At 36.4% G+C, this 72,089-nt stretch overlaps 2 protein-coding genes across 5 annotated transcripts in view; one reads left to right on the forward strand and one right to left on the reverse strand.

Annotated features, from left to right (window-relative positions):
• The first annotated feature begins 3,179 nt into the window (after window positions 1–3,179).
• Window positions 3,180–33,688, forward strand: LOC139691008 ((E3-independent) E2 ubiquitin-conjugating enzyme UBE2O). 4 transcript variants are annotated; one of them, XR_011701554.1, is made up of 18 exons: window positions 3,180–3,394; window positions 3,733–3,906; window positions 4,033–4,197; window positions 6,716–6,981; window positions 7,144–7,337; window positions 10,388–10,660; window positions 14,107–14,264; window positions 14,351–14,559; window positions 15,464–15,626; window positions 19,597–19,757; window positions 20,260–20,424; window positions 23,144–24,204; window positions 24,302–24,465; window positions 24,579–24,840; window positions 26,015–26,216; window positions 27,641–27,747; window positions 30,242–30,677; window positions 32,995–33,688. XR_011701554.1 is itself a non-coding variant. In XM_071588717.1 (17 exons), the coding sequence occupies exons 1-17, from the start codon at window positions 3,185–3,187 to the stop codon at window positions 30,478–30,480; spliced, it is 4,173 nt and encodes a 1,390-aa protein (XP_071444818.1). In that variant the 5' UTR covers window positions 3,180–3,184; the 3' UTR covers window positions 30,481–33,688. The 4 variants fall into 4 exon arrangements, 3 of the variants coding, with proteins under 3 accessions (XP_071444818.1, XP_071444821.1, XP_071444820.1); XM_071588717.1 differs by having other exon boundaries at window positions 30,242–33,688; XM_071588720.1 differs by having other exon boundaries at window positions 6,731–6,981; window positions 30,242–33,688.
• A 15,914-nt stretch (window positions 33,689–49,602) lies between these two features.
• LOC139690408 (uncharacterized) overlaps window positions 49,603–72,089 on the reverse strand; it is a 225,989-nt gene continuing 203,502 nt past the window's right edge. Inside the window, exons 2-4 of the mRNA XM_071587849.1 lie at window positions 65,671–65,781; window positions 57,012–57,149; window positions 49,603–52,310 (exon numbers count right to left, since the gene is read on the reverse strand). Coding sequence (XP_071443950.1) covers window positions 52,027–52,310; window positions 57,012–57,149; window positions 65,671–65,781 — 533 coding nt within the window. The 3' untranslated portion in view covers window positions 49,603–52,026. The remainder of the gene's footprint in view (window positions 52,311–57,011; window positions 57,150–65,670; window positions 65,782–72,089) is intronic.

A 72,089-nucleotide genomic window follows, 5' to 3' on the forward strand; every position in this document is an offset into this window, starting at 1 on the left:
TTGTATTTGAATATAGTATAGTGCTTTGCTAATAAACTTTGAAAATACTCATAAATTGGCAACTTTTTTGTTCTTTAAAAAAATGATGTATGTATAATTTTAAATGAATTTTGTCTTTATACTATCAATTGATTATAATATTTATTAAATCTAATTGTGTAATGCTGTCAGGCGTTTTTTGCCACAGAATGTAATAAAGACTATCCTGTTCTATTTATAGGGATGGAATCTTCTAGTTTCATCATGCCCTTCAGAGACAATTCACAGTCCAAATGTTACCCACTTGAACAGGCACCTTTGTAGCAGTAGGTCTGAAGTGCAACCTCATATGCTAGACATCCCAGTCACATCTGCCACCACAGGTTTGACTTATAGGAATGTCCATTGTGCTGTCTGCAATGAAGATGCAGACAATCTCCTCCCAAGGAAGGCCATATTAAAGAGCAGCAAACTGGGAAGCAGTGGAGTGCCTTTGGAAGGGGCTATTTATGAAAATGACAATCTCTCCTGGGAGCAAAATGCAGATTATAGTTCATTTGATCGCCCACCCAATACCCCTGCAGAAGAAGGCTCTGGGGATAGGGGAGACTTCACCATGGATGGTTTGGTCTCTGGTGTATTCAGGGAGTTCTTCTCCAGCTTAAATACAAATTTCAGTGCTGAAGATGACGTGATGATCAATTTTCCTGATCAATCTGTGAAAGAATTGCGAGATCACGGGGGAAACATTCTTGAACACATCAGCAATTTTAGCAAAGTTTCTCCCTTGAAGTGGATTTCAAGATTCAAGGCAAACTCTGGCAGTCAAAAGCACCAGTGGACACTCAAAGATTTGCTAAATATGGATGAGTTGAGTAAGCAAAAATGGTTACCAAGTACTTCAGCAGGATATATGGATTCTGATGGAGAGCTTATTGAGTGGATGGAGAATCAAGGAAATATGTCCATTTCCATTGGCACAAAATATAGACTGTTCCTTGATGGAGAATTTCTTCGGCCATGCAGAAGATATTTAGATTCTTGTGACCCAAACTGGGAGAAAGGAAAAAGTGATGTTTCTGAATTGTGTCTCTCTTATTCCATGCCAGTTTACACATATGATATAGGAAAAGGGATGCGGGTATTAAAAAATCCACACTGTGCCTTGTGCAATTACATAAGTATTAGTGAACTTAACTGTTGTAATGTAAAACAATTCAGACAAGTTGATAAAATTTTCAGTAAAGCAATATTGCCAAAGATAAATTTCATTTTTGGTAATGTTCTAAGAGGACATAAAAAGTGTGGCACGAGATCAGTTTGGGATCCTTTGTTCAACCAATGTTATTATCTTGATGTGGTTCAGGAAATGAATAAGTCTAATTCAACTTCTGGACCAATTTCTGTAGCTACAACAGAAGCTGTAGTGAATCTGAAACAGAATGATCTTCTTGAAGATCTTCCAGCAAAGGGTGATGAATGTAAAGACTACACATTAATGACAATGAGCAAAGTCCAATGGTACTTGTCCTCAGCATTTTTTGGAGTATCAATCATTTGCCTTGGTTTGCATGTCATTACATATGCATACCCAAGAAAATCAGTTGAGTCCTTATCCAGGGAAACAATGAATCAACATCAGTCCTCTCAATCTTCATTAGAATGTGAGCAAATTACTGGATATTCCTTTATTGTTTTGTGCTGGCTTCTGTTCATTGGACAGTTATTGTTTGCAATAGGAATACGCCGTTCAGAAATAAGAGCAATATGTCTGTCAATAGCCATTCTCCATAACTTTTTTTCTCTTGCTGCTATTTCTTGGCTATCCATATTCTGCCTTCAAGTTTTTAAATCACATTTTACTATTCAGTCTCTTAAATCAATGGGTTCTCCAAAATCAGGGATGGAAGCACCACCTTTGAAGCTCAGTCTTATGGCATGGATAATTCCGACAGTATTTTCAATCCTATGTTTAACATTGGAATTGGTGCCTGGCAGTCTAAGACCATGCCTTGCAAGAGGCGGTGCTTGTTGGTATGGGGAAACCATAAGTTTTAGATTATTTTTCGTTCTTCCAGCATTATTAATGTTAGCTGGAGACGGTTGTATTTTTACAGCTATTATTTTTGGTGTTCATGATAAAAAAGAGCAGAATATGTCAACTTCTGTAAGAAGAAAAAACAACTCTCATCTTAGAAGAAGCAGTGGTAAAATCACAAATCATGATCATCGATGCTTTCGACTGTGTGCAAGGCTTGGATTTATAATGACAATTTCTTGGTCATGTGCTGTCGCAGCATCACTTGGGAATATGCCACCACTATGGTATGGATTTGTGATATTCTCTGGGATTCAAGGAATATATATATTTGTGGCTTCCGGGGCAAAAACTAGACTGACTAATTTCATCTGGGAAAAACACCTTGGGCAGTCAGAGCAAGTGAGAAGAGAGAGAAGTATTAAAAATAATTTTAAAACTGTTACAAATACTTAAGACAGTACCTACATGTATGTATTAGAGTAGTTATCCCTAATCCCAATATGTGTCGAATAGATTAGCAATTTTTTTCGGTCTAGTTTTCCAGATATTGGCGCTTCACATCATTTTGTTTTTGTAACTAATCACAATAGAATATTTGTAATTTATATGATAATAAAATTATCATAATGAAGCAAGAATTGTGCCCGCTACTTTTCTATATTTTTTTATAAGAATGTAATTTATATGAAAATAAAAGCAACTATTATATTGGTGTTTGCTCATCACAAATGTTTTCATTACTATATCATCAATTACATTTATAAATTTTAGTTTGCCATGAGTGATTGTAGTTTGACATGCCACAATAAGAAACTTGGGAATTACTGGACGAAAGAATGATTGCAAATGCCTTGTTAGTAGATTCCGAATTGAAAATTTGGTTTCGTTGTCTTCATTTCTAGCGTGAATAAATGTGCTCCTATCGTACTGCATGATGAAAGAAATGTATTTAAAACTTTAAAAAATGTGCAAAAATCTGAGGTGACAACTGATCATCTATCTATTTATATTAAATTCCTAAGAACATAGTCATAGTCACGCATTAATTTTAAAATATGAATTAAATTATTTTGAATAAATAATACTAGTGTTTGATGAAAGCTGAGAAATCCAAAGTTTCTATATGTATTTTGATTCACTTCCGGTCGGTTGGCTGCGAACAACATGGCTGCGGAGTACCAGTATTTTTATGAAGACGAAGTTTACAGAATTAATAAAAGAGGAAATGTGGAATTTGGAATGGTTTTGGAAAATGCTGAACTTGTCAGTGGTGATGAAAATTCAGACGTTGAAGAAGGAGGCCGGATGAAGAAGGGACACATAAGAGTTGCGTGGCATCCCAAAGGAGTAGAAGAAGTTATCCCCGAGAGAAAAGTAAGAAACATTTTATTCTGACAGTTACTGACTATTCTTCTTGCATATAGGATCGTTCTATAATTTTAAGACGTTTGTATTATTTGAAAATATTTTGGCATATCCTTTTGTTTTCCTTGACTGTGGAGAGAGAGAAAGATTGATGAAGAGGAATGAAATCGGTAGTCAAATATTATGAGTATAGTTTCATGATTAGTGTGTTCTAATTAAAAGTGTTTATCTCTCGGAAGTATGCACTTCTCAATGTCTTTCATTTTATTGATCAAAAAGTTTCTACTTGTGATCAATTTAATGAAGTGATCGGAATTGCGACTGATCAACTTCGCTTCGTTCTTAAGGTGGGCCTAGCCGATAGATCCTTAATGCCTGGTGATGTAGTCCGAAGAATGATCAAGGGTAAAGATACGCAGCGTGGATACTGCAGAAATATAAATGTACTTGCCAGTGTGCAAATAGTGGGTTCGAAACAAGTGATAATAAACGTCAAAAGTGCAGACCTAACACCGTTGGAGGTACGTTTGTTTTTGAAAATAAATACCCTAGCTGGATCCAAATTCATTCTTTTAATAGTTTGCCTTTTTAAAATTTGAGGTCCGATAATTTTGCAGCTATTAAAAATTTTTATGCTCTTTGTTTAGGAATTCTCAGCTGACATTGCCGTTTGTCTTGATTCTTGGGTGGGCGGGGTTAAATCTGTCCATTCAAAGATTTACCTTCAGTGGCCTGATGGTTCTCGGTGTGTTCTCGATGACCTTGATGCCGGCCGCCTAGATGATGTAGAGGAAAAGAAGGAGAAGGTAGCTGTGTGTATCTCTTTAGTGTTGTATACGACTTACTAGTCATAATGCTGATTCTTGATTTTACATTATTTAGTAAAACGTTATCTTAGCCACTAACTTTTGGCATTTTCTTTTTAGTGAAACATTTAGAGTACCTGTGTCATCACTTCTCTGTGCTTAACATAAATACTAGCGCTATCGCTCTAATATTACTGCATATTTTTAATGCATGTTTATATTTCAATGTTATCGTATCTGATATATTAACCTAAGGGGAAATCCTCAAATGTATTGATGTTCAAATTATGTTGTGTTTTTCCAATGATTTTCAAATTTATTTTAAGACTTGGTATAATTGTGTATAAATGTTAAATGCTAAATGTGTTGTTTGGTCACAAATGAGTCCATATTGAGCGTTAGCTAAACATTTAAACTTTTCTAAATGTATTCGTCGATTGAAACGGTTCCATATAAACTGAGGCAGGGGGTGTCAGGTTACCATTTTCAGTATTTTTTAACGAGATTGTTACCAACACTTGAAATTCTTAAGCTGAAAGGATTTTGGGATAAATTGTGTTGACTAATTTTCAGCTATTTGAATATTATCAAAGAAGGTCATAATTCACTACGTGGAAAGCAGAACTTGAACTTTAAATTTCTCAGAGACTATTATAAATATAGGATTCAGGCTTAAATCTTTTTTCTTAAAATCTATTCTTTTATCTTAAAGAAAATGTTATTAGTGGGACCAATCAAAGAGGGATACCAAATGGCATAGTTGTTCAACTGAGTCAACCCTTCATCAAGGATGCAAATAATGAAAGCATTGGGGAATGGAAAATATTCATTCAAAAAACATAATATTTTGTTCATGCTTAAAGATATATTAATTTTAAGGTATAAATTGGAGAAAGTACACTTCAAGAGCTCGAAGGCAAAACTGGATGCCAACCTCTAGCCCTAATAGTTTTGGAGAAATCAAATTTTCAAATTTTGATTTCCACACACCCCTCATTAATTGCAAACTTTTTTTATAATTATGAAGTCAAATAAGAAGGTCGAAAAAAGTTCCCCGATATCATTTTGGGATAATTAATACCTCAAGGTTACAACCATGACAAAAAATTGAAGATGATCACCTTACTCATATTGGAGGTATATGCTGCCTCATTGGAAATTTGAATGTTCTAAAAATATAATACATTTAGGATCTGCTATTAATTGAGATAGATTTTGGTTGACACATAAATGAGCATGGTTAAATATATTAATTTTTGAAGTGAATTTTTCAGGCCCAAGCAATATCCAGTAGCAAGTCAATAGCTGTATTTTAAAAACATTCCAGAATTTCCAATTTGTTTGTCATTGTGTTAGTACTAAAGAAGTCGAACTTTCCACAAGAAACATAACTTGGTAATTTTTAGAATTATGCATCATCATAATGCTATATGTATATCAAATGACTAATGAACGATTGTTAGACTACTTTGCATAGGTGCAACCTTGCTTGGTTCATTTGGTTGGTTATAAGTTCATGTGCAATGTTTGGCTGCCTTTGATTTTATTAGTTAAATATGATTTAGGGGCTGTGCATGTTCCTAATTGATTCAATTTAACATTTTCTGTTCTTGTGGAACGTAGCTGGTTATTGGCTACTTTTGGTATTTTAGCCTTCCGGGTTGTTTGATTATATACTAATATGCATGCTAACAGTGATTACCCCAAGATGTTAGAATTACAGTGTTTATGGGCAACATGAAAAATTTGGATGCCAGTATTACATATTTTCTGCTAGGCTTTTCTATCATATAAAAATGTTTACTTTAAGGATAAATGCTGATATTTTATCCATGAATGGACACAGGTATATTAAATAAATAAAAATATAAGGATAAAATGTAGGTTAATTCTCTTGCTACTAATCATCCAACACAGCAAAATTATTGGTGAATTCATTGAACTGGTGAAATGGGTGTGTAGGGTTTAAGACATTTCCCATATTGTTCTTGAAAATTAATTTTTTTTGTATTAAAATAATTGTTTTCTGTGTACAAATAGGATAGTATGAAATGCAAGATTACGTATACCTTCTGTCTAGCTGGCAGATCCACGATTGGATTCCTGTCTAAAGCAGTATAATTGTATTTTTTTTAGGATCACCCAACATTTTTAATAGCCTTTAAATCAAATTTGGAGTATCTTAATTTTTGTTGGTGTTGCAATTCTATGAAACTCATAACTTTAATAGAATTATTCAGGTGGTAATAACTGAGTTATCTTTGTAATGAGCTTGACTTAAGACTAGAAAAAAATTTTATTTGATGGAAGACAGATGTATTTTAATTGGACAAGTTCCTTGAGGCAATAAGTGCGGCTAATCAAGGTATAGTAAAGAGAAATTACAAGCAATTACATTTTAGGGAACAAGAAACTTCAAGAAGATTTAAGAAAATTATAGTAATTGGTGATGCATATGTGATGTTGCCAAAACTGTTAATTTAGTACAATTTATTGCTATTGTTTTTGCAAACATCACTTACAGGACTCTGAATTCCAGAATGGGGAATTTTACCCGGGACAAACTCTCTGTGGACCGATGAACTGTCTAGCAGAGGCCAAATGGGTCAGTTGTACAAAAGAAATGAAAGCATTAAGGCAGAAGTCAAATAAAAATGTCCGTGCCGTGGTTGAGCAAGTAAAAGTGGATTCTGTTGGTGTTCATTGGCAATGTCGTGCCTATTCTAAGGATGGTGCTTGCCTGGAGAAAGAACAGCCAAAATTTCTTGTACAAGGAGAAGATTTAAAAAAGTAAGTTGGTGTATTAAAAACTTGTAGGAAATAATGAATTAATAATTTAAAAATAGAAACTCATCTTGGAGGAATTTAGGAATTCATGTTGAAATTGAGCATAGTGATTTTTGGTAGTTATAGTTCTGGTAATTAAAGTCCAAAACACTTTGTCCCTCTTAGGTTGAAGCTTTTAAATGTATTTGAGCCATGTACTCTACAAGTTGGTGACCGAAATTATTACACATTCCAAGAAGGTGATGTGATAATGATGAAAGACCAGTGGCGTAGAATACAACGTGATTTTATGCTATCCGTAGGAAATAGTCCCCTGAGGCCAAAGCCAAATTTAAAGCAACTTCAATCAGACAGGAAAGGTATGTATATTGAAACCCAAGCATATATATATTTATCTCATTGAATGTTCTTCTTGTTTTCAATTAATGCAGTTGTGATTCACATGGTGTTTAACATTGTAGTGCCATTTCAATCATGGAACCTTACAAATCATTAAGGAATGCAAAGAAAATGACATTTAAAAATCTTTCTAATTTTTTATTTTGTCAAATATTTTTCTAAAATTACGTGGGAGAACAGCCACCATACACACAGGTACATTTTAGTTTGAAAAACTCAACATTTACATCTTAAGCATTAAGCAAATTGCTGTGGAACAATAGCTATCTTAAAAGAAACTTAATTATTGAAAAAAACATTCACTCATTATTGACTTAATATTACTATTTATTAATGAGAAATTATTCTTATAAATTGATTGTTTTTTCACCAAATCATGCCAGATCATTGTTTAAAAGAATCTTTTCTTCAACTATTTGAGAATAATATGATGAAATTTCCAATGCAACAATTTCAGATTTTCAAAATCATTCACCTTGACTAGTAATCGAACCCGGATGCCTCAATGTCCAGCTGAGTCCTTTAGCCAGTTAAGCAATCGAGGTGTCCACTTTAACCCTGAAAATTTGGGGGTTTTAAAGGAACAAGATGTGATGGAATATCATACATACTATGTCACAATCATTTGTAGTTGTGCGTGAAGCACCACAAGGTGAAGAATCAAAGCTAATGCATAACTAGGGACATTTTTAGCGAATTTGAATAGGTAGGCATCATGATTAGGCTATTGCCTAATCATTTTAAGGTAACAATTTTTGTGTTATTTTATCAGTTAAATTTGTGTGCAAAGGTGAAAACTGGAAATTCCAGAGAGAGAAAGCATGAAGTACATATTTAAATTACAGTTAAAATAGAAGTTACTTGTTTTAAAATTTTAAATATCAGTTATTGTCATGGCTAATGGCTTTTCAGTATGATGTTCAGTGCTGAGAAAAAATATCAAAATCTTTTCATTTCACTAATTAACTGGGAAAATATTTAGGTGAAATTAATGATTTGTGGTCATTTGACATCCTCATTCAGCAGATTGAATTTAAATCATGTTGTACCAATAGTATATCCCTCCCTTCCTTTTTTTAGAGTGATAGTATATCTTATTTATTTTCTTTTTTCATTAATTCTTCAAATTAAAGTGCTTCTTTGAAAAAGTCTCTATTAGAATCTGCTTGAATGACTCTGATTGTTGTATACTAAAATGAATTTTGGATGGTGATTTATCATGTATAATACATTTTAATGCGGGTTCATCATTGGAGGAGAAATCCAAAGGAGGAAGGCAAGATTGGTGCAGGGCATTTTGAATGGCAAAAGGACGTTGAAGACTGTGATAGAGGGGAAGATATTGGGCAAACGAGGATAGGGACGTTGGATAGAACGAAGGGAGGAAGTATATGGAGTGGAAGAGAGGCTAATTGTTGAATGCGTTGTTAGGTTGGTTCCTGACGAGAGAGAGGGGAATTGTGGCTGTACCGTTTGGTAGCTTTTGTCCATCCAAAACCTACCTTCACAGGTAGATAACCAAAAATAGTGATCGTCGGAGGGATGCAATGAAAGTTATTCAAAGACTTCACTGATGAATGTTAAGGGCAAAATGGATGTGGAAGGGGGAATAGGGGTGGGAGAGTTAGTCAGTGGTTATAAGAATAGGTGACAAAGAGCTAAAGCCATTTATGGGGAGGAGTTTGGGTTTTTTTTAAGAAGGTGGGACTATAGGAACAGTTTTAGCTTCTGTATGAGGGTTATTGTGTGAATGGAAAGTTAGCACTGATAAGGAAGACAGATTGATAAATTTCAGGCCAATCAAAAGTTTTCATCTGTTCTTTTGCATTGTTTCCAATAGTTCTAGCACATAGTGTGTGCAGCCTAGTTTAAAAATGTGGAATTTCAGGAGCCAACATGGTGGATTGCAATGATTACATCAGATGATTTCCCATAAGTGATGATGGTATAGCTGACCCCACTTCTCGTGCATATTCAGTGAACAATAATATTGATACTTGTTCCTTTCTGACCGATTTAAACACACTTATCATAAACTGACCCTCTTCACTTTTCTTTTCATTGTCAGCCTTGTCTTTTGTGTTACATAGTAGTGTTAACAGCATAGTGGGACATGTTAAGGATACTTTAAATTTATTTCTGGAGAAAAGCTTAGCAATTTTGTGAGTAAACTGACTTAGGGATAGTTATTTGCACCGTTTGGATTGTTTGTCAGAGAAGTATGACTCTTTGAAGTAATACTAGAATTGGCTTTCTTGTTAGTTTCTTAGGTAACAACCTGTCTATGATAAATTGCTGTATGTAGATGTGAGGGTGCTCCTCAAAGGATTAATTTGTATTCTGCTGCTTCCCTAATATTTTGCCCTTTCGGCACCCTTTTAAAGGCATATCATCCTTGGATTTGAAAACTGTTGAGAGAGCTTGATTATTCTAAATATCTCAAATAGAGCAGTAAGCACCTTAGATGGAATTTTTGCATTGGAAATGGAATGCAGGAGCATAAGGTGGAAGATATTAATAATTAACCTTGATGTGTGATGCAAGGGCTTGCATGTTCTGTTAATGAGGATAACAATTGCTCACATTAGGGTCAGCCATGCCAGATGGATTGAAAGGTAGTTCACGGAGTATCAATTCCTCAGTGAGGTAATCTCCAAGGCATCTGATTGCAGTGGGTTGTCATTTAAGTGATAGTTTTGGATTAAAAACACTATCGAGTAAGATTCTGGGCCTCCATTATTTCTTTTGCAAAAGCAGGACGGGCACACACAAATGTCATTTTTATAATTCCTCAAACATAGGCGTCGAGATTCCCAAGGCTCCTAACGTCACAAGTAAAACTAAACTTTTTTTTGAAAGACTTATGGTTGGTTGGGATTTCTTGCATTATTTGGCAATGTCTCCACTCATTTGTATTATGAGTACTTCTGATCAGATCTGTTTGATTGTTGTGATAAAGTTTACTCAGCAATTTTAAAATTAATGTGCTGTTTTGTCCTCTCCATTTTAGGTCCCCAGCTCTGGCCAGCTGATTCAAATGAAGTTTCTGCTGCTGATTCAAATGGGACTACTTCTATATCTCGTAGTGCAATACCTCCTATTCCCCTCCAGAACCACCACACAACATCAGTGTCTAGTAGTCCAGTTCCTTTAGTGGTTGTTGATGGTGGTGTTGGAGCTGATGGCAATAACAGTGATCAATGTGAAGATAATGATTCTGATGAAACTGCCAGCCAATCGGATACTGCATCTGCTAGTAGCGGATGTAGTACAGGCTCTTTTGGTAATTTTACTATTATGATTTTTGTAATTTAACATAATGATTGTTAGTGGTATTACTTTTGGTTTAGTAGTTATCAGCTGTATAAAAATGTACAATTCTGGGAGAGGAACTTAGTTAACTGGGCATGATATTTGAAATGAAAACGTGAAATGCTAAAAATTGTGTCATTGAATAAGTCTTTAGAAAAAATGAAGCATTATTTTGGGTAGATTTTTTTTTATTTTCAACATAATTTCCTTTCAGCTCAATACCCTTCGCCCAGTGCTTCTCCAACTTTTTAAGCCCTCCAAACCGTAGGATTTCGGAAGGTCCTCTAAAATAGGTGTCGGTGTGTTGGCAATGACCTCTTAGTTCAATATGAATCGTTTTTCCGGTGAGCCATTTTTTCGAGTTCGGAAGTAAAAAAGTCACTGGGGGCCAAATGTGGTAAATGCGGTGGCTTTTGTAATAATTTGAACTTAGATTTAATAATTTTAGCCATTGAAATAGTTCAGGTTTGAACCCATTGTCTTGATTGAAGAGAATATTTTCTTTGCCAAATAAGGATATTTTTCTTGATTTCTTCACTCAGCCAATGCAATGATGCATAATACCCTGCATTTATTTTTGATCTTTTAGCAAGTAATCAATGCATATGATTCAGTGTGCATCCCAAAATGCCTTGGCCATCACCTTTTTGCCCATTTCACCATCTTTCCCCTCTTTAGAGCCAGATCACGTTTAGAAACCTATTGTTCCTTTGACAAATTCCAAAGAAACTGCGGGAGATGCCGCAACAGTTTTATTGTTCCTTTGTCTCTGGAGTGTAGAAGTGTATCCATGTTTCATCCACATTTACGTATAGGAACAAAAGTCACCAGGATTGCAAGATAAATGACAAACCAGCCTCTGAAGCGACCAAATTATTGCATTTATTTTCCTTTGAGGGTAAAAGCAGCACCTGCCTAGATGAGATTTATTTCGCGCCTAATTTTCCGCGAAAAATTGAAAACACTTTACCTTGTGATATGCCTGTGGCCTGTGCTATTTTGGTAACTTTTATTTGTTGATCACTTAAAACATGTTGTGGATTTTGTAAATTATTTTGGAGGAAGTCATTTTTACTAAATGTCCCAAATAATGGTCGTCTTTTGTGGACATTTAAATTCATTTACCTAATTGTAAACAGTCACAAACGCTGGAGTAGATGTGTCATGAACTTCATCCAACTCGGCTTTGTTCTCTTTCAGTGTAAAACCTCATAAATAGAAGTGTTTAATCACTGCACTAAAATCATTTATTTTCCATTTTTCTTCATATATAAAGTTTGTCGCTGCAAATGACTCTGAAAATGAAACTGCATAATGATATAGCTGAAATGTTAACATCAGTCTAGTGAGAGATGATGATTGCTAAAGATACTATGATGTCTTCTCCGGTACTACGAGTGCCATCTTATCTCTCAGATTTTCTAAAGAATTATTGAATAATCAATGTGGTGTTACTCAAACTTGTTAGTGAGGGGTGCTCAGTGTTTCCGAGGAATGAATGCTTGTGAAATGGATCAAGGGGAATCAATCAGCTATCTGTTTTGGGATAAGGGTACTCATGGTAGGCTTTCCACTATCATTACCACAATTCTCTGATGGTAAGTGATGCATTATCCCATGAATATTTTTGTACTTTAGGTAAATCACTCATGAAAAGGCTTCCACTTTCTGTTTAAGGATTGGCATGTTATTTTTAGTCATTGTTACTCTACTTTCTGCTCTCTACTGGTAACATCATATTTATCTTAGAGGTCTTACTTACTGGTTATTTTATTATTGCCTACATTATCATGACTCTGAAACACCTATTCCAGAGCAGGGAAGATTGTAGGGTCTGTTAATGCAGGGTAGGAGTAATAATCTTTAATTTTACTCTAGAGTCGATCATACTTTCATAGGTTATAGTTTTTTAATTTATTTAAACAAGTGATACTGGCTAGGAATCGGAATTTATTTATTTTTTTCATACTCTTTGATCGATGGAAAAATTATCCAAGTCATTGTTACAAAGTCAAACGATGATTATGGTTATGCTATTGCATTGAAACCTGGGTTGTGTGGCTCTGTAACTGTGTTTTGTGAATTTTTTCTATCAAGTAGTAAATTGCAATTAGTCTTCGCAAAGTTCCAAAGGAGCAAATTTATGTTAGTGCCTGAGGATTCATTTTGAGTGTGTTTCAAGAATGTTGTTGTTTTGAATCAGGGGATTGGTAGGTAGATGGAGGGGAGAGATGGCTGCTACAGTAAGCCAACTGGACAGTTGCCAGTGCCCAGTAGATACAATGGCTGTGCAAGTTTGACGTGAATTTAGGAGTACTTAACTGGGCGGGCAGTTTGCTAGGCTGCCTGCAAGATATTGCTCAGAAATATGAGATTTTCGCTAACAATGATGGTTTAATTAAGAATTAAAAATTGTGTTAATTACTGTTGACTAAAACTTTAACTTTATAACTGTGTTATATATAATTCAATATAAATACGATTATTTTTAGATGGAACTTAAGAATATCAAAGTTCATAAGGTTTGCTTTATGATTAGTCGTATAATTGGCCCAATTTAATATCATAAAATCAACACCCAGTCTATAGTAATATAGACTGGGGTCACCTATGGTGTGATATTATTTTGCGTACATGAAGTCTTCTTGAGTTTTCCTCCAATCTAGGCACTTTGCCACCCATTTTTCCCCAAGGCCAACTCTGCCATTGTCTTCAGGGTGCTCAGAGAAAAGGGCTGTACTAAAAACTGATATTTTGGGAAAACTGAGAAGACTTCTTGTGCATCATATGCTGGGAAAATACAAAATCCTTCATTTTCTTGTTTTTATTTTCTGGTAGATATTTTTTCAAAATCACCAGCAGGATGATTGCTGCTGGATGACCTGAGTTAAACATTTTTCATCTAAATGTTGATTTCACCTTAATTTTAAAAGTTTATGATGAATAAAAGTCATTATAAGCTGAAAATAATTAGCAAAGTAACTTTAAATGAAGGGAAGTTTTTAAGGATTTGAAATTTTATAATAAAAATTTGAGCATGTTAGAAAATAACAATCACTTATCAGTAACTAGGAACCCTGCCCATTGGATTGATTAATGTGATTTTTATCAATTTAAATGGTAATAGTTATAAAAAAATTTCAGTAATTGAACATTTATTTTCAAATACTGTGCCAGTTTTCAAGAGCAAATTTTTGCTTTCTGTATGCTGCATATAATTGAAGTCCTGTGCCGTATTTAATTTGCAAAACATCTTTTTAATATATATTTTATCCGAACTTAATTTTATGTAGCTTTGTTGTTTCCCTCAAAAAATATCTTATCAGTTTTTCTGTATTGTTTGTTTTGGGTTTGGGTTTTCTTTACTGTAATTCTGAATGACTAACACAGGTGTTTCATTTTCATCTAAATTTGCAGGGAAAAAGAAGAAGGGCCCTGCTTTGATGACCAAGGTCTTAAAAAAGAAAAAGTTGAGGCGTGTAAAAAAACGAGCCCCAATGGTTGTGGTCAAGCCAGGTGATCGTTTGGTGGTTGAAACTTTGTCCACAACTTCAAAGGCTGATGTTGTTTGGCAAGTAAGTCACTTTGTGATTTATGACTAACCTCATCATGGAAATATTTTTGTCTCTGACAACGTACATAAATGTGTTTATTACCATAGGATGGGTCTGTGGAACATGGAATACCATCAACGCAGCTGTATCCAATCCATCACCTGGACGATCAAGAGTTCTTTCCTGGGGACTTTGTAATTGAAAGCAAAGAAGACTCTTCAATGAGAGTGTATGGTGTTGTGCAAAGTGTTGATCATGCAGGCCGCACAGCTCGTGTGAAGTGGTTCAGGACATATACTTCAACAGATGAACCTCAGTGAGTCTTAGTTTCATCATATCGTAGAGTTAAAAATACTAAAATATGTGTGACTTAGTGCTTAGAGGATTTTGTGTATGAAATCTCTACCTTATAATAGCTCACTATTATTATTTGCCCTTCTTAAAAATTGACTTGTCTTCATTGACATACTTGCAGAGCAGGATGCATCTTGATTTAGAAAACTAGGATACACCAAAATCATACAGATATCATAATATTATCTCGAAAATGTGGATTAATGTTTTTACCAGCAGGTGACCCTGTTACATTAAATGCTGTGTGTCTTCCAGCAGTCATATTTAAAAATTTGTATGAGGAATTTAGCACAAAGAAGGGGCAAAAATGGGTGTATAATATTTAAAACAAATATTTCGTGCAGGAAGAATTATAATTACTTATAAATAATATATTTTTGTCTGGTGCCTCCTCCTTTGCAACCATAGATTATTTTAGGGGAGAATTTGCGACTAGTAGTGTGGAAAACTAATTTCAAATGTCATATTCTGGTCATGAGAACCTTAAATGTCCACAATCTTATGGATACGTGTTCACTTCAGGAAGCAAGCTCATTTTAGTACAAAATGTACATTACTAGTTTCATATGTAGTTAGGATATTTGAGAATTTTAGAATCTCTGAATTATTATGTCTTATATGGGAGAAAGAGAGGGATTGCTGAAAAATTTTTCAGGTTTCATCTTTCAATTCTCGTGCTTTTGCGTGGATTCCAGGAAGTTCAAGACCCTAAGTCCCACCTTGACATACCAATTATACCTATATCAAACTTGTGACCTAAATTTATTTAAGGTGCAAACCATAGCCTTTGGCTTAAGTTAATTTTGCTTTAAGATGGCTGATAAATAAAGAAAAATATTAAAATGTATTCATTTAAACATTTTCAGGCCCAAATTTTTGGAAGAAAATGAAGTGAGCGTGTATGATCTGAAGGACCACCCAGATTTCCAGTACAGGCCAGGAACTGTTGTCATCAGAGTGGCTAATTTTGAGGGAGAAGATGCAAATTGTACTGGAGGCCAAGTCCTGGACAATTACCCTGAGGGAAGAGTAAGTAGTTTTGAATTATTCCCTATTTTTTGTATTAAAATGGTTTAGAATGTGTAGGATTTTAATACTGTTGCCAGTCGGTCAGTTGCCATGTTTAAATCCTAATATTACTGAGGACATCCCATTGCTAATATGCATATATTCTAATGTGAAATTCATTCTTCAATGCTCATGATAGCCTCTGTGCTTTATTTTTTTTGCCTTTGGCTTTTCTATTTTATTATCCAAGTGCAACATTGGTTGCTATTGACTTAATATTATTGTCATCCAGTGTATTGAAAATTCTTAATTAAGCATGAAGTACTCCTCCATATTTTAGGCCAAAAATATGCACTTATAATTTACATATATTAAGTTATTTTATTTACAATTAATGTATTTAAACTGCAAGACATTTGGTCCGAGTACCCGGGGTGCAAATTCGCAATGCAGAGCTGAAATAATTTGTTTGTGATAGCTCTTAGTCAATTATTGCCAAAGTAAACATCTTTTTTTATCACCAAGGATAATCAACCAGTAATGGTAGGTTTTTGATGGGTCCAGGGGTTATGCCCTACAACATCCAAGTCCCACCTAACAGTACGCATAATATGTCACCAAGCATGACACTAAACCATTTTAATACTGTACATAATTTCTACAAGTAGAGATTAAGTGATCCAGAAATTTAATTGCAGTACATTATTTTGTCATTCACTGACCTTTCAACATTTTTTTTCGTCTTAAAAGCATCCCTTGCCGGGTCACATTTTGTTTCAACATGTTTAGGCAGCTATTCTGGCATTCATTATGAAAATAAATGTTGATTCTATCTAATTCACACCATTTCATATATTTTGTATCTAAACTGCTATTGATCTCAACAAAAGATCCTTAATGCAAGGTATTAGAAGTGATTTTTTAAAATTATTATGATTTGATGGAGCTGAAGAACCAAGTATATGCAGCCAAACCCCATATTTGTGTTATGGAAATTAATGTATGAACATGATTGCATTTTCAGTAACAGTTACTTTGGTGCATCAGACTTTATAAAATACTTATATGACTTCGTTTCCTATGCATTCAAATATGAAAGGCGAGAGGGAGCAGTAGTGTGAACAGTTTTAGGGAAGAATTTGAATATGGAGGGGCAGTACACAGAGCCACAAGTGAAAAAAATTTGAACTATTTAAACTTATAATCTCAGTCTGCCTAGAAAATGAAATGCTATGAAATGAATACATGGGGTGGCTAGGAGTAACTCTGTAATTTATGCATTGTAAGAACACCTGAGGGAGACTATTCATATCACACATAAGAAATTATTAGGAATGACTTAGACCCAAATATGATGAAGTTGTAAGATGATAAATGATTGAATATGATGAAAATGCAAGAACTAGTGACTGTCAATTGCGATAATTTGCTTTACCTCTAAAACAGTAATGAGCTCCTGAATAATAAAAAGTATTGAAATTTGCTGCATTGCATCGAAACCACCCTTAATCATAAATAATTTTATTTTGTTGATAAAAATTTGAAGTTAGTATGGCATAATTAATTAGGTGTTAGCAGGTTTAGAGACAAAAGACAAACCTAATGTTTCATGAAGGTTTCCAAAGAAGTCACCGATTGCTATTTTGTGGTGTGAAACATGTCAAAAGTTAACTTTGTAGTTAAGATAATGTTACAAGAAAGGTGATTCTAAGCTATGAAATGCTTCATAGCCTAGTGTCAACACATATCAGATACTAGACGTGACTTCAAACGAAGCAAAATGGGCAATTTATCATAAAAATGATAGTGAAGTGTCCACTGCAGATGATCTGATTGGAGTAACGTGACCTTTCAATCCATAACCAAATAAAATCTTTACTTAGTGCAAACAATTAGCGTAGAATATTACTGAATAATTTTCCTGTAATTTTCAAAAAAATAGTTTTCCTTATGCTTTCATTGGTAAACCTATAAAGGCACAGCTGGTAGTATTGTTGTCAATAATATTACATGTCTACTAGTGAGGAGTCAACTTTGTTCTTCTCTTCCTGGTTCCACTGGTGCTTGAGGCTGAGCCTAGAATGAAATTGTAAAATATCAACTTCCTCAACCACCCAAGCATCAGCTCAAGTCTTTTTATAATTTATTGCTTGCACTACGTTTGATAATACCTGTATCTCTGAAAGTTTACTTCTAAGAATGTTTATCAGGCGATTAATACCTACATTGTTTTGGTGAATAGGTCCCTGCCTTGAACTTTATTCTATTTAATTCTTCATGCTACCAAGAAATCACTGTAATGCAATGTGTAAGGATTTCATTTTTCATATAGAAAGTGGATCAGCAGATATTCAGTATCCAGTAAAATTATATCCCTTTCATCCCAGATAATTGTGAAACCACTGTTAATACATCTCATTTTGTCACCTAACCTAATCAGTTATTCTGTTATGTAGTCCAATATAGTCGAAGCCTACAAGAGTTCAAATTTTATTAAATATTTTTTTGGAAGATAAGGAATATGGTGCTCCTATTTATGCTGTAGGTCAATCAGTGGCTTCTAACTATGTGTAGAAGTAGTAGTATTTAGGAGAAGCGACCGACAGCTCAGGTCATTTGTGCCATAGGGAATGGATGGGAAAGGATGAAGGGTGGAGAGAAACCCGGCACTGCCATTAGCCTTCTCTGAACTAAGGGTGCCAAGGGGTCTGCGGCTTAACGTCCCATCTGAGGGACCGCGTAGTTTATCAAAGTGCTCTCCACAAGGCACAAGTAGGGATCTGGAGCCTCTGGGTGGGAAGCCAGTACGTTATCCGCTGCACCATCTCGATCCCCCAAATGTGTAGAAAGGCTGCAGAAAAGCTGTGAGGTATTTTCTATGGATGAAGGTTTTTCATTGCATAATGGCGTGTAACCCCTATCATTTTTAACTAGATGTCTAAATTCAAATGAGAAATTTGATGGAATGCGTTATCTATAAAAACCGAGATGAAGGGTAATGGATGAAGGTAAATGACCTCAGCTGTCAGCACACACAAATACTAATACTACTATTGAGGTGAACGGTTTTTCTCAAAAAATTTTATTGTACATTCACTGTCTCCAAACAAATACTTCTGTTTCTCATAAATATTGGAAACTATTTTTCATGTATTTACCTGCCTTCGCGTGGCACTTGTGCTCTGGGGGGAACTAGCCATTATTTAAACATTTTTATAAATTAAATTATGAAATGTTTATCATGCCGTGCATTTGTGTGCATAAATTTTGTACCATCATCTTTTTATTTTAAAACTTATTAAATCATAAAGATTGTGTGTAAAACTTAGTAATTGTATGAAACTTCTCGTAATCCTTCATAAGGGTATAGTTCCTCAGAAGTTGATTTAGATTTTGTGTACTAAAGCAACATTTAATACCTCAAAATGTACTATCTATTTACCTGAAATATTGACCCACAAAATCAAGAATGAAAGCTAAGAATAAAACTAGAAATGGATAAATGTCTCATTGCTAGTATTCAATGGTATAAAAATTTTGAGTTGACATGGATTTCAACACATAATGAAATTTTCCGAACAAATTAACGGAGTAAGTCGTGGAGGTAATGTATTCTTGGATGAAATTGTGATATCACCCATACTTTTTCTGTGCACTTCTCATCTGCATTTTGTTTTGTGTGCTATATTCACCATGCAATCTGATGAGATCCTTTCTTTATTGCATTTTTCTCAAATCAAATTGGTATCCTTTAAAAAATTGGCCAGATGCATCACAATAAAATGAATGAATATGCTGTTTCAAGATTAATGTCATAACTTGTAAATCCAATGGAACCTGAGTGACTTAACTTTACATTTTTGCGTAAAAATATTTTATATTTATTCTATAACCCTTCATCATGGTTGTATTTATTATTATTTTAATATCTATATTTAACCCTTTTAATTGTTGTGTTAAGTATGGAATCTGCAATTAATGCTTGTTTTAGGTGCAAGTGTGGTGGGTTGATGGACACGTCTCTATGTGCTGGCCTCAGGACTTGTATAAAGTTGGCGAATATGATAGTGATGAAGGTGAACTTTGGGATGATGGGAGTAGTGATGCATCTTGGGAAACTGAATCAGAAGACTGTTTTATAGCAGATGTAAGGTATGGAAGTGATATTTTATTTTCCTTAGGTCCCAAAGTTGAACATAATCATACATTTTTACTAGAAAAAGTTGAATTTATATGGCTATTTTTAAGTGTAATGTGAAGTAAATTGCTTCAGAAATGATTCATTGAAAAAATATATCCCCACACCATGGTTTATTGTGTGAATATAAATCTAAAAGAAATATAGGAAATATATGTGGAAAATAAAACCCCAAATGGGAAGCTTTTATTTTTTCGAATTTGGTGTTGGTTTTAGTTAAACCTGAATATATTAAAGGAGAAATGCTTAAAACTCCAATGGAATTTTTACTCCATTTACTATGTTCTATTTCCTTAAAATATTTTCTACATTGAAATCATTTGCGTTCTATCCCTGAAACCTTTTCTTTTCCTCCCATTCTTTTGAATTTTAAAAATTGTTTTATTTTAAATGCCTACAATATTACTATATTTGCATTATGATTGAATGTAAAACTTATGATTTAAACATTTTTAGTTGTACAGAAGAGGACATGGATGAAGAACTGAAGCCTAAACTTGCGTCAAATATTGAGAAAGCCAGGATAGCCATGTCAAGGCTAGAAGAAATTTTCACACAAAATCCATCCTTGCAAACTACTGGTGTTATGAGGCAGTTATTAGAAGTTTACAAAGATTGCAGGTGAGTAAATATGGTGGGGCTTCTTAGAGTTAAGTATGTCAGCATAGACCTTGCAACATGTTATCCTCTCAACATACTCTTATTTTCTATTTTATAAATAACTGTTTTGTTTTTGTAATGCTCGTGGTGATTCTATTTACAACTACTTAAATAGTGCTTGGGGAAATTTTTCAACCCCCATTTGCTTATTTCAAGGGAAATAGTAATGATGATGGTTGTTGGTTCCTAAAAGACTTGTTTGAGACATGTATATAACACATAGCATTGATTGCTAAGATTCCAGAGAGACACAATACAAATGCAATTGGAGTTTGAGTACAAGTGATAGTCAAAAATAAAAAAAAAACAGTAAACAGGAGCAGTGACAGCATGCATAAAAGTAAAATTATTTATCAATAGAGAGAAAGATATGAATTTATCCACTGTAAAGTTGATGTTCATACAGGAACTGATAAAGTTGAGATGTAAATGACAAAAGATTTTTTATTTCCCTTAGTTTTCTAGGCAATGATTTCAGGAATTTCAAACCAGCATAACAAGGGTTCTTAGCAAGTCCTGTGATGTAGTAAAATGTTCTCATTTGGTATTTAATGTTATTGTTAAATAGGTTATCACTCCATATTAGTAAGTGCCAAAATATGAATTGTGACATCCTCAATCTCAAGATACTGAGATTATTCACTGAGTTTGAATAGGGAATAAAGTAATCTCCTAGTTTATTCTAGGATGCTTTCAAGACTGATGGAGCATTTAGTGCTTTTCACCGTTTAAAACAAGAGAATTATTTTAAATATGAATTGCTGTTGCATTAATGTGTTCATTTATTTTTGAAATAGCATTTTGGAAAGCAGTGTTAACCTAACTGTGAACATATTTTACTATCACAGAAATATTTTTGCTTAGCCACATTTCTGTCCAACCAATTACAGTAAAACACCTAATTTACACTTTTCTAGGGATTGCCGGAAAAAAGTGTGAAATGTAAGAAACGGAGAATTTTTTCTTTGACGTGTTTAATTACTGAAGTGATTGTCTATGCTATCATCATCATCATGAATAACTTCAACTAGAATTTCTTACTCACAATCAACATAAAAACCTGCCTTCCTAAAGCAGTTAAAAATTGTAGATTCTTTAACTTGCTTCCTAGCTTCCATGATATGTAGTGTAAGCCATCCAGTACATTCAATTTGATTTCTTTCATTTTTTTTATTAAAGTTTTGTCGATTCTGACATCTTCAACAGAGTTGCAATCTCAAAGTCGAGACTTCTACTTTCACCATACATAGCCTGTGTTCAAGTTTGTGCCTATTTTTAAAGATAACCAACCAACCATTGGATGCTGTGATATCTTTGATTCCCAGTCTAATGGCAATGTGCAATACTTTTTATCTAATGATGATGCCATTTGTGGTGATATTTGACAATCTAACTCTCAAAAACCAGTCTTTCAGTAATCCTTCCAATTCGTTGTAGTTGGAATTCTTGCCATATTTTCTCTTGTTAGGTAAATGTCAGCGCTGGTTTGCATGTTTCGGAATCATGATTTTTCACTGTTGTGTTCAGTGGAGAGACCTGCAGTAGATGTTTTGTCAGATCATTATGGTTTCCATCATGGCAATCAACTTGTTCCAAAATTTTGCTTTGATTGAAAATATTCTTTTGTTGCTTGCATGTTTTTATTGTTAAGAAAGAGAAAAACACAGAAGAATCAGAGCTACCTTGCCATTGTATCTGTGAAAACGGTTGTGCAATTATTATTATTAAATTATTTTTTAATCAGTGTAGTTTTGATAGGATAAAACAAGTTTCAATACATTTAATTATTCAGGAGCCCATCACTGTTTTAATTGTTTCATCATGGCAGTGCATATGATCCCAGTTTTTAGTCACCAGCTCTTGTATTTTTTATCCTTCATGTTTTGGTCAGAGTTATGTTTCATTCCTCATAATGTCAACTTGTTTGCGATATGAATAGTCTCCCTCAAGTGTTCATGCAATGTTTAAATTGCATGCCTAACTCCTAGTCATCCCATGTATTCATTTCATAGCACAAACCCTTTCCTGGCAGACAGAAATTGCGATTTTAAGTAGTTCAATTTTTTTGTTACTAGTGGCACTCTGTACTACCCTGCCATAATGAAATTCTTTCCCAAAACTGTTCACATTACTGCTGTCTCTCTTAAGTGTGTATGTATGAAACAAACTCAAAAAAGTTTTGTCTAAAAGCTGATGTGCACGAGTAATTGCTGTATAATTAAAAAAGCCATTGACACAGTAATCAACCGAAAGGTCGGTTTGGTAGGTGATGATAAAGTTCACCCAGTACTAAGCCCAACGGCATGTGGAATTCACACATCAGGGTATGGGGGCTAGTTCCTTTCCCTGTGCCAGTTATGGTTTCCCAGGAAGTATGAGGTTACACATATGTTGGAAAACATAACTTCTGATAATGCAATTACAGGATTTATTTGCTCTATTCTTACTATCGCATTGCATTAGCCTGGTTGGAATGCTGTTCATAATTGTTTTAACAATCTGGTTAAATCTGCAATTTGTCCCCCTTATGTCACATATGTTTGTCTAAGTGATAAAAACCAGTTTTTAAAAATTAATTATTAATAGATATTTATGAAGTCTATGTTGACAGTTTTTTCGATAGTCAATGAAATCATTAACAATTGTTGAAATTTTGTTTACAAGTGAATATCTTTTGCAGGTACCTGGATAAGCTAATGGGTACTTCATTTTTTCATGAGAGTCATTTCCAAGGCTTATTGGAAAGGGTAAGAGAGAGGGGGAGAGTCAATGCAGCTCAGAGAGTAGCCGACCAAGTAAGCCGCTTGTTCCACTCAAGTCAGAATGATAGTGGTGAAGCAGATAGCACATCCAAGTCAAAAACTAGTGAGGAAGCCAAGGGAGATGATGTACATCTGAGAAGTTGGGCCTCCGTGGTCAAATTTGGTGCAGAAGACAATACCCTACCACCACCGACCCCGGAGGGAAGTGAGAGCTTACCAACTCCTTCGCCTGATGTGAATGCTTCTGCGGGTCCCATCTCAGTGGACGATTCAGGGTTGTTCTCAATCTCAGCCAAAGATAGTGCCGGCAGTAGTAGTGCAGGAGAGTCATTTGCCTCGGGTGAATTCCTTTTGAGTGAAAACTTGGCCAGTCTGGAGAGGAGGGTGACAACAGCCGCTATCAATGTGCGAAACCTGGAGGAGACCACCACATCCTCGTCCACGCCTACCGTGGGAGAGACAATTGAGCAGGTTGCCAGTCGAGAGCGTACAACATCGGGGAGTGTTGGAGGGCGACCATCATCAGTACGTGGGTCAGGAGGTGCGAGGGCAGTCAGTGAGGAGGAGGTGAACTCTTCTCATGTTTGTGTTCGCCTTTGCTCTCTGATCAAAGCTCAACTTGTCAGGGCACATGCCGAGGTGACAAAACGCTTCGGTGGACGGAGGGTCAGGTTTAGTGAAGTTGAAATGATAGTCGACTCTCCAGAGAATGGGGAGGAGGCTAATGATGAGGGGGATGAAGGGGAAGAAGGTGAAAGGGCAATGCAGCCAGACGCCACAAAGACTGGGAAAAAGGAAGATGTGGAGGAGATGAGCAAGGCATGCAATGGTGATGTTGATGCAGAGGTAGCTGAATCACAAGAGGCCTTGAAAAATGCAGTGCCCACCACAACCGCCAAGAGGAAAGCTGCAGAACCACCACCACTACCTATTGATACTGTGGAGGAAGGTACAGAGAAGCAAGGTGGATCAATGGAAGGTGTGTGTTGAAACTAATTCTTTTGTGCTCTTAGCTATTCTGTACTTTAAGCAGCTTTCTCGTAATGCTTGAATACTATATTTGATCCCCTGAACAGGTTTTTCAATTGTTGAAAATGCTCCAGACAGCCATAAGTTTAAACTTACAATGTTCCTGCCAACTGATTCCAAGTCTTTCTTCAAAACTGTTCGGAAGGAATTGAAACTTTTGAGGAATTCTCTTCCTTCTGGAATTTGGGTGAAAGGATTTGAAGACAGGATGGTTAGTTAATTCTTTAATAATTTATTATCATTGTTTTTCTTTTAATATAATTTATAATCTTTATTATTTTATGATAATTGCTGTTTTATTGGTTTCATTTATTTTCATTTCAGGATCTATACTCAGTAATGATAAGAGGACCAGAGAAAACACCCTATGAGGATGGTCTATTTTTCTTTGACTTCCAATTATCTGCTGACTATCCTAAGGCTCCTCCAGTTTGTCATTATATTAGTTATTGCAGTGATCGTCTTAATCCAAATCTTTATGAAGATGGAAAAGTTTGTGTCAGTCTTTTAGGCACATGGAGTGGAAAGGGCACTGAAGTCTGGACTTCTAATTCAAATCTGTTACAAGTTATTGTTTCTATTCAAGGTAAGTGCCAAGAAATATTTTTTGATGTATGGAAGTGAAACTAAATAGTTTGACTACCTGTTAATATGCATGGAAAAATAGTGGTTTTCTCTGATAGATATATGTTAATGTAACTAGGAAAATTACATTTTCATGAGTGTAGTTATGTTAATCAAAACTTACCCATTGAATTGCCCCATGGAAATAAAAAAAAAGAATCTTCTCAGTTCTAACATTCAGCCCATAGGTTTAAGTCATATTAAGAGTAGTAAATGTGGAGAAAATGCTACTTTGGGAGCTAAATATATTTTAATTTCCAAGGATCATGAAATGCAGTTGAATAAAAGGATTGTGTGTGCTGTTAAATATTACAGCTAAAAGTATCAGAAATACCAGCATAGTTGTTTGCGTTTGTGGTGGCCCTGAGGGCCCTTACTAACTTATGAGACCTTTAAAGAACTCCGCTAGCATAGGAGAACTTAGTTGGTTAATTAATTTTCTGAAGATGTCCTCTTCATAAATCATTCCAAGGTTACAAATTTTATCAGAGAGAAGTAAATTTTTAACCAGACTGCTTCGTATTATTTACGGAAAAAATTAACCAAAAGTTAAGTTGGGATCACTGTTTCTAAATTGTCTTATAGGAAAATAGTGGTGATGTAATGGCAAGCATAAATGTCCACAAGTCATTGGTATAACCAGGTGATTGGTGAAGTTCACTTCCAGCAGAGCATCTAGTTCTTTCACTTGATTAATTCATACTGCCTCACTTAACACTAGATTTGTTTTTGCATAGATAAACAAAAGAATGTTTGTATGGATATAGCAAATACATTTTGATGAGCTAATTTAATTCAATTCTCTAGTTGAATTCTAATTCCATTCAATTCAAATTTTGTGTGAATAATTCCTCTTAATTCAATGTCAACACATAGTGCTCTAGGTGGGTTGTGTTCCTGCAACTTATGGGGTTAGCAGGCAAGCATGTTACCCTCTCCTTCTCGAAGCTTTGAATATGAGTAGCAAATATTTCCCTTCTTGAAATTTTACTCTTAGTGGGATTTGCAGCTGTAGAACGTGTGTGTGTTGGGTCACTAATCTTTGCTGCCTACTCGCCAAAAGTGTGGCACAATTACTATTAAGAATTTTATTTCCATTTATATTATTGATACGAAACAATATTTTATTTTCGCAGGTTTAATTTTAGTGAGCGAGCCATATTTCAATGAAGCTGGTTATGAAAAACAGAAAGGTTCTCAGCAAGGAAAAGAAAACTCAAGAATGTACAATGAGATGGTAGTCCTAAAACAGGTTCAAGCACTTACCAAAATCATTCTTAACCCACCTCCTGTATTTAAAGAAGAAATATTCGAACACTTCCAACTTCATGCATACAAGTAAGTAAGATGTGCTGCTTGTGAAATAATTCTATATCAGACAGTTTCAGAATACTATCAGGAGAGTTTTGAGACTTTTGCTAAGTTTCACTCATTGTAAGTACCGTGAATTCAAGAATGTACTTGTAACGCTTTTTTTAAAGCTTATTGCTCCTTGTCATGAGGAGAGCCTGCCGCCACTAGCCCCAATGGTGGTGTGGTAATGTCCTCGTGTGCTCGTTCGATTCCCGCCTAAGTGGTTTTTCCTCCACTTAGGGCTTGGGTGTTTGTAATTTTCAAATTGTTACATCAATGTTCAATGTAAAGGTCAGAGTGCTGCTTTTGGACTAATACCAATTAAATAAAGGCAGCAAGCAGAAGAGAACATGCTAGTGGTAGAGAAATTGTGGAGTGTAAGTCAGTGCCCCTCACACAAAATGGCCAATAGCCCCTGGCTAAGTTTTAACTCATTCACCTACCAAGTCACAAAAGTAAAGGGGATTTTCAAGAATGTGTGTATCATAACATTTGTATTACACATATATCTACACATTTCAACTTACAGTACTGCAAATAGCTTCATCCATTAGCCTATTTGAAATTTAATTAAGTGAGTGATTTCTTTCTTATTTGGCTGAGCAGTGAGCATGGAAACAATTGTGGTCAAGCTAAATAAGCTATAAATTAATAAAATAACAACATTGTTGTTTGTCACTGTGTTCTAGTAGATTATTCCTTGGTGTTAAGTTGTATTCTGACCTATTGGGAAAGAAGGGACATGATTTGAGCATTATTATGTGCTCTCCCTGTTGGATTTCACCGAATGGCTTCAAACTATCTACAAGGAGACAGTGACATTATTCCTTTCAGTGGTCCATTCCCTAAAAAGAAATTCTCAGTGTGAGACACTTCATCCTCTCCTAGAAGATCACTTTTGAAGCTCAAATGAATGAAAAGCTACATTAAATAGATCTAATGCCATCAGACAACATTGATGGCTTTTGGGCTCAGTTTTTTCCTTGTGTTGTTACAGATGCTATTATCAATAAGTTATCTCACTATCTATTCAATGGCATAGTCTTGAATGAATCAATTTCATTCCTATTTTTATTTCTTCTCTAACTTATACCTTATCATTCAAAATTATACATTCATGAAAGCCATCAATCTTTCTCTGGTCCTTTCATCATTTAAACCTTTTAAGTGGAATGTATCTCTTTTTATATTGCATAATTTTGATGCAGCATTAATCTCATATTAGGTTTTATAGCCCATAATGATGCCTTTTGTCGCAAATAGTACTAGTGTGAGTAGGCTCTTTTTTTAGAGGTTCTGTTTGTCAAACACAATTGTGCTTACATTGAATGTTTTTTTTTGTATTCAAATTTAATTTGGCCAAGAAGAAAATAGAATGAAAAAACTTTTAATATCTCTTTTTTTTACAGACTAATGAACCGCTTGGAGACTTGGCTTCAAATATCAGAAAGGTATAATAACTCGCATCCGCTTTCTCCTACTACACCAACATCATTCCGAGAACTTCATGGTGAAGGTAGGTGTGGAATGATACCTATTAATGTGTAGAAGCTAATTTCAGAAAATCTCTGTTGTGCATTGGAAGTTTGTCATGTGCCAACCTCAGTGTCGCAGTCAATGCTATAACTTTAAATTGGAGAAACTTCATTTTACTAGCGTTTTGTTGATTTCTATGACTAAATATTTATAATTCAAGCATTTAATGACTCTAAAAAGTCTGGAGTTTGGGGAAAAAATTTGACTGAAAACTTGTGTGGAATTTTTTTGCCCAAAAAGCAGTTCTGGGTTCTATGATTTTGTCAAAATCTCTTGGAATATTTTGAGCATAAAAAGAGTGTGCTATTTGCTCTGGACGGCTCTCACCCCAACCATGCATATACATTTACAAGGTAGCCGCAGTAAGAACGTTTGGTAGGGGGTGTGAGAAGAAATCTTAAAAACAAGTAATTTGTAATTGGGAGATTTGCTCATAGTAATATTTTAATGTGTCTATTTATTTGGGTTGTGGTAATGATGGAGAAAAATAAATCCTTAAATCTGTCAACAAATGCAATGACATTATTCATTTTACTCCTGCAAGAGTTGTGCCATATGACTAGGGTTTTGTTGGTGGAACCATTCAGATGCTGCTGAATTAAAATCAAGGTGGCAATAGGAAGCCGATGAACATCTGCCATCCTCAGCTCTAGCCCTAATGCTTTTGTATTGCGATCAAAGAAAATGAATCTCCTTGGGGACAGTGATCACAGAGGCTGATTGAAGTGTTGTGCGCCATAAGGCAGTACATTGAAATATTATTGCAATCAAATTTTCAGTCATCTGCTGACCCCCACTGGTTTTGATGATTACAATTGGGGTTGTGAAAGTTCAATTAATACTTAAAGTAATGTACCAATATGCTTAATTGCTTTTGGAGTCTCTATTTCTTGCTCATGGAAATGCAGTGAATGATATTTTGTTGTTATTGAAATTACTATTGGTTGATCACGAGCGTTGAGTGGTTCATCGTTATTCAGACGATGTGATAGTGAACAAAACTTATGTTTATGTAGTTCAGCTGGGAAATTTTGACCCATTCAAATTTTTCTTTCTTTTGAATAAACCTGTTAATCAGTGTCTGAAATTCATGATCCTAACGTATTGCATATACTGCAAAAATTTCCGAGTACCTCCAATGAAAAAAAGTCTATTTTTGGGCTGCTTTCCTAGACTCTCATGTTTAGGTTGATTTAATATGGTGTTGAAAGGAAGTCCAACGATGCTTGATATGATGTGCACTTTATTATTAGATTTTGTGTTTAACAATGAATTTCTTTTAACACTGATACCATTCCAGATAGGGCTCTTCTTTAAAACAAGTTAAAATTGAAATTGTTAATTTGCGAGTCTGATGATCTCCTGTTGATGCCACCTAATTAAGGATGTGAAATATTCGGGGAAAAATTAACTCTACAATAGCATTCTCTAAGAAATATGCTGAATCTGTATCTGTATTGAATAAATACTGTGAAAATGTAAAAAAGCAAATCGAAAATTTAATTTGATTGGTAATATTGTTGTAGTGCAGTCATCCAATAAATCCAAGAAACCAATTCAGTACTGTAGTCTGTATGCCATTGGCTGGTTGCATTAATGATTTGGTGTGAACATGTTAAGAGCATTAATTGCATTTCTTTTCACACTCAAATAAAATTGGTAACCTCTTCTAATCTTGTTTAAAGTTAAGCATGCAGTTACCCTCATGAAGGAAGTATGTAGTTTAAAGTAGGTAATTCATCTTCAATCACCAGTTATAAGAAATTTTCATTGTTGAACTCGCTCAAAATCTTCTTAATTAGTTTTCTTATGCTCTTTGGCATCATTAATAGAACTAGTTCTCTTTCTTTTCATTAAATAAATCAATAGAAGTTGAGATACAATTGGAAAAGTTCCAGCAGACTCCTGTGGAACTAATCTGTGGTGAAATAGATATTATTAGTTGTCAGAATGCTCAGCCGAAGGTGCAGATTACATTCTTGCCAATTTCATAAATGATAAAAAAAGGACAATACCTTGGAAATGCAATTACTGCTGCTTGTGCCTCCTGTGTTTTAATTTCAGTGGTATACAGGGGGAGAAATTGTATGTAAACAATCTTTGTTTGGACCATGTATACTTTTAAAAAATTATTAACCATTCACAGCCTCTTCCTTCTTGCTCTTTGCTATGTGGGAAATAGGGAGTCTTGGCACACAGAGAAATCTTGGTTTATACCACTGAGTAATATATACTAGACAATGATAACCAGACTATTCCCGTAATAAACCGACTGTTAGCCATTGCTGAGATATTTTTGGATTCATTGGACATATTGATCATTTGAAATTTTAATTCTAAAATCAACTAGGTGTTCTAAGGTTTTCGTGAATGACATGGCTTGGGTTATTTTTCTCTCTTAATAATTTATTGTGCATTGATATTTAGTCACAGCCTTTAACATGAATAATTATAAAACATTTTTTCATTTACAGCTATCTCCAGTGCCATAAATGTTCAACTTCCTGAATTCCCATTGATCCCAGCCTCTAAAGGATTCTGCTTGACCCTACGTAAGACACTAGTCTCCTTCAGGGAAGTTTTAACCTCTCTAGGAATATCTGATAAGACAAATGGTGAAGAGCCAAGGGTTGTAGCACCAGCCCATATAGGAAATGAACAGCAGCAGCTCACTTCAAAGCCAGTAGAGGAAAAGGATCGCTTCAAAAGTTAGTTGTAGGGGTTACTAGCAGTGAAGGTATGCATCCAGCTCATGAATGATGATGCATGACCCAGCACTGTCTACATGACTCTCAAGAAAATATTTTATGAGATGTTGGGTGGGTCTGCAGATTTTGCATGGGAGATAGGTATTACTGCCTCAGTGGCCAGTGGAATTCGTTGAGGTGGCATCCAGTGAAATACATCCAGGTATAAAGAGATTGGGAAATAAATTGGTGTGCCGTGTGGGGAGTGTTTGTGTGCATGAATGATCGTGAGAAAGTGGTACCCTCAGTTACATTAAAATCCAGTGAAGGTACAGGCTGATTTTTTTAAAAACTTTTTGTTGTTTCCCAAGTGGTGATTTATGTTTTTAGGGCTTAGGGAGAATGATAATAATTGACTCATTCCCAGAAACCCATGGCAGTGTGCTTTCCAATCCAAGAAATATATGTATACCATACTTTGCGTAAAGTTTACAGTTTTTGATAATATGTTTTACTGCACTTAGAATGCCATCCAGTACTTAACAAGGTTGATAATCTAGTTGTTGAAATCGTTGCATTTCCATAAAAGAGCAGTCAGTACTCAAATCCTCTTTAAATGTGTCCAGTACATATTGTAATTCCTATTAATATGTATACAATATTATTACCAGCTGAGCTAGGCTGTGTATTTAAATATTAAATACTCGATGGTTATATTTTTTGTAGTGGCGTACCTTTTTTGCTTTGATGTGCTCTGACACTGAAGTGCAATCAGGGATCTGATGCCAGTATTTTATGCTATTTAAGATCTGATGTCCTTATAGTTCTGTTTGTTAGATTGGCCATAGTACAACATTTTTCTTGTCTTCATAAGTATATGAGTTTCTTCTTAGTGTGATTTGGTGTCACTTTTTGCTGTTTTATTTATTTAGACTGAAAGTAGCTTAATATTTATTTAGCATTACATCAGTTGCATTAGTTCTCATTATCCCAATGACTAATTATATAGTGTATGTTTTCCACATTTTAATGTGACCATTGTTAAATTATTGCAGCAGCTAAGTTAATTATTATTATTATTAAATATGCTATTATTGAATATCATGTCTATAGTTGATATTATTGTAATTATTGAAGTAAAATCATTTTATTTACACCTTTGAATATGGCCTTACATTCCATCGTGCCAATATTGGTACAGTACTAAGTGAGCATTGTATGTAAGTCTAAAACAGTCCTGAGCGCCTATCCATAACTGTTCTTCTTAAGATAGCATGGCACACATTCTTTATCAGCTCATTACTTTACAGAATAATGAATAATATGTAGATATTTTTCCTGATTACTTTTACATGGGGCAGCCTGGACACTAAAACATTTTTGCCCTCGAGATAAAAAAAAGGATGTGTTACCAAGTTTAAATTTCTGATAGAAGGAAATTTTTTCTGTGAATGCATACACTTTTGTGTCATGCTAGATTTCAAGTTTATTCAGAATTACCATGAAGTAACTTGACCCAACCATTTATTAGTTAATTTATCGACTTCTGGTTATTAACTATGTAAGTATGTTGTTGTGTGGTGTATAGTAACTGACTGGATTTCTATTTTCAAATAAGGCTAGAGGTCTGGCTTCAGAAATGCATTATTTAGGGAAATTAGTAAATGTATTTGTAATTAAAAGAGTGATAATGAGCAATCTTCAGAAGATGCTGCTATCGCTGGGCCTCTTGAGTGATGACTGAATTTATATTTGGAATTTAATATTTATTTATAACCCTATAAAGATTTATGGTACTCTTTCACAGTGAATTATGAGACATCTCTAGACTTTCATTTGCTAGTACTTGAAAGAGACAAGGCTACCTTACTCCCTGATAATTCTGTGATCCCTCTATTGCCTTGTTAATATTTCCATACTGTCTAATTGGACTTGCTCTCATCCATGCAATATATCAAGTCTTAATTTCCCGTCTTCATCCACTTCATTATCAAATTTTTATGCTTGTATGGATTTTTGTAAGTGCATCTTACTTCATTTTGTGTTGATTTTCAGTGAGAATGTGTTGTGTGAAATTTTATTTTGATTGCATGAATATTTGGAAACCATCAAAAGCAAATGGCACATGCTGAGGTTTAAAACCGACTCTTATGTAAATATTTCTTCTTATGTACCATGCGTGGTTGATTGAATGGCTTGGAATGTTGGCTGTTGTCATACTAAATACTTCCAATGTGTTGTTTTGGTAAATGAATATATTTATGAGGAGCTATACTTATTGTTGCATGTATTCATTTCTCTCAGGGATTGCCTATAACTTCATATTAAGTTTCACTTTGTTTTTGTTGTTTGATTGAAATCTATATGTATAAATATGCCAATTATAAGTGTGTATATGTATGCATGTACACATTCAAGATCTAATTGAAAGGTTTGTATATGCTACTTATGATATGAGAATGTAGTGTGTTGCATCCTCAAATTTGTTCTACATGTGGTTCTACCATTTGCATTATCAAAGTCTCTAAATTTTCTTTAAGGGTGGCCTGAAGACATGTAGTTAACAGCTGCAATGACAAAACTGTATTAAAGAGTGAATGAGGAAAGAATGGAAGATTTGCCTGTACTACAACCTGTTCACATCAGGTGTGTACAGAAAAAAGTGGTGCTCTTCTTTGAAAAATATCATTATACATACATACACTGCTGTTTGGACTCGTTTATTTTCCTGTTGAGTCAACAAAGGGTGTAAATTATTTAAAAAATTGTATGTGAACAAGTATCAAAGCTGTAAAAATATCTTGCAATTACGTTTATCCTGTATGCTCAGTGTATCTGCTTGTAAATTGGAATCTTTGCTTCAGTCATCATTGTAAAACTTTGTGTGTTGTACATCAGTTTTCAGTTATAAGTGTAGTATCATTTTGAAGAAGTTGTTTTGATGCAGTCACGTAGTTTTATTTAGCATTTTGTTTTATTACAGATGGGTAAATATTGTAAGACTGCGTAGAAGTAACCGATTAAACCTTTTTGGTGTTATTTGTTTATCCATTACACCTTCATATCAACAAGCCAAATAAAACTACATTGTTTTCAACCATTGTAATTTATGATTATTGACAGATTGTGGTTTATGTTATGAAAGACATTGCTCAGTGAATTACCTCTATTATTTGTAGATTTTATTCTCCTATTTTTCCTGTGCCCTGTTATGTATTAAACATGCACAATAAATATTGGTTGATATAATCAAAGGTTTTTACTTCTATGCATCTATTAGAATTATTTTCAAATCCAAGCATCATAGAAGGCTATGAATATGGTTCATACCTGAGATGTTCCAGCAGATGAAAATTAAGGACATTTACATTTGTGTAATTTATGGGTTTTATTTGGTTTCAAGGAAAAAGGAAGAACCAGGCAGATCAATACATTATCACCAAAGATAATTGAGTGCTAAGCCCGTGTTTGGTCAATTGAGTTGACAAAGGTTATAAAAACATTTTTGATCTGGTGTCCAGTCCATCACAAGTTTTACATACTTATACAGGTGCTCTAGTTTTCTGAGGTTTGAGGGCTTAATGTTAATTTTATTGATATGAGAAGTATATTAGAACGCCATTATTACTATAGTCAATCTCCTGGTCAAAGGAGGTTTTGGATGGACAGGCTACCAAATAATTCTCTTGTCCGTAACAAAACACAACCCAACATCCTACGATACAATAAGCCCCTCTTCAACACCATATGGTGCTTTTCTCCCTTCATTCCATCCAACATTCCTATCCCATCCCTCCTTAATTGTTTGCCTAACATTCTCCACTCTATCAGCCTTCGACATCCCATTGCCGATCAATGTGCTCTGCATCCATCTTTCCTGTCTCCTTTTGATTTCTCTCATTGACCCCCTCTACTCCTTAATCATAACTAGCACCATCTCATTTGTTCTCCTTTCTGTCCACTTAACCTTCTCCTTCCTTTTTCAAACTCACATTTCACAATCTACGCCTATCATCCTGCTTCAAAGATCATGTTTCTGCGACATAACTATGCTCCATTTCAAAGTATTAATAAGCCTTTTCTTAACATCCTTACTCCATGACCCTGTCATCCACTCCCTCCTCCTTATGCAAGCTTCTTTGCCTAATACAATTCTTCTCCTTATGTCCCTACTACTTGAACCACTTAGTCCAAAAATTTTCTGAGATACATAAACTGTTCCAGCTGCTCTTAGTGTTTGCCCACCTATTTTGACTGAAAAGTAAAGCTTGATCATCAGTAAACCTAACTGAATTTAAGTATTGTCCATTGACTTTCTTTCGTATCTCCAGTTCTTCCCATGCTTCTTTTATTTAAATATTGAATTAGTTAGAATAGGAACTTGGAATGTTAGGTCAGTGTTGAGGAGAGGAAAATTAGAGAACATAAAGGAAGAGCTGGAAAGAGGAAATCTAGGCAGTTTAGGTGTGTGCGAGGTGAGATGGAAGGATTGCTGGAGAAACATGCAGCTTAGAAAATTGCCCAACAGCTCCTATGACTTGATGGCCATCCAAACGATCTCTCATTTTCTTCTTTTGATAAGATAGACTAATTTGTGTGTTCTTAAGATGTATTTTCATAATTAGTACTGTAGTTTAGGCACCAAACATGCCATATTTTAAAAATGGCATGAATAATGCCATTCATATGGTGGTGCATTACGTTTTCCACTCCACTGATTTAGTAATGCCAAAAATTAATGTATACCTGTTTTCTTCTAATATACTCTTCCCTTAAAATGCTTTGAAGTGGCTTACTTATAGGTACACGCATTTTCAGTGCTCTACGTTCAGGCCATTTAATGTGTGCTTACCATTTCTTTATTCCAGAATTTAAGTATCATTAATGTCATTTGCAGTTCTCTGAATAATTTTGTTCATGTTTCCTGTATAAGTATACTTATGTGGCTTATTATTATTCTTCTATTTTGTGGTCAGGAGGTCTTATCTATCTCTCTTGGGCATATGTTCAATGTTGCTTAGTGGTCGTACCTTGAGGATAAGCTTCTGATCAAATACTCACTATTTCAATCTTTTGAAAATAGTTTGAATAAAATTTGTGTAGACAGGCCCTGATGTGATCATGAAATCAAAACACTACTGCTTGCTTCAGTATTCCTATCCATGTTATTTCAGCTAGCTCTATGGTGTATTCACTTGGTGAAACAATGAAGAACGAGTATTCACTCCCTAAATAAGGCTTAAGTTGATCTGCTATGTAAGGGAAAAACTTAGCCAATTCCAGTACATGTTGCATGGAAATAGTAATTGGCTTTGATTGTCATATATGCTGCCAGTTGTAAATGTTGCAGGTGGTTGGAATATAATTTTCTAAAGTTTTTTACCTGATATGGATGTTTATCTTTCGGTGGGGGTCAGAGGAACACAAGGAATACTGCTTGAGCAAAATCATAGGCAAAAATGCTAATTTTTGGTGGGTTTTCGTGTGTGAATGTATGCATATTTATACAATGTATATGTATATATATATATATATACTCATATATACAGAAACAGATATAAGGAAAATGGATAGGAACACATATAAAGGACGAACACATATGTGTTCCTATCCATCTATCCATTTTCCTTATATCTGTTTCTGTATATATGAGTATTTATTCGCCGTTTGGCGGGATTTCGTGTTTGAATGTATATATATATATATATATATATATATATATATATATATATATATATATATATATATATATATATATATATATATATATATATACATATATATACAGGGTTCGTCCGGAAAATAAGTGTACTGAGCTCAGGAAAAAAAATTTATTACACTTTTACATATCTTAAGCTAATATTCCTCAAAATAGGACCCTTGTGAGTCGATACACTTGTTCCAGCGGCGTTCCCATTCCTGGAACGCTCCCGCGAAGGCATCATCGGGAACCTCTCGAAGACTCGTCGTCGACCTCTTCTCTGCCCTCCACGAACATCTGGTGCCACCGAAAGATCATGTTTCTGGACATGGCTGACTCCCCGTAAGCCTGGTTAATCATACCGACAGTTTCGGTAGACGATTTCCCAAGCTTTACCGCAAATTTGATGGAATAACGCTGCTTCGGCATCGCGTTCCGTGACGTGGGTCGAGCGTGGAGGTTCGCGTTAACAGAGCTCCTCACTACACCACAGCTCAGAGCCGACTGCCTTTTTCAGCGTCGCTTGCCAACATACCCCCCTCCAATCGCAGCCCGTCAGAGCGGTGCTTGGCGCGCCTGGAGCGGCGCGCCCAGCCCAGGAGTCAGTACACTTATTTTCCGGACAAACCCATGTATATATATATGTATTTATGTATTCCTTTTCCTTGTATCTATATCCATGTGATTGAATATTTGTTCTCCATTTGGTGGGTTTTCGTGTTTTAATATATGCACGTGTGTATATTTTTTCCCCGATTTCCTGCATGAATTTTTAATATAGCTCTTTTTAAAAACATTTTTCCCTCATGATTTGAATTTATCCTGTTATCGACATTCTTGATTATAAGTAGCTTCTTTTGTGTGAATAACTTTGTCCGAGCGGATAATCGAATCTGTGTAGAGGTGTACTGATTTTCTATGCATGGATGGGAACCTAACTCCCCCCACACACGCCTTGCGGGCTATTATGTAGATGTAGTTAAATGTAGGACTGCAAGGAGTAAGTGCATGAAGACATCATCCATATCAAATTATCAATCTTTGAGGGATTTATAGTATTGCTTGGTAAATTTGAAGTACCTTAGAAATTCTGATCCATGAATCCGCTTACTGCTAGACCATCTAGGATAATTCATTTGACCGTTTTTCAAGAACTCCTTTTTAAATCCTCCCGGCTACAATGCCGATTCCAGCCATTTGGACGGTACTGGTAGCTCTTCAGTGGAAGAGAGGTCGCGCGATAGTCGGAAATTTTAAATGGGCGGCTTGTGTTTTGCCATAGTGAGGTAATGCATTTTGCTATGGCCTGATTTTGCCCATCCTAATTCGGAACGCACTGTCAACACAGACGGGCGTCATGTTTCCTGAGGAACTCCTGACCGAAGGTGAAATGTGTTCGGGCGTCAGTTGAGCACTTAAAGATACCAGGTAGATGATCGAAAGCGACTTTTTACACGATTCATTTTTCGTTGTTTGCACCCGTTTATTTTTCGCTATTGCCCTTTTCGTCTTTCAATTGTAGAGCTATTAGAATTCTAGGGAAGTCCATCCAAGGGTGATCGAATGGACTGATGTGCCTTTTTATTTTAAAGCACGATGCAATTTAAATATTGGTTTTCCGAACTCGATGTGTATTTTTCGGGTGTGAGTTGTTTCCTGCGGGGCGGAGTGAACATTTGTATGAAGTAAGACGGAGAAGTGCAGTCGGCTCTGTGCGTGCATAGAAGCAAGTCACAAGGATTGGATCTAACAGCTGGTTTTCTTGTTCTTCGCCCGTGTGGAAGAAATTTCTGGAATATTCAAGGCACTGCGTAAGTTCGCATTCTCCTTTTTTCCTTATCTTTTATTTTGGTTTAATGACGACGCTAAGGTGCCGTCAGATACATAGTGTAGATCCTATGGTGCCTTATTTCGAGTGCTGTAATAAAATATTTCATGAAGTTGATTCTGATACAATCGAAATTTGCGTACGAATATGTATCTATTTAGCGTCACGGAGAGGTTTGGTTCCTCAAAAATGTCCTTTATTTTTTTTTCATTGTTTCATTAATGGGATACTCGGGTCTCCAGCACGCAGTTTTCATCCAGTAACTCTCCAGCAATTATCTGAAGAGTGGTTTGCTACTGCTCTCCCCTCCGTAATCATCGCTAATTTGTTTCTCTCTTCCTCTGAGTTTCATGCAGTCCGTTTTTTCATATTTCATTTTAATCTAGAGGCTTATGCTAAAATACATGCATGGAGTTTGTTTCTCCTTCCTAGCTGGTTTATTTGATATTTATTAATGAGGCTAATATTGCAACAGAATTAATGAATGGCTTAAAAGTTTTGACTTTTCTTTGAGAGTTTGGCGCCGTACTCGGGTACTTTTTGTTAAATTCTTTTTTCTGTTAAATTTTGTTAAATAAATTGTTTTGTTAAATTAATGCCGTTATTTGATTTTATTTAGAGATAACATCCATGTAATAGTGACTGACTTACTCGATGACTACGGAGGTTGGCACGTTTGGCTCATCGTTTGTTTAAGGCTCTACAGCTAGTGAAAATTCAATTCTCATCACCGATTGGTGCAGCTGAGCATCATTCCTGCGTTTCGCTCTACATACGCTGCGGATGAAACTCGGCCATCACTTTTCATGGGAAAATATTTCAGGTATTGTTTTGTAGGTGAGGAATAGGACTTCCGAGGTCTGGGAGAGGGTGGATGTTTGTCGGGGGAGTTTGCCGCCGGGCGAAAAGAAATGGTATCCTATTTACGAAAACAAAACTAATAGTTCATTTATTCATAGGTAATCTATAAAACTAAATAGTAAATTATGCAATTAAGGATTCAGATGAATCCTTGGGACAATTTGGACTTCATAGTTTATAAAAGTTCTAAAACTTTCGGCAAAGTTCCAGCTCGGTTACACCAGATGTACGACCCAGTTGACAACTGTGTCCAGCCAAGTTACTGTTCAGTCTTGGAAGATTGGCCTATATCATTCGTCGTGCCAGAGAGCCACCATCATGCTCAGCCAAGTTAGCTTAGTCATGGTAATATCAGAGATATAGTCCGGTTATAATCCAGCCAAATTCAGGGTTATTTCAATTCGATCTGGACTAATTTAACCTAGTTGGTTCAGGTGCACCACCGATTTAAGTATTCCAACCCATTTTTAAAATTATTTCCCCTCAGTTGCAACCTATTATTTACTTCAGTATTGATCTCTTGGTCGGAATGTGGGTTAATAGAATCATGAACCGACAAACTCTTTGGAAAATACCCCTTGCTAAAAATCCTTAAGGGATTAGAAATCGAGAAAGACAGAATTTTTGCCTTGAGATTTGAGTAAGGACATATCGTCAAGTGATGGCATGGATTACAGACACAGTAATTGTGTTAAACTAAAACTCTAATAAAACCAGAATGAAATAAATTAATTAAAATATACATATATCTTTGGAAGACTCTTCCTGTTTAACGATCAATTATTATTTTTGTTTTTTGATTAGGGGGAGTGACGTTTTCGCGAAAGGCCATGGCGTTTGGGAGTGGAAATAACGAAACTAAATCTGCGAGTAACTAAAAACCATGAAGCAGAGGGCGTTGGGTTCCTTACCAAAATAATGGGTAACATACAAATGCATTAAGCAAATGGTATTTGGAGTGTATCAAAAGAGTGCCATTGCAGTGTATCCTAGGAGTGCTCTATTAAAATCCTCTAAATACGTATGTTACTCTTCTAAATGTGAAATATCAAACGAAATCTGGATTGCGAGTGATATTTTGTCATTTTTGCAGCTTCCTAAATCTAGCAACTTTTTCATCGGACTGACCGGTCGTCACAATTACTGTCATTTGACTCATTGTTTCTTCCCCGTTGGCTCAGCATATTCCCTAAATATACCACTAAAGGTCAGGGGGGGTTTGTACCGCATTGTGTGTGTGTATATATATATAGGTAGGTGCTTTTTTCAAAAGGCCAATTCAGCGAATTGAATTACAACTCGATTAAGGGAATATTCTTATCGCGGAACACTTCTTCCATAGAACCCGCAGAAACTCAGTAGGAGTGAGCTAGAGGGAAACTCAGGAGAATAGGCTATTCATATTGGAGTTAAGAAAATTCATAGAAACTGAGTTTGTAACATATGCAATCGTGAAAGAGCTAACATTGATTCATAATGAGTATTGTCTATGTATCGTAACCAACAAAATATATTATTAGTGAGAGGGTGAGCTGAGGAGAACAAATCTGTTTCGAATTAGAATCTGCCACCAAGATCTGCACCGACGGCAGCTTCAGACAGGCTTGAGCCAGACCCTTCTGCGCACGCCGCCGCGATCCTCCTACTCGTCACCGCGTCAAGCGGCACTCGACTCGGAGCCGAGTCCGCCCTGCGGCGATGGCCGGGTCGACCGGCTCGACACTTCGGCGCCATTCATTCTTAGGGCTGTCGGTTACGATATGTGGAAGGTTCGGGAAGAACTCCACAAAAGTTTCTCTCACATTTAAATTCTTTCAACCCCAATGCAAATCGAGGGTAAACGATTAAACGCAGGTTGAGTTCAATGGTTGCCAACGTTGACAAGATGCATCGTGGGAATTTTGAAAGGACTACCTAATATAAAACTCTGAAATCGTCTCCGCTTTCATTAATGAACAACTAAGTTTAGCTGAATAATGTTTATTTGGGGTTTTTTATAAATATATTTAAAATGAAGATTTCTGAGCTAAATATTTGCATCCCAAAAACTTGTTAAGTTCAATTGTGCTTGCACAAATCCTGTTCGATACCTTTCTGTATATCCATACATGATACTCCAAAAAAATGGTGAACTAATCATTATAAATGCAATATAAATTATTTTTTAAACAATGACCCCTGTTGATAAATAGCATATTTTAATCCATACTAAATCGAAAATAAACTCTTCGAAGACTAGGAGAAAACCCTATAGGAATTTGCAAGAAGATAAGTTTAAAGAAGACGAAAAGAACATCATAAGAATTAGCCTACCATTCAATGGTTAGGTGTATTCTGGAATAATCAGCCGGTGGGCAAGACTCATTAAAAATAATCTAATTGGGCCCAATGCATGGGTCACAGAAGGGCAAAGTACATGATATGTGAACTTCATTTCTCTTAAACCCAAATAATCATTGAGTAACAAAATGTAAAGTATATACAGTGGAATCTTGTTTAACGAGAATCTCGGATAGCGAGTAATTCGTATAACGAGAAAATGTATTACGCGTCGTAGAGTCGCTAGTGATTGCAAATTGTTCGAACTTGTGTTCAGGCGCGTTGTTTGTGACTTTTCATGCACAGTTTAATAATATTTTATGAATAGTTTTGAAAATGTTCCCAATTAAAAACAGCAAGAAGAAAGTCATATGAGAATAAAAATAACCGTGGAAATGAAAAGTGAAATTGTTCAAAAGCGAGAACGAGGGGTCATTGTAGCTGATCTATCACGCACATGAAATTGGTCGACATCAATAATTTGCACTATCCTCAAGAACAAGGAAAAAGTTAAGGGGATGGATGATTCGATGGGAGTGACAAGAATATCTGAGCAAGGGCTACGTATTCTGAACGATTTTGAAAGGTGTTCTTATTTTATTTATTTATGTATCCTGCAAACCATCGCTAGGGTGTGTGGCAGGGGGTGAATATACACCAGAATAATTTTACTCGAGCATGACCCTACCGAGGTCGAACTGTGTTATTATGATCCCCTTTCGTTTGTGGAAAAAATGGCGTCTTAAATCTATCTTTTCTACATTTAATCTCTATACTTTTATTGGCATTATCTCTCCTACCATACCATGGTGGCAATAATACATTTCCTCTCAATTTATGCTAGAGCTTCAATCTGTAATTTAACCTTCACTGCGTGAGTCATTCCCAGCCTAGCTGCTCTAATATTTTGGATACGCTACTAGGTTTATCATAACAACATTTTGCAAATCTAGTAACTCCTCTGCGTTGCACGCCATCCAATTCGGCAATTAATCCAACTTCGTGTGGATCCCTTATACTTACTTGCAGCATATTCTAAACGAGGCCTAACCAACTACAGATAACATTTCTCTTTGACCTTTTCATCGCATTTACCTAGTACTCTTTTAATAAATCCTTATTTTTTGTTAGCTTGTCCACATACGTGTTTCACTCAGGAGGTATCGAGGGTAACGCCGAGGTATTTAATTGAGTCCACACATTTCATTTCGATGTTTCCAATGCAGTAGGCGTTCGGGAGGGAATTGCTCTTCTTCTAAAAATATATCACTACACACTTTTTTTAAGTTGACATCTAATTTCCAAGTGTCGCACCAGTGATGTGTAGTATTAAGGTCATCTGATAACGCTGCCGTGTCCTTAGAATCACGTATAACTCGGCAAACTACTCCATCGTCGGCAAATGAACCTATCTTACTAGTGACTACGGAGTCGATGTCGTTAACGTAGGTAGGAATAAAAGAGGTCCGGTGACACTTCCCTGGGGAACAACCGGAAGTAACTTCTACTGCAATTGAGGTAACTCCATCTATCACTAATCTTTAAACCCGACCATTCAAAAAGTCTTTGATCCAACCCCGGATATTTCCATCAATGGCATATACTTCTAGCTTTGCAAGTAGATTACATTGAGATACTTTGTTGAAGGTTTTCTTAAACTCTAGAAAAACCGCGTCCACTGGAACGTTGCTCTCTCCAGAAATAAGAATATCATGGACAAAAAGCGCTGGTTGTGTCTTGCAGGATCTACGTTTTCGGAAACCGTACTGATTTTTCATTAATTACTTCTAATTATCGAGATTTCTCATGATCGAACTAGCAAATATATGTTCCATAACCTTGCACGAAATGGATGTGAGGGAAATAAATCTGTAATTACTTGGCTCCTCCTTGTCTTAGAAATATTTGTGTTACGTTAGCCGTTTTCCAATCTTTGGGAACCTTGGTATCTACCAGCGACTTCTTAAATATTATTTCTAAATACGGCGTAATTTCCGAAGCTAGATCCTTAAATATAAGAGCGGGTATTTGATCGGGCCCGGAGGAAAAGCCTTTTTGGTGGAAATGTTAAGATTCTTATTAGCCTCATAATGAAGGAATTCCATAAAGTTAAACCTGAAACTGTTATGTCCATTGTATGAGATTTCATCATCATTTTGGAAATCGTTGATTTGGTAAGCTATCGGGGTTATCCTGTGAAATTTTAGTGAAGACGCACTGAAAGAAGGAATTTAATAAGTTAGCCTTTTCCACACTGCTGGTTAATCTTTCGACTTTATTATTTTTGAGTGGATTGACAGTTGACTTATTTCCATGAACTTCTCTGGCGTAAGACTAAAATGCTTTTGGATTTCTCTTTCAAAATTTCCGCTAAGATTTTCCTTTTGAATGCCATTAACGCTTTCCGAAATTCATTCTTGGCATTCGCCCTAGATATCTTATAATCATATGTGATCTCATTATTTTTGTCGTTAGAGATATCATCCCTAATATTTTTCATCTTGGCGTGGCATAGCCTTTGACCTCGCAATGCTTTTCTAACATCCGCGTTGCACCGTCTAGGTTCCGTGTTATCTATTATAAATTTACGGGGAATGAACTTGTTGGCTGTTGAGGGCGTGATCTCAAGGAAGTGATTCCACGTATCCCCAATATTTCGGTGATTATTGTATTTCTTAAAAATAGCAAATTGATTCTATAACACGCACCTTTAGCAATTGTATTCCCCTCCTTTAAAGAAATAAATTTTCCTTTTAGGCTTCTTATTTCGGACCCCATGATTCAAAAACTTAGCATTTACTGCCGTGTGGTCACTAATTCCTTGTATAGTTTCTTGAGTTAGACTTTTCGGGAATATTCGTTGCTAACAAATCAAGAATATTTTCGCCCCTAGTTGGTGAAGTGACAAGTTGATTCAATGAGTTCAACGTAAAAGAATTCAATAGCGATTCGCAGATATCTTTGTCTTTACACCACGTTTTTAAACTACGAGGATAGGCTGAAAACTAATAAACACATGCTGGTAGAACCCAAAAAAAAAACATAAAGAAGCACTTTTGGTGTCATGTAGAAGTTAACATTCCCCCTCAACATGCATTTGCAGGTTTGAGGTCGTTTCATTTCTCCAATGTATTTCGAGAAGCGAAAGTATGGAGACGTGTTCTAGTGCTATTTCAACGCAAGTTAAACAGTGCGCTGTTATCGAATTTTTACCTACTGAAAAAGTGACTCCTACTGAGATTCATCGTCATTTATGGGCTGTTTGTGGTGATAATGCTGTTGATTGGTCTACTGTAAATCGATGGGTAGTAACATTTCGTGGTTGCGAGCCTGAAAAAACCATAATTGTTGATGGAACACGCAGCGGACGTCCGATCACTGCCACAGACGATGAACATGGCAAAGTAGTCGAAAATTTGATCCAAAATAACTGGCGAATCACTCAAAAGCGTATCGCAAACCATATGGAAATATCCAAGGAAGAAGTTTGTCGTGTCAAAGGCAGTCTGGCGCCAATAATCTTGCAATATGACCACGCTCGTCTACTCACCTCACGCGCAACTGGAGAGGCTCTGCGAAACCTGAAATTTGAACCGATTCCACACCCTCCTTATTCCCCCAATTTTTTTCCTCAACTCAAGAGACAACTCGAGGTAAATTGTTACAACCTCGGGCGATGAGGTGAAAGCAGCTATCAAGTCCTGGATTCGAGATGAGTCGGAAGAGTTTTTCAGTGACGGAATGAAAAAACTTGTTACACGTTGGGAGAAATGTGTTAGCCTTAACGGTGACTATGTTGAAAAATATATGCATGATTTTGAAACTTAAAAATTGTACTTTAATGCGCTTTCTGCCCGATCTTGCTATTTGGTTTTGTTTGTGATCACGGGCATGTGTGCATTACTTTTCAGCCTACCCTCGTACATGCACTCCAGTCAACAGATGGTAACTGCAGGACTACGTTCATAGGGACGAATATGGCATGAGATTATCACCAGTATAAATATGAATTTATTATTATTAACGTCTATTGTGATAATCAAGCAGTTATACACTCGCTTTCGAAAGGGAGGGGTGATATCTTTTATATCGAATGTGCTCCAATCAACAGATGGGACATTGAAATCTCAACCGATTATAACGTCGCGATCATTGTGCTGGGATAAGAAACCTTTTGATTTGCTGTTCTAATTCCAGTATTGAATTTTCTTTGCCGACTGGTGGTCTCTAAAATGCGTATACGAGAGTGAATTCTTTTGGATTGAGGACTTTTAATTGAACATCAAACGCTTTCGAAACCATTACCCAGAATTACCTCAGCCCTGCTGACGTAAGAATTTTTAACTTCAACAAATACACCGCCCCCGATTCTATTTCTTCTTTAATTTTTGTAAATGGAACAGGATTTTGGGAAAATTTCACCATCGGCAATATCAGTGGTTATTTCTCATCTGGATAAACGAAATTACAAGACGGCGCTATTAACGAGAGCACGATTTGTGAGAAGGTGAAAGTGATTTTACTGACCTCGTTTAGAAAACGCTAGGATCAAGTAATGGACGAAAAAGAAGTATTTCCGTGGGTGGTTCGAGAAGTTTAATAAAAGAACCGGCATTCACAGCGTTGCGAGTCATTGTAAATCAGTGAACTCCGACTCAAAGGCGGCAGAGAACTTCATTGGAGACTTTAAGAAGCTCTTAGATTCTGAGGGTTACCTGCTGCATCATGTTTTTAATTGTGACGAGACGGGTCACTTCTGGAAAAAGATACCGAAGCGAACCTATATAACTGTAGAGGAGAATACATTGTCCGGCCACAAGCCAATAAAGACCGTCTCACGCGGTTATTTTGTGCTAATGCAAGTGGCGATTTGAAAATTAAACCCATATTTGTATACCATTCAGAATTTCCACTAGCCTTCAATAAGTGCAGAAGAGCAGGCTAAATGTGGTGTGGAGGTCCAAGAACAAAGCTTGAGTGACACGTGACCTTTTTACTGACTCGATCAATGAAGTGTTTGGTCCTTCTGTGACGAATGAATGAACGAATTAATTGTTTGGTATTTGCTTGAGATGAATCTATCACTCTGTGTTACTTGTTATGAACAATGCTCATGCTCATCCTCCTGGTCTACAAGATGACCTTGAGGTATTTGAACTCATTACGATCCAATTTCATCCTCCCAACTTCACTTCATTACTCCAGGCTATGGACCAGCAACTTTAATCTCTACACTAAAGCGTTTTTTGAGCATTGTTATGAGATGACTGAAAGGGCCAATCCCAATCTGTGAGAGTTTTGGAAATATCATGTCAACATCGTAGACTACCTCCAGATGATTGAAGAGGCGTTGGAAGGTATTACCTAGAGAACTCTCACTTCTGCTTGGAAGAAACTTTGGCCGGAGAGTGTTAACGCAATTGACTTTAAGGAATTTGAAACAGCAGATATAGGGACTGTAGTCAACGAGATTTTTTCTTTGGTCAAACACTGGGATAACAATAATATCGATGAGCTTGCTGAGGAACACAGACAAGAGCCGACTCCCGAAGAGCTTATGGAGTTGCATTGTGTTTCTCAGGAAGTTGTGGAGCAGAGTTAGTCTGAGGAGGAGGGGGTAACAGCAAAGCAACAATTTATCTAGCGTAATAAGAGGAATGCTGAAAGCATAGGAAACTGATGCATCGTACATTAAGAAGCATCACCCAAATACGGTTGTTGTTACGTGCGTTACGAATTTATATTCTGATAATGCTGTGCCGCATTTTCGCAACATTTGGAATAGTCAGTAAAAACAATTGTTTCGCGATGGTTTTCTAGTAAAAAAAGTAATAGGCATGTATCATAAATAATAAACTAAAGATTTTAATAAGTGTTTTTCCTACAAATCTAATTCGCATTCTACATTGGTTCATTCTACCATTGAGGGAGAGATGAATACTATAATTCTCTGTTGCATCGTACATTGAGAAGCATCATCCTAATAAGACTGGCTATGCAAAATAAAAATTTACGTAATGATAATGATATATCGCATTTAAAAAAATTGAAGTTTCAGTAAAAATAAATGTTTCTTGGCAGATTTCTCGTAAAGATTAATTATCAACGAATCATAAATTGACAAATTATTTCGAACCTTTTTGTTTTCTTCGAATCAAATACGCATTCCCGGAGGTTTCAATCCGTGATAGAAGGAAAGGTGAATGTGAACAATGATCCTAAATAATGGGCATATAATTTTCTTTGAATAAACCTTGCACAAAATAGTTTTTCGGCGTGGAACGCTTTATCGTATTTTACACTACTTTATATGGAAAGAAATGGTTCACTAAACGGGTGTTTCGTTTTATGAGAAAGGTGGCGGAACGGATCGTGCTCGTATTACGAGGTTTCATTATATTTACAATTCCTTAAAATAATGAAAAGCATGTGCGAGTAGAGGTTGCTACCAATCTGCCGATGCATGGCCAATAGTATCCATAGCACCTCTGTTTGTGTGGATAAGTATATAAGTAATTATGCGTATTTTCTTTGCCTTTTTATCAAAACTGTATGATATTGAAAATTAAAGGAAATGGTGCTTTATTTGGAAAATATTAAATTAACCATTTGTAAATGAATATGAATCTGAATTATCACTGTTTCTTTACCGCTCAAATATATGATGAACAAACAATATACTGTCACAAATTTCAAAGGACGTGAAGATGAAACTACCACTGGTTAAGTGGAGTTAGATCAATGGCTCATATTTTCTGTCGCTCTGGCTTCATTTGATGACCAAAATAAATAATTTATTTATTTCCTATGACTAACTTAATATAGCATATAATTGAATAATATCCACTGACAGTTCAAACCATTTTTCCTATTGAGTAGGCTTCTCTTCCTTAGTCTTGATCAATATCTTTCATGCAAGTGATGGAGATAAGAAACTTTCAAGAGGTAAAATATAAAAGCCATAATGTCAGATTTCACATAAGTACATAACAAACTCTCCAATAATGTTAACAGCTGTTCGAGAAATTAAGCACATCGACATATTGAGATGTGATAAGGCCATGGCTGTATGCATAGCAGATAAAACGACCAACCCTCAGCGGTAATGTCTGTTCACTCTGTTTAGGAAGGAGAACATTCCTCTCAGAGATAAGGAATCGGAGTGGCATTGATAGGTGAAGTTATATCATGGGCTATGGCTCATCACAACATGTGACAGGTGAACAGAAGAAAACGTTTGCTGATGATGGGGACTAGGTGACAGGAGAGATGGGAGTGATACAGGAGAGTATGGTTTAGATAAATGGAATGACTGCGGGGAGAAAACGACCGAATTTTGATGGTGAAATAAGTTAATTAAAACTAACACATGGTTTAAACACGAAGGTAGATGTAGGTAAATGCTGGGGGATGCAGTTATATTTCAATGAGACTATATTATGGTTAGGCATATATTTATTCTCACAATTCCCTAGGAACATATTCCGATTTGGATCACAATTTAAGTTATCACAATTCAATTTAATGTTAAGTTAAAGAGAATGAGGAAGGGAAGGAATATAAAGAAATGGAATGTAGAAGGCATAACTGGGGAAAAAAGGAAGAAGTACCAGGAGGCTCTGCAAGGATAGGGCTTAATGGGTCCACTATATAGAAAGGTGTCCAGATGTAACAAAGAAAATTCCATTTTCACTATTAGAGATGCCGCAGGTATAATATTAATCAGAGAAGAAGATTTCTGAGTACATTTCAAAATTTATGGAGGAATTATTTGATAAATTTAACAAGCCAGGGAGTTAGGATAGGGAAATTTATGTTGATAATGATAACTTAGGACTGGGAATACTTGGCTGCAAAAATAAAAAGAGCAGGAAAGGAAATTAAATCGAAGAAGGCTATTAGAATAGATAACACGCCTGCAAGCATTAGGCATTGCTTTGAGTCACTTGAACTATGAAGTAGTAGTTGAGAAAAACTACTGTAATTTTTGCTGAACTAATATTAATGGAACTTCATTTTAATATTCAATTAGAGTATATTTGAGTTATCACTGTTTCAGTCTGCATTGAATTATCCTGAAACTTTGCTATCTCTTTCTGATTTCCCTTCCATTTAATATACATTTACTAAATATGTTGAAAATTTGCTCCTTCTTCTAAATATTGAAAATAAAATAAAAATGAGACCATCTGTGCTGGCTGGTTAAAAATATATTTGAATGAGTATATGAGTATTGTCTGCCAATCCAAAAATACCTATTTGAGCTGCATGAGGTCTTACCATCCATGAAATCCAGTCTATATCACACTGTCTGTAATGAAAAGGTTTATGTTAGTCAAAAAAATTACTTATTTTTTATATAGAATTGCTACAAACTTTTCTGAACAAATCTGTTTTATTAAATTTTTATTTTCTGACAAATTTTTGTTAATCCATTTAGTTTCATTTTTGAACGTCATTAGTTTGTGGTGGATTCAGTTCATACTGAAAGTCCAGTACATAAATAAATATATTTCATGGAACTGCCTTGGAAAATTCCTAAAAGAAAACTCTTTAGTTTGCTGTAGGTATAGATCCATGAACCTTTTAAATCCCCAGAAAGGCTTATTTTCACTAAAAAAATTTAGTTTCTTCAAGTGAATATTAACTAATTGCATTTAAGGATATTAATCTTCTGTCTTGAAGTTGACACTGCATTCTGAACAAGGTAGTAAGGATTAAGGTTCACTATCTTTAAATTGGTATTTCATATTTATTTCTCTCATATTTTTACATGGCTTGTGCTAAACATATTCATGAGGGCATGACGTTTTAATCATGTTTTGAACATGCTGCTCTTATCATTTTGGTCTTTTATTTTGAAATTTATGAAATGATTTGAGGTGTACGTTAATGTTAAATAGGAAAGAAATGTGTAACTGATGTGCACATATTGAAAATAATTTTATTACAGGTAGTCCCGAATTTTTAATTGGTCCATTAATCATCCATCAGTTCATTCATGTCAGGTGAATTAGAAATGACTGATTCATTCCTTCATTGCCATTATCCAATTATTTGTCATTGCTACACTTTTTATCTTCCACTTTCCAAATCATTAATTCATGATAATGATGCAGTAACAGATGAAGCAAAGTGAAATTAATATAGGATTTCCAGGAAATATTGCAAATTTAGCATCTTTTGCACTGTAAATTTTTTATTTAATTTACCAATGGAAAGCATTTCAATTTAAAGTCCATGGAGAATGATACGAAGGAAACATTTTATCAATCTGCTTTTCATAGCAGTTATTAGAATTGGAGTTCAACCTGACACATTAGCAGGGACTGCCTGTATGATCATGTAAAATGTAACAGTTTGAAGGGCAAACATTTTAAAATATCAAATAATATTTAAATGATGCTCTGAAGTGAAGTGAAAAGTGAATGCTGAAATAAAGTCTCCATTAAATGTATGCATACATGCATTCTGAAGATTTTAGTTATTTTATGAAATTGTGTGGTATCCAATAGAAATGTATGAGGATGTATATAATATAAATGTTAGTTTTAAATAATTTCAATATGAATGCAAGTGTGTGCCTTAAACTATGTAGAAAAGCACGGGCATAATTTGTTTTCCCTATCCCCATCAACATGGAAATGGCTGTTCCTCGGAAATGATAAACCAGGGGCTTTGAAAGCTCCTGAAGTTTTACAATGGAAACAAAATGACATGGCTGAAATATATTGTGAGGGGACAGTTGTTGTATTTATGCCACATAGAGGAAATACCTATATGTAACTGAGTATATACGTTATTGTAGCAAAGCTATGATATGTTCCAAACTCAATATTTATTAAATTATTATATAGAAGTTTGAATGAAATTGCATTTAAGATGAACTACTGGCTATACTCTATTATTGAAAGCATGCTCTTCGAAATTGTTTCTTTTAGCCATTCAAGAAATAATTTATCTAGAGAAATATTCTTACATCATTAATGGGGACTTCATACAAATGCCGCTTACTAATTTTATATTATTCGACCATCCTATTTTATGATTTCATATTAAAATCCTCTATATCTAAAAATAGTCTTTGTAACGGTTTTAGGCAGTTCATTTTGGCAAAGAGGTAACAGCGAAGCCCTCCAAAAGTCAATTGACTAGAAGCAAAAGGCCAAATGTTAAAAATTATGCTATGGAAGAACGTTAAATACTCTGCCGAATAGAGTCAGTCAGAAACGGCTACCATTCTCCTAAGGATGGCACCGATCTCATAATTGCAGGAAATGTTCTCATGCATCCAAGTCATTTAAGTTTCTGTCATTGCTTCTCCGACAGTTTTTTTTTTCATTTGGGGTCAAGTTTACAGTATCACACGTATCTTCTCACTCACTTTACTGACTAGAATCAGAGGAATTAGCACACTTGTACGTCACTTTGTCTTTTGGCGGCATCTCAGCTCTGAAAAAAATGTTAGCATCCACTTTAAAAAAAAATCGTAGCAAAAGAACGTCGGCGAACAATTTCCACAGCCACCCGTCAATGGAAAACTGAAAATGACATCATTATCATCTTCCGTCTTTCCCATTTTTTCGTCATGTTCCGCGAAGTGCATGTTAGTTTTTTTTCCTACGTCCCATTGTAATTTCCCTAATACCACGAAGGGGAAACATTTCACAGCAGTCCCTTTCACGTAAGATTATTTAAGTCCTGGGTTCGATTCTCTCATAACCCGCCGCCATCGCACTCGACCCGTCAAAGATCCGGGGAGTAGGGCGCTGGGGCGACGGCCGAGTCCTTTGCGGGCCATCGCGAGCGCGTGGGCCTCCGCTGCCTGGAGTGCGGGGTCCCAGAGGCGGCGGGGGCTGCCTGCTACGAGGTTGGGAAGGATAGCGGACTGTATCGCATGATCTTCGAGAGGAGGATCCAGAGCGCGCTGGCCAGAACGCAGAGCACCACTCCCGTCCAGCCGAGGTCGAGGCTCCAGCCGGTCGAGAAGATCCGGGCCGCGGCGTATTCCGAGGGTGCCGTGTCGGCCGCGGCAGCCGCGCTCCCCGCACCCTCTGGGCCTGCGTCCACGACCGGCATCACGCACTCCCCCTTCTTGGATCGGCGCTTGAAGTGCATGATGGTCAGCGTGAACGTAGCAAACGTGGCTGGAAGGAAGAATGATCCGGGGTTAGTGTTGCGGGGCTACGCTAGGCGGGGGATTACAAAACTCCCAAGTTTTCAGAAGTAACAACCAATGACCATTTTCCGATGTATCTATTAATTGCGGTTCTTTAGCAAAGATAAGCGTCAATCAGGTTTAAAATTGTAAGCCATTATAAAAATATGAGGGTTGGGGTATCACCTAATAGTATTAATAAAGGTTTAATGGTTTCACTTATTATGTTTATTATTGTGGTCTTTCTTATGACATTCTTGAGCATTTATGTGGATATGAACGCGGGATTCTCAATCCAGCAGCCTAGTTGACTGCTGATTAGACCATTAAAAATTGTGTATGTCGTATTTCTTTGAAAACCATCGATTCAATATTGCATTACTGAGCGTCCCCCTTGAGACTTAGCTTCCTCCAAATAAACATAAGGTTATTATTTTGATTACTATTCACGTATACGTTATCAATACTTCATGTAGATTTTGGGTGGTGACTTGCCATTGATGTCGTCCTTGAATTAAGTTTAATGCCATTTTAACTTTTCTATACCTTCCCCCTTTGCAGAGGATCCAAATGTTAATTACTCCCTTTTACTTAATTATCAGCGTCGTCACTGCGATATCAGACAATTTTTCTAAAAAAACCGGATTTAGGTTAAACGAATGAGTGTTTTTCTGCGGCTATCCACTGATTATTTCAACTGCACAATTGCACTGAAAAAAGTACATTGCGGTGAATGATAACTAGTTTTTTTTAGTTCGGTGGAATTAAAAATACGCATAGTGAAATTAAAGCAACATTTAGAAATATTTTTGAACAGGTTGATAAATGCTAAATTAATGCTGAGGTGAATTCCCTCAGTAAGCATTTTCACCTGAACCACCTCTACCCCCGTAAGGTAACGGCATAAAATGGCCCTCTCTCTCCATCCCTAAAGCTTTGGTATTTAAGGACCGTCCAAATAAACGACCGTTCCACATTGGTCCATGAAGTATTCTCCGATGTGCATCATAAATAGTGGTAAAGTCACGTAGAGAGACATTAGATTCTTCCATACACCAATCGCCACTCCTTCAATGTTTGCGTGCGTAATATATACCATTGCGACCGATGGGGAGAAAGTGAGAAAATTTGAGTCTATAAAATTAAGAAAAATCTAGTGGGTGTTTGTCATTTTATTGGGAACCCAGACTGAGCGGTTGCGTTTCGAAATGAACTGAGAAAAAAAATTGTTATTATCTTTACGCAATGGTTGCACAATGGAAACAATTTATGATAACTCTTATGCCACATGGCATCCGGTAACTAAGTTTCAAGTTTAACGGGAGATAGACACTACCGTTCCTCCGTTAAAAGGAAACGCTTATTTTATAATGCGCGAGAACGTTACATTTTTTAGAAATTGAATAACGTGCTCCTTCAATCACGATAGCATTTAAGGTCAAAATGAGCAGTATGGACCGCTGGGAAAAAATCATATGAACCAGGACATTCATATAGTAAAACGCGCACAAGAAACTGATGGTACATTAATTTTCTCGAGGTATGGTCTTTCTTTTGAAATTGCAACAGAAAATGCATATTCCCTGTAGTGCTAAAAGTTACGCGTTGCGTTCTTACTTTAGTGAATTCAACTTGACCGTCAGGATAGAAGAGTTAAGACAAAGTAATGAATGTTTCCAAAATCACTTGTGCACTTAAGGTTAAGTGGTGACGAAATGTGTCGTACACAAGAAAAACGGAACGCAATTTTCTAGAAATATTAATTCTACATATTGGCGATGAAGCTTGTGGAATAAAATGTGAATAGGAGAAGAACGTTATCTTCCATTTAGTGAAAAATATACCAAATATTTAAATCCGATCGATTTATATATTTGTCACCTCAAAGAAAACATTTTCTGGATTTTCACCCAAGACAGGAGATATATATCAGAACCTTTATCAGGATCGATGACGATTGTCTTCGGGAATTTTAGTTTATCAAATTACCCATTACTTGCATTATTGTGTCAGGACATATGCATTTACCGCCATTCAATTATTCGATGGTTTCTGGCTCAACTGTGTGGACGTTCACGTCCATTAAATGAAGAACACAATCTAATTTTCCACTGTTCTTTATTTTGGTACGAATAGTTTCAACGCTTAGGTGTCATCATCGGGTACAAATGAGTCAAGTTGCGATCCATGCCTCTACCATTCTTGTGGGGGAAGCGGTGTGTGAGAGAGGGGGAAGGGCGGGGAAGGAGAGGGAGGGAAGAGGAGGGGTTGTGACCGGCGTTGATGGGAAGGAGGAGAGGGGTGTGGGGTGTCATCAACTTGACTAATTTGTACCTGATGATGACGCATAAGCGTTGAAACTAGTAGTACCAAAATAAAGAACAGTGGAAAAATACATTTTTTTCCTCATTTAATGAACATTCAAGTATCCATGTAGGCTTCCGCGGAGATTATTGATGTAGGAAGTGGTTCTTTCGGGTTTTCTTCCGCGTGTATCCATTTTTCGGACGATATTTCGCCAACGTTCCAGTTGGCTTCCTCAGGTCCACTGAAGTGCCGATGCAGGTTTTGGTCCAATATATATACCCTCCGTTTGGCGCCTATTTTTAGGAGGTGTGCTCTGATCCGTTGAAATCCTTGAGGACACGTTTCCACGCGCTGGCGAGGGGGTAGCCGTCCTCGCGGTTGAAATTTCTGGGCGTTTTTGCAATTTCAATTGCCTCTCTGATGATCCTTGGGTAGTAGCGGCCTTCTTTATTCAATAAAGTGGCGTTGTCAAACTCAATATTATGTGTCGGTCCACTCCAATGATGTTCAGCCACCGCTGACTGCTGGAACTGTCTATTTTTTACGGCCCTTCTGTGTTCTTGGACTCGGCATTTCAGCGCTCTTGATGTTTGGCCGATGTAGGAGTTGCCGCAGCTGCATTTGATTTGGTAGATTCCTCCAGAGATGTCTTTTGGGAGGCGGTCTTTCGCGTTGACGAGGATATATATAGGAGGCCTACCTAAGATCCATAAGCCAGGTGTCCCTCTACGACCCATCGTGAGTGCCATAGACTCTCCATGCCACAAACTCGCCAAATATTTGTCCCAGCAACTCTTACCGTTCTCTGGTAAGTCGTCAACGCACGTGAAGAACTCCGCTCACTTCATTGAGATTATAAAAGAGACCAAAATAAGCAAGGAGGATATTTTAGTGAGTTTTGACGTAGTTTCTCTCTTCACAAGCATCCCGATCGGTGAAGCAGTAGAGATTATCAAATCACTCACGAGTGACGGCCTCCCGAAAGACATCCCAAAGAAGGTGGAGTTTTGCCTGAGAAACGCTTACTTCACGTGGAACGGAAAATTCTACAGACAAACAAATGGCGCTGCAATGGGGTCCCCACTCTCACCGGTGATCGCCAATCTTTTCATGGAAGCTTTTGAACGAAAAGCCTTGCAATCCTTCCACAAAAAACCCAAACTCTTTGTGAGATATGTGGACGACACATTTGTAATATGGCCCCACGGAAAAGAAGAACTCCAGAAGTTCCTGCAACACCTCAACGCACAAAATGGTGCTATTAAATTCACCATGGAGATGGAAACGGACAACCGGCTGCCCTTTCTGGATGTCCTGGTCGAGAAAAAAGAAAATGGGTCTTTGGGACACTCCGTTTTTCGGAAAAAGACCCATACGGACCAATATCTCCATGCAGACTCCCATCACCACCCTCAACAAAAAGCCGGAGTAATTAAAACCTTACTCCACCGAGCATGCTCCCTCTCTGACGCTGCCTCCATTGGAAAAGAAAAACAACATCTGCTGAAAACGTTCCAGATGAATGGCTTCCGGCGTGACAACATTCTGAAGATAATGCACAGGGTGGAAGGAAAGAAGCGGATGGCCCTGGAGAGGACCGACGAGACTAGCCCTAAGGAAAAGGCGACGGCACACGCTCTCCTGCCGTACGTCGCCGGAACAACGGAAAAAATTGCGAGGGCCCTCCGGAAACACAATGTCTCAGCCAGGTTCAAATGCGTAACCAAAGTGGCCAATATCCTCGTCAACGCGAAAGACCGCCTCCCAAAAGACATCTCTGGAGGAATCTACCAAATCAAATGCAGCTGCGGCAACTCCTACATCGGCCAAACATCAAGAGCGCTGAAATGCCGAGTCCAAGAACACAGAAGGGCCGTAAAAAATAGACAGTTCCAGCAGTCAGCGGTGGCTGAACATCATTGGAGTGGACCGACACATAATATTGAGTTTGACAACGCCACTTTATTGAATAAAGAAGGCCGCTACTACCCAAGGATCATCAGAGAGGCAATTGAAATTGCAAAAACGCCCAGAAATTTCAACCGCGAGGACGGCTACCCCCTCGCCAGCGCGTGGAAACGTGTCCTCAAGGATTTCAACGGATCAGAGCACACCTCCTAAAAATAGGCGCCAAACGGAGGGTATATATATTGGACCAAAACCTGCATCGGCACTTCAGTGGACCTGAGGAAGCCAACTGGAACGTTGGCGAAATATCGTCCGAAAAATGGATACACGCGGAAGAAAACCCGAAAGAACCACTCCGAACATTCAAGTAGTTTGTCCCAAAAATTAGTTCTAGATGAAGTTGACACTTAAGTATATTTAAAAGAATAATTGTGGATAGAATTTGTGGAAATTAGTATTATTGAATATCCCTTGCCTGCCAGCAGGTACATAACTCCAGTGACGAGCACAGCACTGATCTGATGCTGTAAAACTCCAAAGGCACCGACGAGAGCTGAAGAACCAAGGATGATGAGGCACACCAATGCGCACGAGATGGACAAATTCTGCATTCCTGCAATTAGAACATTTTTTCGTTAATTGAGCTTTATTGTGGATAATGGATTATGATTTCAAGTGAAAAATTTCTAATTATAACAGTCACTTGAGGCAATGGCGTAGTCCGACTGAAGATTGCGGACGGAAAAGGACGAGGGGAAATCTCAAATGCGTGCCTAAAAACAGTTCTGACACACGTTTCTATGGTTAAGATGTGTTACAACTACACTATTTAAAAAACTAAATCGGTGTATTTCTTGGTTTTAGACATTTTCGGTTCTCTGCGAACACGCTGCTAGGGCGATATCACTATATCATGACGACACATCACTGCACGGACTCATTATTAGTATTCAGAATTACTTTAAGCTTTTGATGATAGTCAAACTCCTCAGAGGGTAGCCTGTTTTTCACGGGTTCAACTGGTTCAGACTGAATCGAAAGAATATTATACTAACTAAAGCGGTGGGGCTTATATTAAACCGAGTAGAGTGTAGTGTGGAATTCAAGTGCAGAGTTTCATTCGTTGGGTGGAACGATAGCATGTGGCACTCTCAGATGACAGGATTCAGTGAATATGCAAGTATTGCGTATCTATCCTTTTGTTTTCCCATCGATAATTAATTTGTAGAACTTAAACCCCCACCTAAACAGTGAAAATAACTTCGTAAGTCGCCCGGTTAAAGCAGTTAATAATGCTTTTAGAGTCATACATTTATTATTTAAGACTGTTTTTCAAATGTAGGGGGATTACAAAAATGTCAAACTTAATCAAATAACGAGAACAAGGAGCGCGACGGCCAACTACAAATCTAGCGAATGAAATCTGTCGGGATTAAACTAATTCGCTGCAGTCGAGTCGGCTTCTCGCTACGCGTGTGTTCATGTACAGCCGGGGTAGTCTGATTCCATCTCTCGTATATATCTTAATTCATGCATCATAAATTTCACCCTCGAGCATGAGAAAATCCATGACCGACTTCCCAACTGCGCTTTGCAGCCAGTATTAATATTTCTTGCGCCCAGATTTGCCATGCCTTTTAATCTGCTGCGCTCAACTCTCGAGCCAACATATATTTAGAGTTAAAATATTGCCTCAAAATTTAAGAGCAAAATCTAATGAATTTATTAGTTTTATGAGGCAAGTCCATATATACGCAACTCCAAGTGCAAAGTTTTCATCAGAGTCACCTCAATTATCTGCATACCTGTATTTGGTATTGAGATTAACTAGACACAGTTTTGTTGCAAACGGTATGCGTGTATATACTTGACGAAATTATATCTATTAATTTGGTACACAATATGGTTACTACTAATTAACAAATCATTACATTTTTATCCTGTGTTCACTGATGCATTTGCTTGTAAAGTAATTGAATCCCATTCATCTTCTTCCCAGTATGGACTTAATTGTTAAATAATTTCACTAAGGAACATTACTCTTAAAACCCCTATATGTAAATCGTTAGGTGAAGATTATTAATTGTGGTCCCAGTTATGATAGTGTGGATCAGGGTTTAAAAAAATAATTTTCTCATCCAAGCATAATCAGGAGAGAATTGAGGAAAAAAGACTTGCCTAAGGCCTTTCCGAAACATTTTTTTCCGGGTGTTATACTAATTCCATAAATAGTTGCCCTCGTTAGCACTAATATAAAAATAAAATTTTCAAATACGTTTTCTTAATGTGGTATCTTAATGCTCTGATGGGCAGAAAAAAATAAAATCCTTTGGATGAAAGTGGCTCGGCGGTGTTAGTTTCACGTATCTAAAAAGTATTTCGAATATTCGCACTAGTTGATTACCTGACGTCCTTGTACTAACGTACACAATTGCGCATGACTGCGCATGGTATATATCATAACCATACTGTAGGAATTATTGCGACGTTAAATGTGGTAAATCTATTTGCGCCGGTTACGAGTAAAAAAATATCATACAATTAGGATTCTTAAAATGGCGTCGAGTGGAGAACACCAAAAAGTACAGGCACACGGTGTGCCTGACAGGACCTTAAAATTGTACAACACCTGGTATCTTTCATTTAGAAAGTATTCTTCCGATGTTAATTTTCTTCTTATCCTTCCTTCTGCTCCTAATTGCTTCCTACACCTGATTCACAGCCTGCGCTAAACTACCGAGGTCATTTTGCTAACGCAACAGTTACTAAGTAACCAGAGCTCAAGGACAGCTGGTGGGTATGAAAACTATCTGGTCCTCTGTATGACGACTCAAAAATTATTCTTCCTTCCGCCTCCTATTTTTCATTTACAGGGAGGCAGCCAAACGCTCCATTCCCACCATCCCATCCACGCAGTATATCTTTCTCATATTCAAACACTTGGTGGAATCCCTCTTGCGATTTCTAATTAAATTACGTCACGGGGTGTGACCACAAATATCCTTCCAGACGGCAGGCGAGGACTGCGGGCCTCATTTTATAATTTTCGCGTCAGTTTCGCGCTCGCGTTGGAAGTTGAAGCTGGTTCCCTCCCCTCATCTTAAATTCCTACTGACCATTCTAAGGGATCCGTGCCGGAAATGGAGGAGTGTGTGGTAAGGTTTTTTTTTTCTTTCTCCACATTTCCTCGAGGGAGGGAGGAGCGGAAGCTGCCCCCGGAAGAAAAATGCGTTACGTGCAAAAAATACCACCACGGTGGTCCAAGGGATAAGATTAAGTTTCTGGGGGGGGGGAAGGTGGAAGCGTGGATTTCGGCAAGGTCTCAGTCCAACGCATGCAGGGGATCAACTCGCAGATTTGACCCTAATAAGGTAACCTCTTTCATTCAATATTCAGGGCCGAGATTGCGTCTCTGGAAATCTCGGGGTTGGTGACGACGAAAGAGTTCCAAACGGTGGTAGGGCTAAGGCATTTTATTGCTCTGCAGCATTTTGGGAGTAGAAGGGAGGTGTGGGGGGGGGGGACAAGAGAGTAGGAGAGGGATGGGAGATAGCGGGGAGAGGTATCTCAAGGGACAAACGATGGAAAAATTAAAAATTCAGTCGGCTGGTTCTGGGAATAGGCAACCATCCTCAAGAAGTGGATGCGTTCGCACTCGGAGAGCTTAAAAATTCCCTCTATCCGGTGTTCCCTTCTCCTTTCCGAAAATAGGCCAAAGAGAAGTACATCTAGTTTACTTTACGAATAGAAAATTACTTCTCATCATTATTTATAGTTGAGCGGGGTGTATGGTGCTTTTTTATTGAACGTGCTGAATGTATAATTTAAAGCATTTATATCGTTCGTATAGCTCTTCAACACTAAATATTTTTTCAAACTCATTCTAATGTTTAATTAATGTCTTAGAGTAACATTCATAGGAAATTAGTTTTCAAGAGTATTAAAGAAAGAGACCCTTTTTATTGTTTTGCAAAATATATCCTTTCACTAATATTATACCGGCTCATGTCTTTTTGGAGTGAACATTTAATAGATATTTTAAAAGATGCTATAAAAATTATCATTAAATGAAGAATTCTACTAGAAATTTTACTAAAAATAGGTGAGCCTTTAATAATATAAAAACCAACTTGCATTTAAATGTTATGGAGTAAAATTTAGAGTTAAAACAAAATATGTTTATGGATTTTAATCCAGTATTTGTGAAAAGTAGAGCTCGAACCTCTCTTGAAAGCCTTGAGATCCTTAGACTAAAACTGAGACTTAACAAACACATCGACTCTTGCCGTCACAACCCAACCTCCTTAGACAGGACATTCGTTAGAACTGATACATCAAATTTAGAGATAGTGGATGTATTTTTATTTCAGTGCCGTAGTATTTCATCCACATTCTCTTTTGCCAAATAGAGTAATTTAGTTTTACCTTTTATGCATTACCACCTCAACCTGAACGAAAGGAGTTGGAATATATGCATTAAAAGGAATATTTCCGTTACGAGAAGCACCAATAAATAATGAGCATGTCCTTTTTTAATATTTCCGCATTTTGTAAAATAATCTGAAAAGTTTGGTTTAAGTAGGTTATGCCTTTTACCTCGCATAGGAATAATTAAGATAAAATTAGTTCATATGGCTGAGTAAAATTGAACAGAAAGAGGTGGACGGAGAATGAGACTTCGCTTGAACTAAAGGACGTATAGCAAGCACTTTAAAGTTTCCTTTACGCTTATTTAAATAGTTTAAATGGTTTTGCAAAGGACACACACCTTATAAGAACGACTTCATTACTACATTGCAGATTTATCTAAAAGAAGGAAGTTGGTTAAAGTCAGTTTGTGTGGCACAAGAATAACTCCGAACAAAATTACTGCTGAAAAATTCAAGTAATGAAAAAGTAAATATTTAATACGGAATAATTATGATTTTAATAAGCCCATAGTGTTGGAAGAAATTTTACTCTGAATAATTTTATTTTTCTGTATTTTTTTCAGAATATGGGAATGATCACACAACCTCTACTACTTCTTAGTATTAGGGATAAAAATATTTCCAAAATCTTAACCAGCCATTCCCTTGTACTTTTATTTTACCGGTTTCATGTGCTACAACTTATAAATATGGTTAATATTTCTCCTTGTCAGGCAAACTGGTATCTCCCCGTGAACTCTGTCCACCCGCATTGCATAAATGTATGCCGGGAAACATCACACGGGTTGAAAGTGTCGAGTGAATCATAAAATATAGTATACTATATATGTATGTATGTCCACGAGGTCAAGTCGAACAATATTTGAATGTAGTACTTAACGTTATGGATGGAAGACAAATTTTCGTCCAATACATGTAATTTTACGCTAAATTCCCTCATTAGTCTGAAAATATAAGGGTTTTTTATTGCCGAGTCAAGGAATGTATCGTAAGACCCATGTTATTTTTACGGTCTGAAAATGAGATAAAGAAAATTTTGATTACAAACTTTCAATGAAAATGTAGCAGAGTAATAGTAATGTGTTTAAAATTGATTTTTGATAATTTTAATGCCATTTTCATGCAATATTTAAAAAAGAATTTTCCGGATAGAATATGAAATGTCAAAGTTTTTTGTTAAATTATATTATATAGGTTATGCTGATATTAATAACTTAAAAGCTGATGCTTAAATGAACTTAGAATTATTCTGTGGCCCCATAAGATGACTATTTGAGAAATCTGATAACTTCTTCGAATAAAAAAAGATTTTTTATAATTTATAGCTGTAAATACAGTCGATATAGTGGACAATCAAAAGCAAAGGAAATGATTTTCAAATGATACCATTTTTTAACACGAAAATTCTTGGTGGTGTAATTGTTGGTTTCAGGCGTAACTTTATGGAATCTATTTGTATTATAATGATAAAGCTATAACTTTGCGGTTCCACAGTACCGGATTGCAGCATTGAACATCTTCTCCAACAGCAGTGCATCTCACAGGGCGTCATCCCGAAGTAAAACTATCATTAAATGAAAACCCATTCATCAGCATGTGCCTTCGCTGTTAATGTGACTGAGAGAGTATGGCTCAAGAGGGAACCACACAAGTGGTATGTGAAAATGGATTTCAGATTCTAGTATCTATTATAAGGTTACGTAGAACTAACTTGCGAGTTTCATTGGATTGAGTGACCGAGTTTGGATGATGCGATTTGCAAAAAAAAATTGAGAAATTGACTTTAGAAGGGGAGTTAAAAAACACCTGGATCCAATCAGCATTCAACTGGATCACCTGGCAAGACTGCTAATTCGTTCGGATTTAAAATCATTAATCTATAAGAAAACTCGTTTAAACCAAATTGAAATAACTTTGGTAGAAAAAGGCTTGAAAAAAAGTACCAAAAATCACAGTTTCTCTGAAAGACCTAGGAAAACCTTGTTTTAGAATGCAAATCAGCGTTGAAAATGGAACGTACCTATGGTAAACATATCATTATTTAAGAATTGAAAGGTTTTTTTGTAGCAATATTTCATGGCAAGTGCAAAAGATCCTTAAAATCATGTTTAGTGCTATTCGAGGGTTGCGAAGAGAATTAATTTAACCAAATCTCAGCTGTCTGATATTTTGATTTACCCAAAATAAACAAACCTGGATTTGTTTATTGGAACCTGGATCAGACCGGTAGTTTCAAACGTGACGGCTCCCAAACACCGACTATAGGGAAAACTTAACAATGTTTTCAGAGAGCACTATAAATTTTCCGCAGAATACGGTATCAGTAATTCTATTGATTAAATCAACCAGATATCCAAGGTGTTTATCCCCAGCTAGTGTATTTTAGTGGCATTGGATGTGTGCAATATTTTCGCCAGTGTCACGCCAAAGGAAGCGCTGGACATTGGAGAAACCATGCTTTTTCCCAAGTCTGTGCCAACGCCTATAACGTGTGAACTATATGAACAGCTGAAAACATGAAGTTCACACAAATAATCCATATTCAATGGCAAATATTTCGAGCAGCTCAAACAAGCCATAGGCTCGACATTCGCCCCCTCTCCTGGCGAATATTTACACAGACCAATTCGGAAAAGGTCTTTACACCTCAGGTAATGGACTAATCAAAAATGTATTGTGCTGGCATCGAAATGTAGATTATGTGTTTTGTGTGTTAATGGGTTACAAAAGGTAACTTTAAATGCTTCGAGTTCATTCAATTTCAATGAATCAAAACTTGAAATTCTATCGCGAAATATACGATAGAAATTCACGCAACATCCTTAATTTAAGTGAATATAAAATAAACAACCATGTAGAGTTCTCTATCTTTTGAAAAAGTATACATACAGACCAAAGATACAAAGTGGTTCACTTCAGCCCAAGGCATGTTTTTCCCCAGAAGATTTTCCCACTTTGAATTTTATGATTTACAAATAGGTGAACATTCCAATGTCTCAATCCAATTAAAAAAAAAGGAATTGGCTATAACAAAATCAAGGCTACTATAAAATCAATAGCCGACAATAATCGATACCCTGAGTAATAATCTTTCAATTTTATCTCAAATAAACTAAATAAACTAGCAGTCAAATATATTTATAAATCTCAACTGTGACAAGACTCTTCCGCCAAACGGCGGAGAATCATAAGTCTGGATGGCGATACACGTTAAATTCCAAGAAGCTACGAAAAGATAAAATTAAAATTAGCTTTTCATATAAAATGAGACCCCATAAACGACTTTACAAAACAAAAGATAAAATTCAAAATCGGGAAAAAAGTGAAGTATAGAATTTTACCTTCTGAGTATGGAGCGCATTGTATGCTGGACAAGCAGGCGAAAATATTAAGAACTTTTGAAGTAGCGCCAAGCCTTTATGAGGAACCAAAACTCAGCGTTACGTTTTGCAAAACATTTATTGGAAAATGACCACAATAATGAATAAATTTAATTTTTTTGCGTTAAAAAGAACAGAGACGTTGAAGGACAGAGACTACTACTACAGAGAGTACGATCTAAGGAGAATTTTGCCAACGACGTTTTTTACACCCCCTCCTAAGTCCCCAACACCTGCGCTCCTGATGAGATCAACACCTCCACTTCTCACACCCTCCTCCTTGACCTCGAAGCATGTGAAGAGTCTTATATTATTGTCAATTTAGAGCTTACATACTGCCCCCCCCTCCCACATTTCTGAACGATTCGACAAGAGTGCTCCCCATAGGCGTCCTTCCGCTTTCTTCCCTTCCCTCCATTATGCAATCCCTCGCAAACTCACCTTCGCATGCCCTCCCTTCTCCGCATACCCCACCTTTTCCCCTTTCTAAACTGTAAGATACATGGTTGTATTGCTATTGTATTTGCATGGTTTTCCGTGAGAGTTGGTACTTAAAGAAGGCATTGGACGTCTAATCCTGGGTCGTATCTAAATAAAATAACACTGTGGATTCACAAAGTAATAGTTTTTCATTAAAACGAAAATCCTATTTCAATACCAAAAATTTGAAATAACTTGATTTTGAATCCCGACATTCCATTAAGTATTTTACTGCACGAAAACATTTTCATAAATTCTCTTTTTCGAATTTTTGTTAGTGATGAAAAAAAATTACATTTTGGAACTGATAATTCTGCACTGTAGGAGAAAAAAGTAAAAATGACACACATTAAAGCGGATAGTTTTAGGAGAGAAGAGATACTACGGTCTCAGTGGAAAATTTGCGTGAAAAGAGTAAGACTTAAGTGAGTAGCAGCTGTTGTTTTAATGGGAGGTGACCGAAAGACACATTTAAGCCATCAGGGGGAGGTGGGTGATTTGAAGGTTGGACGGGATTTTTAATGATAAAGAGGATAGAGGTCTAGAAACAGAAATAGGCTATTCTCAATGAAAGGTGTCGAGGGGCCAAACAGTTTAGCGCACCATACAAGGTAAGTTATGCTGCATTTCAAGTGCTATCCACACACGCGCTTGAAAAGAGGCACCTCCGGGAAAACCCGCCACTTCAGGGATTCAAATAAGATCTGTGGATGGGAATCTGATACTTTAGCCACCGCAAACCTTTATCCCACCCGATAGTGATACTTTCGGTCTCATAGTCTTCGTGCTCCATAGCTTGTTTGAAAGGTGATCGAGATACATGTAATTAACATTGTTTACTCACTATGCTGCCAGTCGGTCCTCGCCTCTTCTGTTCTTCCAGCCTCAGGGGACAGGTAGTTGGTGCAATGTGGTTCCATAAATCCCATTTCCCGAAGCTTATCGCGCTCTTCATCTATTAGAGTAAAGGAAAAGAAAATCAGCAGTATTAGAAAACAAATGAGATGAAAATATAGCATAGACTTTTATGTCACACTTGAAATATTAAATAATGTAATAGAATCACCGAAGTTCAACAAATATTTCACAGCAACTACATTACATTTTATTTTCACCCGAATTTTGCAATGAGAATTGTCCAATGCCATCCGAGATGTTATTATTATTTATTTTCTAGCTAGTTATTTTAGACATGAATGAAGGATAGACGTTCGACCTCTTGAATGATTTTAATTTTCCCCGCCTAGTGCATTTTTCCATTTATGGGTTTGTGTATCGGGTGGGCAGTAGAAGTCTGAGATGATGTGATTCAAAAATCTATGAAAATAATTTCTCTATGGAAAATTTGTAAACTATCCTCTATTGATATCATATTTTACAAAAAGAGAGGTATGTTTAGATATTTCATCCGATAAAAGGTCCATATAAAGGGGTGAATGGGCGGCAAGAAAACGAATGTCTTTGGTGATCATACAACGACGTTGTATAACTGATAATTCTCTGGTTTTTTTAGCGTAAATGCTTACATACGAAAAAAATCATACTGTTTAAAAAGTACGGTGCTTATGTGAAAATAAATACGAGCATGTTTTTAAGTTAATATATAGAAATTCATGTAATAATTTGATAACTTTAGTGTGGTAACTGCCACTTATTGTTGCACTATAAATTCTAGAAAAACTTTTGAAATAATTAGTTTTTCCTTAAAAAATTATTTATGGCTATTGGTAAATAATATATGATTCTGGAAAAACTAGTTCTATTTGTATCTTAAAATAAAACTTTCTCTATCGACCAATATGTTTTAGAATCTGTCGGTAAATGGCAATTTCTGCGGCACTTTTTAACAAAAAGAAGAGCGTTTGGATGAGTTACGAGGGTCATCCGGAAAGTAGTACCCGTTCGTGAAATAAAGACACAAAAGTAAATATTAACAAACATAAAAAATTTTATTTGAAAGAGGATACTTTAAACTACTTCTCAACATAATCTCCAAGCAAATTAAGGCATTTGTCATAACGTGTGACAAGTTTCTGTATTCCTGCTGCATAGTCCTTCGCCGCCAGCTCATTGAGATACGCGAGGGACCCATCTTGCACAAATTTTTGCATAATGCAGATGGTGTTTAACAATTTCATGAACAATTGTTCGAGAAACATTGGGAAAATGCTCACAGATGTCATCAATTGTGACGCGCCGATCGTTCCTCACGAATTCGTCAACTGAGCTCACCAGTTGGTCTGTAATGACAGACGGTCTCCCCGAACGCTCATCGTCGTGTGTGTTCCCCCTCCCCATGTTGAAGTTGCGACACCACCGCCGAACAGACGACTCGTCCATTACATTGTCTCCATACACCTCCTTTAATTGGCGATGAATATCACATGGGCGAACGTTTCTTGCATTGAGGAATTTAATCACTGCCCTCACTTCACAACTGGCGGCGTTCTCAATTTTTTTAAACATTGTAAACAATCACAGAAACAACACAGGCAATGCTAGCGTCACGCAACTTGGCTCAGAGAAGGCAGACAAGCCACTGAAGCTATCTGACCTCGTCCAGCGGCTACTCGCGTCGTCAGCACTTCATGCGGCACGAACGGGTACTACTTTCCGGATGACCCTCGTAGTTTTACCTTATCAATTAACTGTTACCTTTAATACGAGTATTACCTTAAGTAAAAGAAATATTAACAATTTTCTGAGATACGTCTTACCTCGGATGATAAATTTTCAGAGGAAATGTAAATTTCATTGGGCGTCATCCTGGCACATTTTCTTTCAAGATAATGCGAAGAAATAATTTTTATCCTAAAATATTATATTTATTTGCAGTCAATTTTTATGTATAATTTTCCGTCGCTTGCAAATGCTTTTCCTTTGAAGATGAGAAATATTAAAATATCGAAGCAGATTTGGGGCGTGTAATATTTTATTCCTATTCCTATAAACTCATCCGATGGGCAATATAAATGAATTCAGTTCACAGGCAACAGTTGGAGCATGTTCCATTCGGAGGTATTTTATGCAAATTCTTTGAACTATCGGCGTTGAGTATGATGATAAGATTAGTAACGCGAGGAAAATACGGCTTCTGTCAGAGAAAATCACATTTATGTACGAGAAAGAAATTTGAATTTTTTTAATAGCTTTATCTCACCTATCTCCGTTTCTCTGTTCCCTGTGAAAAAAGTGAGAAATGAATAGATATGCATAAGGAGCAAGCGTGCAGAGGCGAAAAAGTTGTGAAACCGTAATTTCAATACGGTCAAACTGTGATAAATCGAAATATCTTGGATGGAGAAAAAAACCTTGTGACACAGAGGGAATTATTATGCCACCACATTTTATTGGTATATTCAACAACAGCAATCAAATAAGAGAAGTAGACACCGTCACAGGTAGTATATTCATGCACTCGTTTTTTCCTCGCACGATACCAAATCAAAATGATATCGAACCCAAGCGCTCGAATATATTCGAAGACCAAAATTTAATGAATGAGTCAAGAGCACTAATTCTTACATGCATGAGTTTATGTAAACGTGTGTTTGTGTATATGAGCAAATATACATTCATATTTCTGCATGCACAGCCGGCTAACCCTCCCCGTCTGTGGTGGCTTGCTGAGTAATGCGTAAATGTATGTATGTATGTAGATGACACTTCAAGTTACGAAAATTTCAACTCGGATAAAATCTTGTTCCCCGCAGTTTAAATAGTGATAGACACAAGCATAAGTTACGTTATCCTACAATAAACTTGTTGCAAGGTATAATGAAAGTTAGTTTTTATTGAAATTGGAGGACACTAGCGGGTATAGAAAAAATCATCCTGCATATTAATTCAAGGGAATGCGAAAAAAAATCGAGACAAAGTAAGCTTGAAAAACTAAAGATGCTAATGAATTGTCAATCATTGAAATATGTTTAAACTTGAATTATCGAAGCTTTTAAGCGCATCATGGTGAAGCTGTTTCGTCAGTGACGATATCATTTTTCCCTATAGGTTTTTCTCATTTTATTAAGCATCTGAAATTCCAGTTCTGGACCCCCGGCGCAAGCAGACTGACCGAAAAACACACTTGGTTGTCTCTGTTATCGGCGAATTGTTCTTGTACACGTAGATCTTCCTTTCTCAATTCCTTCCCAGTGACCGAATCCTCAAGGCGCCCATAGAGACGGAGAAGACTCAAACATCTGTACGCGGCCTCACACGAAAAGCAAATCACTCTCACTCGCTATTGTGGTGAACACAGTGTTTGACACTGAAACATGTCTTCATAAAGTGCGGTTCACTTTTATGTGATATATCTCCCGAAGAAAATTCCAACCGGAAACAAACAGGCCGCTCTTGTAGAAGTACGAGGGTGGTTCTAACAAAGATATAAGACATTTTTTCTGAAATATTTGAGGCCGGAAACTTTTCAGACCACCCATGCATTTCAACAGATCAGCCGGAACGTTGAAAACTCTTCAGAAGGAAATAAAAATGTATCTGTTCAATTGCAGCCAATTATTCCACCAAACCGTAAACAATGAGCCTCTCGTTACAGCATTTTGTTTTTTCTCACGTTCGGTTGAAATGTTCACGCTCTACCAGAAATTTCCATCGAGTCAGGGGAGTTTATCATTGGGGAAAGAAATATAACTCCAGTTAGAAAAAAAATTGAACTATGGATTACGAGTCAGAGAATAAAATTTTATTCTAAAATGAAGGATAGAGAAAATCAACGGAATTATGTTTTCTTGATCTATCAAAAACTTGACTCGGAGGAGTTGATTTTTTCAAACGTTTGGCTGTCTTAGATATTGATTACGCTTTGTCACTCTTGAGTTGAATGAGTTGTTGGCCCAAGGATTTAATCAATGTTCTATTTATAATTATAATTTAAAAAACACGGTATCAACCCTAAGGTTGGATTCATACCATTTATACAATTAGATACATACAAAAAGCTTATTAACCAACGAAATGAGACTCCTTCAATTCTGAGGAATTATTGGAATAACCATTGGAATTGGAATTATTGATATAATTACCATTATTATTATATTAATATTATTATAATGATATTAATATCTATAAATTATATTAATATAATAACCATTGGAATTATTAATATAACCAATAAGCTATTTTAAGTTGTGACTACATCAGCTCTCAACTCTTAGTTAAAGGAGAAACATCAAACTATTTGAAATTCAATGAACTGCGGGAAATGCGGCAATATTTAATTAGTGGAGTGTACGTTCACAAATATAAGATTTTCAGAGTGAAAGTATGATTCGCCTTGACCTCGGTTTGATCTCGGATCTTTTGTTACCGAAGGAATCTGGGTTCAAATCCCGGCATTGGACGAATGATTTTTTACTCTGGGGTTTTCGCTTTTTATTTGAAATATCGTGTAGAGTAACAACTTAATAAATCCACAGGAGAGACTTTTAGAGGTGATAAATAATGCACATCACATTAGACCACATTTTGATTCGTTTAAATCTAGCCCAGCTTTCAACTTATTGCAAATTGAATTTTGATTCAATTCCGTTGACTAATATTGAAGCCGATTTGATTATTTGTGTGGAAACGAGGTCGCTTGTGCAACCGAAGGTCGATGGTTCGAATTCTACCCTGGACATTGACGTTTTGCTGTTACGAATATCCTTCTTTTAATTGGCAATGCGGCGTGACCGTAGCGCTGCAGAAACACTTTTATATCTCAATAGGGTGGTTTGCAAATTTACATATCATCGTATTGCTCAGAACTTTGAATAAATTGAAGTGCTAGGTAGAGACCGTTCGATTAAATTGCGACGGTAAGTATTTATTTGATCAAAAAACGTTTTTAACGGAAAGAAAAAAAACAGCTTATCAATCCACCTAATATTTTTAATGTTACGACCCGAGTTTCAATACATAATGCCATAATCAAGTACTACTATATGCATTGAAGCCCGGGTCGTAAAACCAAAAAAAAATAAAGTGGAATCTACGTAGCTTTTTCTTCCTTTTCGTAATGAATAAGTTCCACAAAGTCAAGCCTGAAACTTCGATGTTTACTCTGAAACGTTTTTTAAATTTCAAATGTGGGAAATGTGAACAAAAACAATGTAGGCTGATCGAAGCTTTTGAGTTACGCCACAGTATAAAACTAATTTGGTACTCTGTCACGCTACGAACGCCGCTCAACTTCATAAAGCTCTTTTCCATGATAATAAAGTAATTATGAAGTAATAATGTTGGAAGTAATAACCTCAATTGGAGGTTACACTCCAAAGGTAATGCATTTTTGATTTCGCTACAGGATTTTGAATTTTCAATCATTGTTTAAAAGTTCAACACTATGCGCTCGGAGGCTTTTATTTTTAATGTGTAGTTATTTCGGAATGATCAATCGTTAATTGCTTGACCCGAATACTGTTTCAATGTTTTCCCCAACTAATGATTGGCTAGCGATTTCGTAGGTTGAGGCTTATTTTTCCACCAAATTTCTATGTGAAGTGATTTTATCAGAAGTGGTAAAATGTTTGCAGTTCAAATAATCCATAATTAGTCAATACAATGCATTTTGCGTAACATAGACATTACCTTAAAGTACGAGGCAACAATTTCAGTGTAAAAATCATTCGCCTTGTTTAAAATCTGAAATTGTTGCATTGAAATGCGTATATAGCAGATGACACCCTTAAAATTTACTGCTGCGGCATTTTCCACAGTTTCTTTGAATTTACCTTAAAGTACGTGACTTTTAATTTTTGTTTTAGTAATACTTGGTTTCCCAATAAGACCTTCGTTAAAATAAAGTAGTTTTGGTAGATTTTTTCTATTTTTTGAACAAAATTCTTCAGCTCGATTCACTTTTTCCAGCGTTTCTTCAAACTTTTACCCCATCCAAAAAGTAGGATTACGGAATGTTCTAAAAACAGGCATCTGTGTTTGCGATAATATCCTGGTTCGACGTGAATCGTTTTCTGCCATGCTATTTTTCCATTTTTGTAAATAAAAAGGTTACTGGGGGCCAAATGCAGTGAATACGGTGGATGTTGTAATACTTCGAACTTTAATTGCATAATTCTTCCCATCGAAACTGCTCCGGTGATAAATCTTGATGAAAGAGACTTTTTTTCTTTGCCAAACGAGGAAGTTTTTGCTTGGTTTCTTTGCTCAACCGGTACAATAACAACGCATATTACTCTCCAGGTATCGTTTATTATTTTTGCAAGTAATCGATGCAGATGGTCCCGTGTGCATTTCGAAAGATCG

Source organism: Hetaerina americana, unplaced genomic scaffold (assembly GCF_022747635.1).
Source record: "Hetaerina americana unplaced genomic scaffold, ioHetAmer1.1.p SCAF_3, whole genome shotgun sequence".
Lineage (NCBI taxonomy): Eukaryota > Metazoa > Arthropoda > Insecta > Odonata > Calopterygidae > Hetaerina > Hetaerina americana.

Coding starts and splice junctions, on each gene's coding strand:
- LOC139691008 (XM_071588717.1), top strand. CDS start 3,185: ATGGCTGCGGAGTACCAGTATTTTTATGAAGACGAAGTTTACAGAATT. Junction 10,661..14,106: donor ATGTAGTACAGGCTCTTTTG/GTAATTTTACTA, acceptor CTAAATTTGCAG/GGAAAAAGAAGAAGGGCCCT. Junction 15,627..19,596: donor ACAATTACCCTGAGGGAAGA/GTAAGTAGTTTT, acceptor TGCTTGTTTTAG/GTGCAAGTGTGGTGGGTTGA.